Source organism: Leuciscus leuciscus (assembly GCF_965113295.1).
Source record: "Leuciscus leuciscus genome assembly, chromosome: 1".
NCBI lineage: Eukaryota > Metazoa > Chordata > Actinopteri > Cypriniformes > Leuciscidae > Leuciscus > Leuciscus leuciscus.
In genome coordinates this window covers 16523724-16577260 of record NC_138725.1, presented here as the reverse complement: position 1 = coordinate 16577260, position 53537 = coordinate 16523724, and the positions used below count along the sequence as shown (strand labels likewise).

The window sequence follows — 53537 nt, the reverse complement described above, 5'->3', positions numbered from 1 at the left end:
ACATTATGGAATTGAGATAATGTCTGTACTATGTTATGCTTACACTGTACAATTAAATAATAGTTGCTGAGTCTGATCTGAACACTTTACCTCAGAGTGTCCGTTAACTGAATGAATTGAGAATATCACCTGAAAATCCGATAACATCAGCAATTTTCATTCAAGCAGCTGATTTCTGTAAATTAATGTAAAATTAAATGTATATTGCAGAACAGGGTGAAATCATTTACGATGATTTGAGACAAATATAACGTAAAGTAAAACGATGTAAATGACCCTCTGTGTCGCGGCAGGATTTAAACATGGTCCTGAGCCGTTGCTGGGCGCCGCCGGTGTGTGTACACTCATAGAGAATGTGTTCGAATTTTAAAGACGTGGCGCTGCGCTTCTCGTCCGGTGTGCGACCACCTTTAAGGTGCTGTTTTCTTTGAAGCCGAAGAACTCTGTATATTGTAAATATAACTTAATACTGGCGAGCTTACTTTTTTCAGGTGTGGACAGGGTGTTCCACTCTAGCTGCGCGGGCGCGGACGAGCGCTGCGTGACGCGTCTTCTTATTTGACAGGTGTCAGCGGGTGCAACACTGCCACCTGAGAGGTAAACCAGGTAGGCCTACTGGCGCTGGAGTATTTACGTGTCATGTTATCATAAGAGTCCTATTCATTTTAAACATAGTGGTTATCGCCAATACCGGTATATTGTCACACTCTAAATTAACACGATGTCGATATTTCATGCTTTGAATATCACGATTATCGTCAACACCGGTATATTGCGACACCCCTAATACACGCACAGCAGAGGTGGGAGACTCGAGTCATATGACTTGACTCGAGTCAGACTCGAGTCGCAATTTTCTGGACTTGAGACTTACTTGACTAGATCTCTGAAAAGACTCGACTTGACTTTAGACTTGCTCCTTGTGACTTTAGACTTGACTCGGACTTGTGCCTATTTAATTGAAATGACTTGTGGAAAATAATTTATTTCAATTATTGTGAATTTTTTTTTTTTTTTACGGAAACTCGTTTTCCCTCCTCTGTGGCTGTCAATCATTCTCCATTCAGTATTCAAACAGCGCGCGCGCCTCTTCCGGTTGGATGCACGGTAAAACTCTCTCCATTCTCCAATATGATATATTCACATTATAATGCATGATCTGTAGATAAAAGGCTGTGGATTTGCATAAAGTGACTTTATTTTGTTGGAGTTTGTTGCTGTTTTTAAACGACTCACTACCGTGTGCTTGTTAGATCACGCACATCACAAGGACTATGAATCGGCATCAAACGCACAATAACTGGAATTTAAAACTGTGAAACAAATGATCAATAAACTGTTGGACAGATATACACTAGGATTTGTGCGCTCGACATTTCTTCGCTTTGTGCCGTGAACTTTTAAATGCGCACTTGTGCAGCGCAGCGCTGAACACTGTGACTCCATGTTGCTTTGAGCACATCATTCTGCATACGCGCTTTGTGCGTTCTGTTTTGAAGCGTTTCATTATCATAGTTTTGCGCACTGAAAGATTATTAAAAGCTTATATTTTTTTATACCTAGCCTGCTCAATACATTTAAAATAAGCATAATTTAATTGTATATTATTTCTGTGTAGTGTAGGATATATAAATACACTTCTGAATTCTTGACATTAATATATAAATATAAAATTGTGAAATGTATGACTGCTTGATTGATTTTTATAAGAGTACTAATAGTAATTTGTTTTTATTAACATGTTTAGATTTTATAAAATTACTGTGCAGATTTTTTCAAGAATTACTTTTTGCTGCTGATTTATACACATTAAGTTTAATAAAAATGCATAATACATTTATGTAATATTTAAAGGTGTTAACTGGAATCTTACACTGCAAAATAATAACTTAAAAAGGATTAAATTCATCACAATTATGTAAGTATCTGGAAATTTGACATCACAGCAAAATAACTATATGTATGGCTAGCACAAGATGGGAAAAGTTTTATTAATTCTTGTTTACTTGTGTTCATTTAATTTATTTTTATTTTAGAGCATTTAAAGTGCTTCTTAATGATATTTTATTTATTACACACAAGTTAGTTTATTTATTTTTGTAACCCATCAGCCCTCTGTGTCTGTAATAAAAGTCCCAGAGTTAAAAAAAAATGTGTAAAACGAGCCTGTGTGTGACTTGGTATGACTTGATGACTAAGTTGTGACTTGACTTGACTTGACAAAGAGTATGACTTGACTTGACTTGACTTGACCCTTACAACAGAATGACTTGACTTGACTTTGACTTGCAATGTTAAGACTTGGACTTGACTTGAGACTTGCATTTAGTGACTTACTCCCACCTCTGACGCACAGACACACACACACACACACACACAGACACACACATACACAAACACACACACATACACACACAGACAGACATGCACATACTACTACTTTTTTTAGGTATATACATAAACACGCAATACAGCCAAATTGCTCCACGTCATTTATTTTTGTGGAAAGCCTGTGCAGGCCTGAGCGGCGGTCATATTTTGTACCGCCATGCGGTACATCTAGTTTTGTTAGAATGTGCGAGTTAAAATTTTATGTGGTCGCATTTGTGCGAGTGCATGGTCATACACTACTCAGTTAAATTCACGCATGAATTCTCCTGCATTGAACTTGTTTTAGCGCCCGCCAAAGTCTTATTTGATCGGTGAGTAATGTAGATGAACTGGGTGCATGTGTAACTGAAAGAACGAGCAGATAGAGAGAGAGCCGGTCGCGCGCGCGCACACTCTCTCTCTTCGGAGCCAGGCGAACGTGTAAACAAGACTTCACCGTCTCCAAACTAAGCGCTGTCTTGCTCTCTCCCTCGTGGAAAAGTTAGTCTGGAGCCCTGCATTGACGGTTCACATCGCTGTAGCCAGGCGGCTGATATCTGCACAGCCCTTATACCCCTTTCTATTTAGTAGTAGCCACCTGGGTAACGTTACAGCGATTTGACAGCCGATGAGAGCTAGCGCATTTAGCTAGCCCATCTTGGAAATGATTAGATAGTGTCACATCTCCAGAGCACAAAACCTCTAAATGTTCACAAGAGCAGCACTGAACATTAACTCCAGCTAAACGGAGAATAATCGTATGATTTTTATGTTCAGAATAATGCCGATTCAGGATACACAAACGCTTGACCCACTTGACACACAAGATGGCGCCGTAAGGAGTTGCGGGAGTAATGTGACGTCATCGGAAATCTATCTATAGAAACAAAGACGCTAAAATGCAATCATGCAATGAGCTTCTCTACTACTTATTGTGAAATAGATATTTTTTATATTTGCTATTAGTCTTATCCATACTGCAAAATCCTTATGTTTGTATTCAACTATGTGTGGGCCTAATGAAAAATACGGGACAAATCCCGTCCCTTATTGATTTGATACGGGACGCATCATCTTACTTGTAAATACGGGACGATTCTGTATTTTAAGGGACGGGTGGCAAGAGGAACCTTATGTACAGATCACTGTGGAAAAATTAGTATAGCCATTAAAGAAGGAACTCTTACCAGGCAACATATCATTAAGCACTTTCTTTTCTGGCAAGATTTTGTTTCTTGATGCTGTTATTATTTTTGCATTTTCCCTTGAATGTGTACTGGTATTTTAAGTTGTTTACAGACCGTATTGTACAAATTACAGAGACAATTACCTGACTCATTTTTGCTTTCACTCAACAGCAAATATGACCTGAATAAAATAAAATGGCTTTATTTTAAAATGTTCTGTGTACACGCATTAAATCCATCACATTTAGGTTTAAAATCATGTTATTTAAAATATTGTAAAATTAACTATTTTGCATGTAGGTAGAGAGAAACTAAGAGCATCACATTTATGTAAATAATTACTTATTCATCAATAATTACTTATTACTATTTATCAGTAGGCTACTACTACTACACAGGTTAGAGCATCATCTCAATACAATATTGAGCACATGTCACTTAAGACCAGCGCATGCGAATTATGTTCATGAACGATCCATTCATTGCGTTTGTCACGTGACAAATGAACGAAATACTCGGAAGGTAAAGTAATTATTTATGTTCCCTGTAAATTATTTTTGACTGCATTATAATGATTTCTTAATTCAGAATATTATCAAGATTGCGTAGGTGGATGTGTTCGGGGAATTTGACAGTTAAAAGTAGGCTGTAACATTTAAAGCCCCTTAAATGAACGAAATGACTTGAAAAAAGATTCATTCACTTTGATGAACGAGATCGAACAAGAGAGTCAGCAAAATGATCCGAACTTCCCCATCCAGTACGTATTGGGTCATCCAGCTACGTCATCGTGCTACAGGCTGCAGCGAGGGGTGTCTCGATCGATGTGCACTCTAACGGCTAATATTGCCCACAACCCATAGCACGTTGGATGAGGATTCGGTTAGAGCTACAAACACGAGTGAAAAGTGTTAAAAAACTACAGACATGGAGGACGTGCGAGTCTGGCGGTTATGTAGAGAGGTTTAGATCTTTTACTGTCTATGGTTTAGATAAAGGGGGTTGAGTGATTATTATCAGTATCTAACCTGACGGAAATGTATTTATTAAAGAAATAAAAAATAGAAATAAAACGGCAACAGATCCTCATGTGGTCCCAAGGGAAACTGTTGTCTCTCAGAGCAACATACATCCCGGGGAATCAGAATCAGGGAGCAGACATCCTGTCGATGCAGGGGCTGAGGCCCGGGGAATGGAGACTCCACCCCGACGGGGTGGAGTCAATATGTCAGAGGTTTTGGCCCAGTGGAAATGGATCTATTTGCCCAGACTATCTAACAAGCCAGAGTCTTGCTATCTAAGACTAACCACTGTCCGCTGTGGTTCTCCTTCATGCATCCAACCCCAGTGGCTTCAGTGCTGGAGTTCCTCTAAGACCGCTTCTCGGCTGGTCTTACCCCGTTCACACTCAAGGTGTAAGTGGCTGCCATTTCTGCTTTCCACGCTCCTCTAGGTGATGGGCCTGTGTTGTCCTCACTGCAGTGTAGCAACTGTAGCTATACAACCAGCTAACTCTGATGCAAAATGACGACAAGTCGTAGTGAGCGATTTCTTGCTGTTTACTGTGGCTTCAACATCATCTTACATGACAGAGTGAAAACTGTAACAAAGAAATAAAGTTCGACTGTTTTAACATAAATCTTGTCTAATGAAATATTCCGGTACATACATGTAAATAAATATTATAACTATGTGTAGTCTTTTCTTTTCAAACAGTATTGTAACATTAACTTATTAACATAAAAATGAATTTTGTACTTACGACATTGCCTCTAGTGCTAACAACAAATGGATTACATCTGCTCACATTCTGTCAGCTTCCTTACTTCTGTACAGGAAATAACCTCTAACCCCAAACTCCAGGTCTACATCATATCAAAATAAAAGTCTCTATCAAATTAAAAGTCCCTAACATTTTGCCTTAATGGCAACACACTCCCCGCCTGACATCTGTGAGGTCACTACACAAACAAGTTATGTATTAACTAAACAGATGAACATCAGTCTCTACTCAGAAGCAAAACAAGTTCTGTCACTGGTCTAAGGTACTTTTTTGAATGTCCTTGATCTGTGGTCTTCAATTCCACCTTACGGACTTTCCCGTCTTTTCCAGGAATAGCCTTTGTGACTATCGCCATAGGCCAGCTGTTGCGGACAACTTGATTGTCCTTGAGGAGGACGACATCTCCTTCTTGCAGATTTTGGTGAGATTTGGTCCATTTCTTCCGGCCTTGTAAGGTTGACAAGTACACTTGTCTCCAACGGCGCCAGAACATGTTGGATAAGGCTTGTACTTGTCTCCACTGCTTGGTTAGGAGGTCTCTGTCCGTAAAGTCTCCTGGAGGAGGTGGAGTGCCGACTTTCTGAGTTAACAGCATAGATGGTGTGAGAATGAATGGATCCTCTGGATCATTTGAAACTGGAACCAGAGGCCTTGCATTCATAATTGCTGCCACCTCTGCCATTAGAGTGCACAAGACTTCATGAGTCAGGCGAGTGCCATGTTCAAGAAGCATTGACTCCAGGATCCTTCGAGCCACTCCAATGAGGCGTTCCCATGAACCACCCATGTGCGAAGCATGAGGTGGGTTAAACACCCAGGAGCATCCTTGTTGGTGTAGGTACCTCTGCACAGTGGTGTCTGGTTGTTCTGCGCTCATCCCGAGTTCTCTGCAGGCCCCAATGAAATTCGTGCCACAATCTGACCTCAGTTGTTTGGCTGGTCCTCTTATGGCAAAGAAACGCCTTAAGGCATTGACACAGCTTGAAGTGTCCATTGAGGCAATCACCTCAATGTGAACCGCCCTGGAGCTCATACAACAGAATAATATGGCCCACCGTTTGCTCTCAGGCTGAACTCCTCTTGTACGTCTGGTAGTGATGTGCCATGGTCCGAAGACATCTAGCCCTACATACGTGAAGGGAGGGCAGGCCTTGAGACGCTCAGGTGGCAAATCCGCCATTAGTTGCTCCTGCATCCGACCTCTGAGTCTACGACAGGTCACGCATTTGTGAAGAGTTGAGTTAATGAGCCTTTTACCTCCTAAGATCCAGAGTCCTGCAGCTCTCACAGCGCCTTCTGTTAAATGGCGACCCTGATGTTTTACTTGGGTATGATGGTGTCTGATGAACAGTAAGGAAACATGGTTGTCTTTTGGGAGAATTACAGGGTTCTTTTGCTTAATCTCTACGTCTGCGTTTTTCAGACGGCCACCAATGCAGATGAGGTCATTCTGCAAGATAGGGTTGAGGCGACGTAGACAGCTGTTTAGAGGAATTGGCTTGTCTCTTTCTAGAGCTTCAAATTCCTTTCCAAATGCTTTCCTCTGAACGGCTCTAATGATGACTTCTCTAGCTTGGGAAAGCTCATCCGGAGAGCGAGGCAGCTCACATGTATGCCATCCCCTACACTTGTCCATGATGTTAGGGGACTTGAAAGATCTTGCAATGTGAATTAAGAGTGCCACAGCTCGCTGGAGTGTGTCAAAGGTGGAAAACCTCTCAAAACGCTCTATGCTGAGACCTTTCTCGTGCAGCTGGGTGGCATAACTCTTCACATCGGGACGAATCTCTGCATCCAATTCTGGTGAGACTAAGCTGAATGACTGAAAAGGCTCTGGTTGAATGGAAGGCTTACGCAAAAAGGTAGGTCCGCTGAACCACATTGTTTGTGTGAGACGTGATGCTGGAACAGACCTTGACGCAATATCAGCCGGATTGTCCTCTGTGCGTACGTAGTGCCACTTTTCAGGATTTGTGTTCTGGCGAATACGCTGAACTCGATTGTGGACATATACATAAAACCGTCTGGATTGGTTATGAATGTATCCAAGGACCACTCTGCTATCCGTGTAGAACTTAATGGAATCTAGCTTCAAGTCCAATTCATCCTGAATCAGTTCGGCCACTTCCACAGCCAAAACCGCAGCACATAGTTCAAGTCTCGGTATGGTTGGCTCAGATTGAGGAGCAAGTTTAGACTTCCCCATGACAAATCCAATGTCAACAATGCCTTCTTGGATGGTCTTTAAATAGGCTACAGCCCCAATGGCCATTGTAGAAGCATCACAGAACACACAGAGTTCCATCTGTTCGGCCTTGGTTAGAGAGATGCCTGTGTACATCCTTGATATATGGAAGTGCTTCAACTCTTGAAGTGAGTTTCGCCAAGCCTCCCACTTGCCTAGTTTATCTTCAGGTAATGGAGTGTCCCACTCTGAAGCCTCAGAATTCAGCTCTCTGAGAAAGGCTCTTCCTTGGATTACGACCGGAGCCAAAAAACCCAAGGGATCAAAAACACTGTTCACCATTGAGAGAACTCCTCGGCGGGTAAACGGTTTTACGTCAGTTGACACAGAGAAGGTGAATGTGTCCCTAGCTACCTCCCACAGGAGGCCTAAGCTGCGTTGGATGTGCGACTCCTTCCCACAGAGGTCTACCTCTTTTCCAGCTGCCACACAGTCCTCACTTGGAAAGGCTGCCAAGACAGCCGGACTATTTGATGCAAACTTGTGGAGCCTGAGGTTGGACTCAGCCAATGAAGCCTGAGTCCTACGCAGCAAGTCAATGGCTTCAGCATCAGTAGGGACAGAACAAAGACCATCATCAACATAAAAGTGGCGCTCGACAAAGTTGACGGTGTCTTGTCCATATCTTTGCGCACCCTTTCTGACAGCTCTTCTAAGCCCATAAATTGCCACTGCTGGAGACGGGCTGTTCCCAAACACATGGACCTTCATCCTGTAGTCTACGACTTCACTTGCCAAATCATTGTTTTTGAACCATAAAAATCTCAAATAGTTCCTGTGTTTTTCTTCTACGAGGAAGCAGTAAAACATCTGCTGAATGTCTGCCATAACAGCCACCTTTTCCATTCGGAACCTCATGAGTACTCCCAGAAGGGAGTTGTTAAGATCAGGGCCAGTCAAGAGCACATTATTTAAGGAGATTCCAGAGTGTTGGGCACTCGAATCAAACACCACCCTGATTTGACCTGGTTTTTGTGGGTGAAATACTGCAAAGCTTGGTAAGTACCAACACTCTTCATCTTCCCTTAGTTCTGGTGCCACCTCAGCATGATCATTTTCCAGCAGTTTGCCCATGAATGCCACATATTGCTGTTCCATCTCTGGCTTTCTCCTCAAGTTGCGTCGAAGTGATTCAAAACGTTTGAGTGCTTGGCTACGGTTGTTAGGCAAACGTTCTCTAGGCTGTCTGAACGGTAGTGGAGCGACCCAACTGTGTGAATCATTTCTGTAGACTTCTTTGTCCATTATGTTCAAGAAAGTCTCATCCTCAATTGATGGTGCCAGCTTGTTGTCCTGTTCGGTGCGATCAAATACATTTTTACCCAGCCTGTCTTCTTTAGCCCTGCTGGGCCCTAAGACACTCTTCCTGGGCTCTTTGCCATGAAGCTTATCCCTGACATGCATAACACTTGTGCACGGTTGGAGGAGCGAGGGCCGTTGACAATCAAGCACTGTTGTCCTGTAAATGCTGACATTTGGCTTGTGCGCATTCCCTAGGCAGACCTCTCCAACCACCACCCAACCTAGGTCAAGACGTTGAGCAAAAGGGGCGTTGGGAGGGCCATTTACTTGCTCCCTTACCTTGTGCACTCTAATTATATCTCTACCAAGCAGCAGGAGGATCTCCGCAGTAGGGTCCAACTCGGGAATGTGTTCTGCTACCTTGACGAGGTGAGGTTGATGAAGAGCGGCGTTCGGCGTGGGAATTTCAGCCCGGTTGTCAGGTAAGTCGTTACATTCAATAAGCGGGGGAAGAGGGATTGTCACTTTCCCATCAAGTGCTTTGACCATAAAATCTTCAGCCCTTCTGCCAAATGTTTCCTCTGTGCCGGAGCACGTTCTCAGTAAGTAAGGATATGGCTTACTCTGAATGTTGAAAAGGTCAAAGAAACTAGACCTCGCCAATGACCGGTTGCTTTGGTCATCTAAAACAATATATGCCTTGATGGCTTTATCTGGACAGCCCTTGTGATACACCTTTGCTAGGCATATCTTGGAACATGACCTCCCAACTTGTCCTGCACCACATACTTCAGTGCAGCTTGAGCTGACGACTTCCCTGCTGTCGTTACCCTCTTCTTCCTCCCCGCCATTCTGTGGCGAGGTAACAGGAGCAGTGATCTTTGGTGGAGGGCCCGGATGCATAGCTGAGACATGCTTGGTGCTGTCACACTCAGAACATTTCACTACTGCAGTGCAGTCCTTCGCCACATGACTATTTGAGCCACAGCATTTAAAGCAGAATCCTCTCTCCTTCAGAAACGCTTTCCTGTCTTGAAGATCTTTGGCTCTAAAGGCTTTGCACTTCTTCAGTGGATGTGGCTTTGCATGTATTGGGCAGCTCTTATTTGGATCACTGGAAGTGCTCATCTCTGCAGGGGAGACATTGGTCTTATGAACTGCAATGGGGTTCTTGATGCTTTTAAATTGGGGACTTTCAGCCTTTACAGCAGATCCGCTAGCATTTAAAAGGGCAAAACTGGGATCATTCCTTTTCTTTGCCTCATAGCACATGAATCTGGTAAAGAATTCAAATGGTGGAAACCGTCCTCCATTTTCTTCTTTATACTTTGAACCCGCAGAAATCCATTTTTCCTGAAGTCCATAAGGCAGCTTGGCTACTATAGGTTCAATGCCTCGTGCAGTATCCAGGTAGGACAATCCTGGAAAGTAGCCGTCTTCCTTAGCACACTGCACTTCCATCAGCAGATCTGCTAACTCCCTTAGCTTCAGATTTTCTTTCGCCAAAACCTTGGGAAACTTGTCAAGTCGAGTGAAGAGGGCCTTTTCAACTACCTCTGGCGCTGCGTAACATTCCTGAAGACGTTCCCAGGCTTTTCTGAGTGCTATGTCTGGACTTGCTACGTGCACTGAACGCAGGCGTTTCACTTGGTTGCTGGATTCTTTGCCAAGCCATCGGGTCATTAAGTCTAGCTCCTCAGTAGCAGTGAGACCCAGCCCTTGTGTAGCATTTTTATATGAAGACTGCCAAGCACGATAATTTTCTGGTTTGTCATCAAACTCATACAAGCTTGCACTCACCAGGTCACGTCGCGCTAAATATTGCGCAAGATGTTCAGTTGCAGACACGATCTGATCAGTTTTTAGCTGGGGGTAATAGCACGGAGCAGAAATATTCAAGTCAGTATGAAACTTCTTTGAATCGACTTGAGCATCCTCTCTGTCATATAAAGTCTGACCATATGACAGTTTGGCTGCCGGTGGAACATAAACATCGTCTAGACCATCCTCTGATAAATTCCCATTTCCTATGTTATTAGCCTGTCGTGGCTCATGTGAAGAAACAGGAACCTGCTGGTATGAAGAGAAGGGATTGTTCGGACTGAAAATGAGAGTGCCATCTGTAGCAGGCTGAAAAGCCTGAGAGCAAGCGCTCGTAGCTTCTCGCTTTGGGGAGCTAGTTGGGCCAAAATGAGTTTGGACGTATTCGCTCGTCCGCTCTATTTTATTTTCTCCTGACGAGCCTGTTTCATCCAACAGAATACACTTCGCGATTGAGTCAGCCGATTCCCAAACGGCTGCTTCAGCTTCAGCAGCCGCTGCTTCACGACACATGGCGAGTGTTTCAAGCTCAGTCTCTCTTTTTACCTTCTCCAACTGTGATTCAGCTTCTTTAGCTGCCTTTTCTATTTTTGCTTTAGCCTCTTTTTCTGCATATTCAGCACGTACTTTAGCAGCAGCTGCTTTAGCCCGTGCACGGATTACTGCACTCCTTGATGACGCAGATGAGTGAGAACTTCCACTTGCTACGGAAGACTTAGCACGTTTTCCTTCCATCTTGCCACGATGTTCAACACTAACTTTTCTCTGTCTTTTCACTGTGTTGTCCTCACTGCAGTGTAGCAACTGTAGCTATACAACCAGCTAACTCTGATGCAAAATGACGACAAGTCGTAGTGAGCGATTTCTTGCTGTTTACTGTGGCTTCAACATCATCTTACATGACAGAGTGAAAACTGTAACAAAGAAATAAAGTTCGACTGTTTTAACATAAATCTTGTCTAATGAAATATTCCGGTACATACATGTAAATAAATATTATAACTATGTGTAGTCTTTTCTTTTCAAACAGTATTGTAACATTAACTTATTAACATAAAAATTAATTTTGTACTTACGACATTGCCTCTAGTGCTAACAACAAATGGATTACATCTGCTCACATTCTGTCAGCTTCCTTACTTCTGTACAGGAAATAACCTCTAACCCCAAACTCCAGGTCTACATCATATCAAAATAAAAGTCTCTATCAAATTAAAAGTCCCTAACATTTTGCCTTAATGGCAACACAGGGCCTCTGGGGAGACAGCAGTTGGTCGTACGTTTCCTCTGTGGGGCTTGGAGGATGAGACCTGTGGCTCGTACCAGGGCTCCCACTTGGGATCTGGTGGTGGTTCTCGAAGGGTTGGTTGAGGCCCCCTTCGAACCTCTGGAGTCAGCTGACACCAAGAACCTTTCCCTAAAGGTGGCTTTTTTGTTGGCCATTACTTCTCTGAGGAGGGTAGGACATCTTCAGGCGCACTCTATATCCAATGGGTGCCTGGAGTTTGCTCTAGGCAACATCAAAGCCATCCTACATCCCAGGCCGGGCTATTTGCCTAAGGTGCCATCGAATGTGGCATGGCCTACAGTTCTGCAGGCTTTTCATCCTCCACCTCACTGACAGTGGATGAGGAGAGACTTCATCTGCTCTGCCCTGTCAGAGCTCTCAAATTAAACAGTCAGAGGTCCTCTTCATGGCGGAAGTCAGACCAATTGCCATTCTGCATCCAAGCAGACCATTAGTAACTGGATTGTTCAGGCTATCTCTATCAGGTGCGCAGTTTGCCTTCACCTTTGGCCGTGAGGGCTCATTCGACCAGAGGCCTCTAGAGCCCTCCTTTCAGGTGCCCCGATCCAGGAAGTCTGCGATGCAGCAGGATGGTCAACCCCTCACACTTTCATTAGATTTTATAGCCTTGACATTCCATCTACACCTGGCACCCTTGCGCTCTCGTCCTAAGTGTGCTTGTACGCAGCTTCACACGGGGACAGGCAGGGCTTGTTGTGGCATAGTGGGTACTCGTTCCCCCAAAGTGTCATTTGACGCAGTTTTCGTTCCCTTTCTCAGGGAACAAGGGTTAAAGTCGTAACCCGAGACGTTTTCTTCCAGGACAACCTTGTATGTGGCTTGATTCATGCATCCTTCACAAAGCCAAATCTGTTTCTGTCACTGCCCGATTCCAGCCTTGTTGAAGATCATCACCGATCCTTCACCAAATTTCACAGTGGATGCGAGACACTGTGGCTTGTGAGCCTCTCCAGGTCTCCGTCTAACCATGAGATGACCAGGTGTTGGACAAAGCTGAAAACTGGGGGTGCTTCAGCAAGGTTGCAATCGGGCAAATTTGTCTTTGTGAAGGACGCATGAATCAAGCCACATACAAGGTTGTCATGGAAGAACACTTGCTTCCTTCTGCTCTGACAATGTTCCCCAACTCTGAGGATTGTTTTTTCCAGCAGGACAATGGTCCATGCCACACAGCCAGGTCAATCAAGCTGTGGATGGAGGAAGGATTTCTGAACTCTTCCTAAGTTAAAACATGAAACAACATATTGTGTTGTTTAAAAATGAATATGAACTTATTTTCTTTCCATAATTCGAGGTCTGACAACACTGCATATTTTTTGTAATTTTGACCAGTTGTTTTCTGCATTGCAAATGCTCTAAATGATAATATTTTTATTTGGAATTTGGGAGAAATGTTTTCAGTAGTTTTTAGAATAAAACAAAAATGAAATTTTACCTAAACACATACCTATAAAAAGTAAAACCAGAGAAAATAATAATTTTGCAGTGGTCTGAACAGAAACAAGGAGTATGTATAAAAAATTTCATTCATGAAAGCCTGATGTCAAGTTTTGAAAGAATGACTAGGGGTATTACAGGTGTGGTGAGGTTGAGGCTATTTCATTGGCACATACTTGTATATGGGTCATTCTAACTCAAGAGGTCCAAAATTGTAAAGTGTGTTGCACAATTACCTTTATGTATTTAGTGTTGCAGAACCACCAGTGTTCTACTTGGTTTAACCACAGTGGCTGACTTTGAGTCATGACACACAACACATTTTAGGTATATCTCAATATGAGGTAAACCTCTATCGCAGCTCAGGATAGTCCAAACACTCTTAAAAAAATACAGCACATCTGTACAAGAACTTGCACAATGTTGTTACTTATACATTACATCCAAATGAATTGATCAAGAGTAACTTTTAGTGTCAATTTATAATGTGAGGGTTTCGATGTTTTTAGGATGGGGAAGCCTACTAAAGTATAGTGTGCAAGCAGACCATTTCAGGACTGCTTTCATGAATGTGAAAAGAAAAATTATATTTATTTTTATAAACCGTCTTTTTCTGTTAGCCAACTATCTCAATCATAACTATACATTTTCTAAATACAAACCTCTTTTTTTAATTGAAACGGAATATTGAATTTTAAAAAACTAAAATTATACAACAGTACAAGCCACTGTACAGATGCATGTCTATCCTTCACAGCATTGCTTTCATTCTCGTTAAAAATCAATATGTTGTCTTATTTTTTCAAGTTGGCTCAACTTGTTTTTATTTTTTATTTGTCTTGACAAGAAGTTTTAAGTTCAAAAGATTACCTGGTACTCATTAGATGAACTAAATTATTTAAGTTGATATTAACTGGAGTGGATTAGTTGAGTTAACTTAAAAGTGGAATGTGATAGGTTGCTTTGTTTTCTTTTTTTAGTTAGCTCAACTATTGTATTCTAAACCAGAAATTCCAATGTAGCAAAAGGTAGATAAAGACAAACCACATTCTCTTGACTTTAGATTTACCGCTTTATTACTACATTGGTAAATAAAGGTAAATAATCATGCGATTGCTCTTTCCGTAGACTGGTGCCCGAGTCTAAGCCTAGTTCCAGGTGATTGTGAAAGGCTTTTCAATGGTGTGAGATTGTGATGTTGCATCAAACTGCAACTCCTGAACCTGAGGGAGAGGAAGAGACAGAGTTTATGATGAAGTTTATCAGACAGAATGAAAGCTAATCTACACACTCATGGTCAGCAGTTACTACACAAATCTGATTTAAAGGAATAGTTCACCCCAAAATGAAAATGTGCTGGAAATGTACAGGTCCTCTAAGATGTAGATGAGTTTGTTTCTTCATGGGAACAGATTTGGAGAAATGTAGCATTACATTACTTGCTCAGCAATGAATCCTGTGCAGTGAATGAGACTCCAAACTGCTGATAAAACACATCACAATAATGCACAAATGATCCACACCACTCCAGTCCATCAGTTAAACGTGTGTGAAGAGAAAAGATGAAACAAATCTATGGAGTCAATATAGGGCCATATATATCTGCAAAATAAAACAATGTTTTGCAAACAAAAAATGTTTTGCAAATAAAAATAAGAGTATTGAGAATTTTTTTTGCTTTTTTGCAAGTAAAAAAAAAATTGCAAAAGAAAAGTTAACCACTGAGAGAAAAAATAAAGTTTAGCAAAGTAAAACTTCAGCAGCATTGATTTTGCAACACATATTTCCCTTTGCGCCGCTCCTTTAAATCCGCGTTTCAGTCATCCGTGCCTCTGCGGCGCAAGCTTTCCTTTGCGCTTCATTTTTCTTTGCGCCTCGCTTTGTGTCCCTGATTTGACGTGGGGGGAGGGGTCAAGAGGTTGGGGTGTGTACAAGGGACGAAGGCGCGTCCCTCTCGTAACGTCATCAGCGCGAGCCCCAGACCGACTGGATCGATCGAAATGGCGGAGCAGAGACATGTGAGGTTGCGTTCCAGTCCACTTTTAGACACGCACTTGCGAACTTCCCTAAGCACTTCCCCTTGGGGGAATCCCTGCCGCCATTTTGAAGTGCGTTCCACTTCGTGAAGTGGACGAGGGAAGTTTATATGGACAGATCCTCGTTCCCTCGATTTTGACCGAGGGAGCGAGTCTGCTTCAATGTACACTTCAGGCACCTATATGTCCCACAATGCAGTACGATTGTGACGTCACCACATATCTCATCTAATCACCACCACAACAGACAACTCTATGATATATTAATAATATATATTTTTAATTTAAAACAACCCAAACACACCTATAAACATTTGGATGCTGCATTAAACAAATTCTTAAAGGGAAACAAAATGTAAATAATAAATCAACTCCACAGCTGATTCCAAGTGATCAAGGGCTTAGGACGTTCCAATTCAGCCCATTGCAGTTTCCGCCAGTAGTGGGCACTCGCAATGACGTACATCCGAGTGAACGAGACGGAGGGAAGTTAGCGAGTGAAGGGCATGACAATTTTGGACTGGAACGCAGCCCGGGTGATGGATCACAGGTATGTATTATTGACAATAATAGTCTGGGGCTCGCGCTGATGACGTTACGAGAGGGACGCGCCTTCGTCCCTTGTACACACCCCAACCTCTTGACCCCTCCCCCCACGTCAAATCAGGGACACAAAGCGAGGCGCAAAGAAAAATGAAGCGCAAAGGAAAGCTTGCGCCGCAGAGGCACGGATGACTGAAACGCGGATTTAAAGGAGCGGCGCAAAGGGAAATATGTGTTGCAAAGTCAATGCTGCTGAAGTTTTACTTTGCTAAACTTTATTTTTTCTCTCAGTGGTTAACTTTTCTTTTGCAATAATTTTTTTTTTACTTGCAAAAAAGCAAAAAAAACTCAATACTCTTATTTTTATTTGCAAAACATTTTTTTTTTTGCAAAACATTTTTTTTTTGCAAAACATTGTTTTATTTTGCAGATATATATGGCCCTATATTGACTCCATACAAATCCATCAAGACATTTTAACCTCAAACCACTGAGTCTGGCTAAAATATGAGTCCATAATCCATAATAACGCTTCCTGCAGTGAAAAAGTCCATCACGTGTTGTCCTCTCACATCAACATCCACACACATATTTGTTTTGGACTGGTTTGGCTTGTAAATGGTACTTGATTATTCCTCCCCTGTTATTGAGTTATCCAATTATTGAGTATTCCTCTCCTGATTCAGACCAGACGACTTTTTCATTGGGAGAAGTGTTATTATGGACTCGTATTTTAACCAGATGTAATGGTTTAAAGTTAAAAAGTCTTAATGATGGATTTGTTTAATCTTTTCTCTCCACAAGACACTAATGGACTGGAGTGGTGTGGATCACATGTGGATTATTGTGATGTGTTTAATCAGCAGATTCACCGCACAGGATTCATTGCTGAGCGAGTGATGTAATGCTACATGTCATTTGTATGAGTGTTTCTGACAGTGTGAAGCTGAAGTATATGTTTGCATGAAGAGTCTGACCTGAGCGTTATATGTGAATGGCAGGTCGGCGTCAGGCTGTCCAGTCACGCTCATGGTAACACGAGTGACGGGCGCTGTTACACCCCACACCTTCACCAGACCCAGAGTCAACCTGTCGGCCTCGGCCAGACCGTCTGTGGGAACCATGCTGGTCAGAACACCCTATACAGATCAACACACAGATGTTACACACATATCAACACACAGATGTTACACACATATAAATACACAGATGTTACACACACATATAAACACACAGATGTTACACACACATATAAACACACAGATGTTACACACATATAAACACACAGGACAGCTATTACACACATATAAACACACAGATGTTACACACATAAACACAGAGAACAGCTGTTACACACATATAAACACATCACAGCTATTACACACATATAAACACAGATGTTACACAAATATAAACAGATCACAGCTGTTACACACATACACACAGATGTTACACACATATAAACACATCACAGCTGTTACACACATAAACACACAGGGCAGCTGTTACACACATAAACACACAGATGTTACACACATATAAACACAGCTGTTACACACATATAAACACACAGCTGTTACACACATATAAACACACAGATGTTACACACAGTTAAACACACAGGACAGTTGTTACACACATATAAACACACATCACAGCTGTCACACACATATACAAAGGACAGCTGTTACACATAAACACACAGGACCGTTGTTACACATAAACACACAGGAAAGCTATTACACATATAAACACACATATGTTACACATATAAACACAGGACAACTGTTACACACATAAACACACAGGACAGCTATTGCACACATATGTTACACACTTGGATTCCCTATTGGATTTAATGAACACAATCCAAATAAATCTGAAAGAACTGCACACATAGCTTTCTTCTAAACAAATGAACGTACCGAAGACGCAGTGAAAGTTGTCAAGAGGAAACGCTTGTTCTGAACAGTATCTGTAAGGAGAAAGAAGGAAAAAAAGGGTTTTAGGATGATGTACAAACTAAAATAAAGATACATATTCAGAACCCCCCCCCCCCACACACACACACACACACACACACTCTATCACTCACTCACAAATATAACTCACCAATTCCCTCTCCGTCATCCCAGAACAAGGATCCATGTGCTGAACCTCCATCATCAAGAGCAACAAGAAGACCCAGAGGATTCAGACGACTACAAGAAAGAAAAAAAAACACAAAACAAAACAGTGAACATTACATTAGTGTTGTGACATCACAAGAATAAACATATTAACACCTACATTTACATATTAAACTGTCCTTTTGTCTCCTATAATAGGTTCACATGCAACATCTCAGTGTCTGAAACGCTTCAATCAAGGATTCATGGTGCCTTCACGTGCTATGGTAATTATGGTAAATACCAAAAGCCGACGTGGAAAATGCACATGAACACCCCCTCATGTGGTATTTTCCACTGGGCAACTCGTAGAATATTTTGATGCACGAGTTGCCGAGATGAGATAACCTTTGACCTTTTCAAAATGGCGGAGAGCAACGCAAGAGTCATGAATAAGCATTGCACACAACTAAACGTTTTTTTGCTACTGTTAGCGGATAGTTTTTGTAGCCTATACAATATTGTGTCATTAAAAATTGTAATATAATGCGTTAACACTCAGTGTCAGTTTGGTTTGTTGTTACCTACCCAGAGCAGATGCTAGCTAGCAGTCAATAGGAGCCTCCTAGTAATGAGCGGTCAGGCAATTTACTCACGTGAATGTATTTTGTCTGTAGTGTACGCCAGCGACACCATGATTTACTGACTTAAGCTATCTAAAATTGTTTTAGCCAAATAACAGGTCTGGATCTGTGAGTCCATTTTTTTTTACCTACATTACGACAACAAAAGCACTTGAACACAACACACTGGTAAATACCAGTTCACAAGTGGAAAATATCATCTTTTCCATAGCACGTGAAGGCACCATAGTCTCTAAACCCCGCCTCTCTGACAGCTGCTCTGCTCTGATTGGTCAGATGGCCCAGTCTGCTGTGATTGGTCAGAAACCAAATGCTCATTATCATATCTGAATCTCAGCTCTCGATACACAGTGATATGAACAGAAATGAAAACAGCTTCTTCTCGACATGAACAACACAAACCAAACTCTTTCAGTCTCAGATACACAACAGTGTTTGAGGGCGGGGCAAAGAGACGCTGTTCAGCCAATGAAGATCACAGACGGCATTATGCAAATGAGTTGGAAGTAAGACTGGAATTACTGACGACTCGCTTCATGCAGTTCAGAATCGCTTCTTTCTTTCAGGAGACAAAAACTCCTTTTATCTGCACTTTGATCTTTAAACTTTGCAGACATTTTACATTCACAAACAGCTCTATTACACACTGCATGAGAGGGAATATCTGAAAAAGCATAATATGGGTTCTTTAATACTTATTCAGTGATCAGAAACTTGGTAATCTTGATAAACAACAATATGACCTCTTGAAGACACAGAGAGAGTGGAATATGGATATGAAAAAGAAAATGGACTGTTTGTCTAGCAAGAAACCTTTTGAAAGTGGAAAATAAAATCCTATGCAACTCTAGAGAAATGTCAGAAGTCTTGGAGAAGTCATAAAGATGGCGGGCAGCTTCTTGACCTGTAGTGTGTGTTGCTCTCTGCTTTCTGCCAGGGCAGGATGTGTCCTCCTCTCACGTGCAGGTTAATTTTCCATAATGGTGTTTCCATATCCACAAACTGTCCTCGCACTCCAACAACTTCACCCTGGTGGATCAATCACACACCAGCAGAAAAGAGAGTGCCTTATGACTGATCTTTCATTGACATGCTACAGAAATCTGGCATGCTTGCTGATGAAATGCTTACCGTGTGGTAATCGTACCAGCGAGCGTTTGGCACGTAGCCCCTGACCACAGTAACACCCTTTACAAAACAAAACCAATGGCACAGCAATTAACAACTACACAAACAACACATGTGTGTCAGTACAGGGGCATCATTTAAGTTTATTCGAGAAACCTCAAAACTCATAAATGACTAATGGAGACTCTTACTTGTAGCGTGAACACAGTGGAGATGTGTTTGTGTGTGTGAACACAGTGGAGTTGTGTTTGTGTGTGTGTGAACAGTGGAGTTGTGTTTGTGTGTGTGTGAACAGTGGAGTTGTGTTTGTGTAGCGTGAACACAGTGGAGTTGTGTTTGTGTGTGTGTGAACAGTGGAGTTGTGTTTGTGTGTGTGAACACAGTGGAGTTGTGTTTGTGTAGCGTGAACACAGTGGAGTTGTGTTTGTGTAGCGTGAACACAGTGGAGTTGTGTTTGTGTAGCGTGAACACACAGTGTGTGTGTGTGTGTGTGTGTGTGTGTGTGTGTGTGTGTGTGTGTGTGTGTGTGTGTGTGTGTGTGTGTGTGTGTGTGTGTGTGTGTGTGTGTGTGTGTGTGTGTGTGTGTGTGTGTGTGTGTGTGTGTGTGTGTGTGTGTGTTCGTTCAGTACCGGGTCCAGTGCAGGTGTGATCAGAAGAGCGGGACCCCAGAGGAACTGTCTGTCGATCTTCCATGTGTTTTCATCTGTGACAAACCTGCAATACAGAACATGATCTCATCAACACTGGACATGATCTCATCAATACAGAACATGATCTCATCAACACTGGACATGATCTCATCAACACTGGACATGATCTCATCAATACAGAACATGATCTCATCAACACTGGACATGATCTCATCAACACTGCACTGGACATGATCTCATCAACACTGGACATGATGCAGCTCATGAGAGCAAACCACAAAAAGCAAGTTTAGGGTATGAAATGAAAACATGAGTTGCTGAACAAAGTACATTTATCTTGCTTTAAGGACATTTCAATTAGTTTAAAACTGGGTTTAAAACAAAAAAAATATTTTTTATTTTTGCATTGTACTTGGAGATGCTTGGACCATGGAAACCCATTCCACGAAGCTCTACGCACTATTCTTGAGCTAATCTGAAGGCCACACGAAGTTTGGAGGTCTGTAGCTATTGAAAGTTGGTGACTTCTGCGCACTGTGAGCCTCAGCATGTGCTGACCCACTTTGTGAATTTACGTGGCCTACCACTTCATGGCTGAGTTGCTGTTGTTCCCAATTGCTTCCACTTTGTTATAATACCACTAACAGTTGACCGTTGAATATTTAGTAGTGAGGAAATGTCACGAATGGACTTATTGCACAGGTGGAAACCTTTCACGGTACCACGCTTGAATTCACTGAGCTCCTGAGAGCGACCCGTTCTTTCACTAATGTTTGTAGAAGCGTCTGCATGCCTAGTGCTTGATTTTATACAACTGTGGCCATGGAAGTGATTGTTACTCCTGAATTCAACGATTTGGAGGGGTGTCCCAATGCTTTTGGTAATATAGTGTCGTGTATATTTTGAGGGAAAGAGAGGAGCACAAGATGAACAAAGTTGACAGTTGATGTTCTGTCAACATGAGCGTTCTGCTGAACATCTGGCTCATGGTTTTGGGTGATTTTCATGTGTGTTTGAGTGAACTCTTGAGAAACACTCACTCGTGCAGAAGGGGTCTGACCACAGTGTTTCCATGAGCGTGAGCTTCGTACATCAGTGTGTACAGGTATGGCAGGAGGGTGTAGCGAATATTCAGCACATCACGAGACACAGCAGCAAACTCCGATCCCCAGGCCACGGGGTCCTGCCTCTGTCAAAGATCAGATCATCATCATTCAGTACTTCTGAAGAAAACATGAATGGATTCTCACACGAGCTTCATTAGCACAGTGATGAAGGATCTAAAAAAAACATTTTTAGATCCAAAAAATATTATAATGTGCAAAAACCATGAGAGCTTTTAAAAGGGAAAAGACCTCTGACACAATCCATTCATACTATTGTCATACCTATAGGCTTAGAATAAGATAATCAAGTTTTTGGTCCAGAAATCCTCAATCTGACCATAAACAGATGCTGGGAGTGTGTGTTCTTACTGGCATGTTAATGGTGTTGTGGTTTCTGGAGAACGGGTAGAAAGCTCCGAGCTGCATCCAGCGCAGGCACATCTCGTATTCGGCATGGTTAAAGAAGCCACAGATATCAGCGCCGGTCTGGAACGAGAGTGATAGAGAGAAACACAAATAGTCAGTGTAGTGGCTGCATGCTAGTGTAACCCAAATTAACTAAAAATATTATTTGACAGGAACAAAAGCACAAATGATAGATCAATAGGACGAGAGAGGCACTTACGTAAGGGATGCCAAATATGCTGAACTCCATCATGCCTGAAAGATAGAAACAGAGGGAGGGAGGTTTTGGATTTCATGCATACAGATATTAGGTTTATACACTGAACTGTAAAGTAGAGACCAAGAAGCACCAAATAATAAGCATCATCATCATACCTATGATGGACTTCAGAAGCTGGTCCCACCTGGAGTAGTTGTCTCCCAGCCAATGTCCTGCCCAGCGCCCACTAGACGGGTATGTTGAACGGGTAACAACCACTCCTCTCTTTCCAGTGGTACTAAGCAAAGCACTGTAAAATACACATAGCATAATTTCAACACTGATGAACCCGGCCCTAAGGTCAGTCAGGTTCTCCTCCAGTGTGTGGAACCATTGGCATTTTAGCCTAAATATAAATATGTGATATTGTGTGATTTTTTTGTTTGTATTTGTCTGTTATTGTTTGTGTCAGTTACTGTTTGTGTTTTGAACCATGTGAGTCTTTAATAAAGCTTTGATAATGATGATGATAATGATGATGATAAACACAAAAAGTAATCAAAGCTCGTATCAGAACAACCAAGAAATAAATATAGTAGTGAATATGGAGGAACAGAAAACTCACTCATAAGTGGGTTTGGTGTGAGACCATCCGTACAAGTTGTGGACATCATAATGCTTGACGCGTGTGCCATCATCGAGGATCTGCTCGCTGTTCATGCACATAGTCTTATGGTTCAGACCTCTATACATGGACTCCAGTCCTGGGAAAAGATCACACACATACATTTTGGACAGAAAGTGCTAAATACTAGTGTAAATGTTGGGAATAGTCGACTAAACATTAATCGTAATAAACATATAACATAAAAACTCTACAGAAAGTGGTGAAGTCACAGAGATCGTTAACAGCGGTTCTTGTGGTAATTACAGTATGTCGGTCAGGAAATCCAAATGTTCGCCTATCATCCATCGACCCTCAAATATGGCTTATCATTTGAAACATTAAAGAAGCAACTTTACTTGTCCACTTGCTCTAAAGTTAACAATTACTGGGCGCTTATCCAAGTGTTTGTGTGGAGTGTGGAAGCTGAGGGATCGCTCCATTGCACGGAGACGGCGGCGCGATTACTATACTCCCTCATTTTTGGTCATACAGATAAGAGTAATACATCGCTCAAAATAGTCATTTATTTTAATTTGAGGAAACTCACATTAACAAGAAAACATTGTGCCTTTGTAAAATAAATAAAACATCCGGATGTGCTTTCTGCCGCCTCAGTTTCCTCTCTAAATAAATGAGCTATACTACAGAGATGACGTGTCAGCATTGTCAACTTCATCTTTGCACCCGACATTGACTCAGAAAAAAATGGTTAATTAATAAATAATCAAAATATATTCTTGCTATTTTTTCTGACACACTCATAGTCATGATTTTTGCCAGTGCTTTGCTTCAAGCTTTATGCGTGTGCTAGAGCGCTGAAAATATTAAAGTCTCATTGTGGTTTAGTTCACTCTCAGAGTGTAATTAAATTAATATAAGCATGCGCTTAGTCAACTAATGTTTTAAATGAACGACTACCGGTCGACTAGAAAAATCTTCAGTCAGGAGCAGGCCTAGTAAATGTTGACTATGGTGTTGTAAAATCTCTGGAGCCAAGTATTCAAGCCAGGATGCGCTCATAAGAACTTACGGGGCATGTATGGAGGATTTTCCAAAGTTTGATCCCCTAAACACTTCTCTCCGACGGTGCCATGCACAAAACTGGCCGGCTCATTCATGTCCTTCAGAAAGCAAAACACAATGACAGTATTATCATCCAATCAATCCAAAGGGTATAACTGTGATGATATGCAAATGAGTGTAGAAATGGGGTGTGGCTATGCTAAACATTCACTTGTTCTTGCACAGCTCAACATGACTCTGACAAGTAAGATGTATTCATGAATCAACATCCTTGTTAAGATTTCAACAACATTCTTATCATTTTCCTCGATTTTGGAGGTATTTAATTATTAAGGACATGTTGTTTTAAGAGCAACAAAGGCGCGTAACAGCACAGATGTCCTCAAAGAATATCTTGTACAATTTTAATTCATGAAATTGGTTTACTTTTCATTCCAACATGAAAAATGACAAAAACAAAGCACTCACGATCCAAAGTCCATCAAACTTCATGACGTTGTTGTAATAGTCTTTAATCTGCTGTCCCCACCACTCTGCTGTACTTTTCTTGAAGAAATCAGGGAACGCCACGAACGCTCGGAACAGCTGAAAGTTTAAATGAAAGAAACATTAGGTTGGACACGATGCTTTAACCATTTCTACATGTAGATTGGACGTTTGCTCATTTGTTTAAACAGTAATGTACTTCTTATCTGTTCTGATTGGCTGAGTTTGAGTTTGTTTACCACAGCATAGCACCAGTATGTGCTCATTGGCTGATGGTGTGTCTTCTACATGCTGACTGGTTGATAGTATCTATGATATCACACTCATATCGCTTGACTCCCCATTGTACTGATGATTTCAGAAGGAATAGACTTGAATATGGGGGAGCAAAAGAAAAGGTGTCCGGTTTTCTCATTAAAGAGTGATAGAAATAGAAAGAAAGCGATATATATAGAAAAATAATAAAAACGGAACAAGAGAGAAAGAGGCAGTTACCATTACTTGAGTATCCCAGTCCAAGGAATTGTCCACATCCACATTGGGATAATCAGGCCACACCTATGAGAGCGAATCAACTGCTAAAATCAGGGGTTCAGGATCATTCCTGCTTTCAGTACATGTCCACGTCATACTGTATATGACTGAAAACATCAGATGAACAGGTTCTCTAATCAAAATGCTCAAAAAAAAAAAAAAAAAAAAAAAATCTCTTCAACTAATGTTGCGTTCCAGATGAAGTTTCCCACTTTAACCTCATTTAACCCGAAACTCTGAATCTGAATTCCTCTGCCACATTTGAAAATAATCAGCAGAATTCTGAATTCTGCTTCATTCATCATCAAATGAAACTTCTGACTGAAGTATAGGTTGATTAATTTGCCTTTCAGTGGTTATTCCCAAGTAGGAGTTGGGAAACTTCCATTTTAGGACCTGGAGAATGCAGCATAACAAAACATAATAATGACATCTCAGGATAATGACATCAAGGAAGGAACAATATTTTTTAAGGAAAACGTCAGCACAAACGTCAGTAAGTATTGGCAAAGGATTTGATGAATTCAGTGCTGCTTTGTGCTATTATTTGATTTGTTTTACTACAAAAAAGTCATCCTGTTTGAGAAAATTATGGAAATTGGTATGATAATAAAAATGTCATAAAGTAATAATAATGATTTACAAACTCAGTTTTTATGTAGGCTGACTGTCAATCCCTCACTGAACAATGGCAAACTTTCTTTATTCCCATATCCTGTTGCATAGACAATCATATTATACTTAAATTGCAACACAAGCAAACCAATGTTTTAAAAGCTATAGAGTTCAAGGTATCGCAGAACATGAAGCGCCCAAAACTTGTGCCGCAGAGCAGAGAAAACCAGACTGTCAACAAAACTATGAGGTATTGACTCAGTATATACATCAATATATGCTGCTCTTTCTCTTTGCGTTTGTCATACCTTTCCCCACACAATGTCATCGCTGAGCTTAGGAGGCCATTTGATGAAAACGTCTTTTTCAATCCCGGTATCAAACGCAGGGTAGGAGCCTTTAGTCTCATTGGCTGCTATAGCCGGGTCCTGAAGCACACAAACAAATAAAGCATGTAGTTTTACTACAGAATACATTTCACTGCATGTTTCTGGCCATACTGATGTCAGATTGCATCCATCTATATTTATAAGCTCTGTTCTCATTCCGACATCTTTTACCCTTTTATGGAAACAACAGTTCATTTCCAGTTATTAAGAATTGTTGGTACCAAAATGAAGATATAGCGCATCCCCTCAGCCCTCATGCGGTCCACCAGAGCAGGCATTCCCTTGAAGTTCTCCTTGTCCAGCGTAAAGTCCATCTGCCTCTCCATGTAGTCAATGTCTGCATATTGAACATCCTATGAGGGATCAAAGGTCAAATATTATGATCATTACATTTAATGACCAAAGACATCAGAAGTTTAAAAGATGAGGTCGCTTACATAAGGAATTTTAGCAGCTTTCATGTCGTTGTAAAGATCTGCGATCTCCGCATCATTGGCGTAGCCGTAGCGACAAAGCTGGAATCCAAGCGACCAATAGGCTGGAAGAACCGGCCGGCCGATCATCTGACAAACAAAACCAAGAGATAAATATTTTACATTTTATGCACTTACATTTTAGAACATATATATTCAAGTGGCTTAAGATGGTGGTTCCCAACCACATTCCTGAAGGCCCCCCAGCACTGCACACAATTACACACACACACTCTCACTCTTACACACACACCTCAGTGTACTGTTGAACCACAACTTCTGGAGTGGGTCCCATCACCATGTAGAAGTCCAAGATTCCTCCGATGGTGCGGTAGGTCAGAGCTGGAGTCGGCAGGATGGTCACATCTAAGAGCAAAAAAAAGAGAAAAGGATGACATCATCCTGTCACATTACTAAAAGAAAACAAATTAATTTAATAAGAAACTAAACTCAGATAATCCAAGTCCATGAGACAATGCGTCTAAGCATAAGCGCTAACAGAAACAATAACTGACAGTGAACTGAGAACTCAGAGGAACTTAAATCTACACAGATAATGAACAAGGCAAGGCAAGGCAAGGCAAGGCAAGTTTATTTATATAGCACATTTCATACACAATGGCAATTCAAAGTGCTTTACATAGAAGAAATTAAAATAATAAAAAGAAATAAGAATAATTAAAACAGTTTAGAAAAATAAAAAATAAAATACAGTACAAACAGTCGGACGAACATTGGCACAGTGCTCATTCAGTAAATGCATAGTTAAACAGATGTGTTTTGAGTCTGGATTTGAATGTGACTACAGTAGGAGCACATCTGATCTCCTCTGGAAGCTGGTTCCAGCTGCGGCTGGCATAATAGCTAAAAGCAGACTCGCCATGCTTAGAGTGAACCCTTGGTATTTCAAGCTGATATGATCCTAATGATCTGAGTGATCTGTTGGGTTTATATTCAGTGAGCATATCTGCAATGTATTGAGGTCCTAGGCCATTGAATGATTTATATACCAGTAATAATACTTTAAAATCAATCCTAAGTTTAACTGGGAGCCAGTGTAAAGACCTGAGGACTGGTGTGATATGTTCATATTTTCTGGTTCTGCTCAGAATCCTAGCGGCAGCGTTCTGTATGAGCTGCAACTGTCTTATAGTCTTTTTGGGAAGGCCAGTGAGGAGTCCATTACAATAATCCACCCTGCTGGTGATGAAAGCATGCACAAGTTTCTCTAAGTCTTGTCTGGAAACAAAGCATCTAATTCTTGCAATATTTTTCAGATGATAGTATGCTGATTTAGTTATTGCTTTGACATGACTACTGAAACTAAGCTCTGACTCTAGTGTCACACCAAGATTCCTGACTAGATTTTTGGTTGTTTGACCCCTAGAGTGAAGGTATGCGTTCACCTTGAGAACTTCATCTTTGTTTCCAAATGCAATGACTTCAGTTTTGTCTTTGTTTAACTGAAGAAAGTTTTGACACATCCAACTGTTGACTTCGTCAATGCATCGGCACAAGGAGTCAATGGGGCTGTAATCGTTAGGCGATAGGGCTAAGTACAGCTGTGTGTCGTCTGCATAGCTGTGGTAAGCAATTTGGTTATTTCTCATTATTTGGCTCATTGGGAGCATATACAGGTTGAACAGGAGTGGCGCAAGAATTGAGCCTTGAGGGACTCCGCATGTCATGGATGTCCACTCAGACTTATGGTCTCCTATACTCACATAATAACCTCTCCCATCTAAGTATGACCTGAACCATTTTAGGACTATCCCAGAAAGCCCCACCCAGTTTTCCAGCCTGTCCAGAAGTATGTTGTGATCGACAGTGTCAAATGCAGCACTGAGGTCGAGTAGTACCAGCACTGATAATTTGCCTGAGTCAGTATTTAAGCGAATATCGTTTATTATCTTTATGAGCGCTGTCTCTGTGCTGTGGTGCGGTCGGAAACCAGATTGAAAATTGTCAAAGTATCCATTCGAGCATAAGAATTTGTTCAGCTGATTGAAGACAACTTTTTCAATGATCTTGCCTATGAAAGGAAGATTTGAGATTGGTCTATAGTTGCTTAATATGGTCTTATCCAGATTGCTCTTTTTCAGGAGGGGCTTGACAACTGCAGTTTTTAGGGAGTTTGGAAAACTCCCAGAGAGAAGTGAAGCATTTACCACTTCTAGAAGATCTGCTTCTAAACTGTTTAACACACTTTTGAAAAACGATGTGGGAAGTGTGTCAAGAGCGCAGGTTGATGTTTTAAGGTGCTGTACGGTTTCTTCCAAAATTTTGCCATCAATTTCTTTGAAATCAGACATAGTAACTACTTTCTCAGGTGGTTTGATCTGTCTGACCCCAGCGCAAGTCAAGGATGTGCTGATCACCTTTCTGATATTATTGATTTTCTCAGAGAAGAAAGAAGCAAACTCACTGCACTTGCTGTTTGAGAGCATTTCACAAGGAATCTGGCTTGGGGGGTTTGTCAGTCTCTCTACAGTAGCAAAAAGAGTGCGTGTGTTGTTTAAATTACTGTTTATAATATTTGAGAAGAAAGTCTGTCTAGCTTTGCCTAGTTCCATATTGAAAGCATGAAGGCTGTCTTTGTAGATGTTATAATGGACTACAAGTTTTGTCTTCCGCCACATGCGCTCTGCTTTTCTGCATTGTCTTTTCATATGTTGCACTGCTGTTGAGTTTCTCCAAGGTGCCTTTTGTCTGCCACTCTTCTTCCTGACTTTCACAGGAGCAATATCATCAATTACACCTTTAACTTTTGAGTTAAAAGAATCAAGGAGAAAATCAACAGAGTCTGCAGATATGCTTGGTGTTAAAGATATAGCCTTCATAAATAGTACACTAGTGTTCTCATTTAAGCATCTCTTCTTGACAGACACAGATCTAGCTTCAGTGGCAGGAGAGATCAATATATCAAAGAAAATACAGAAATGATCAGACAGTGCTACATCCTTAATAACAATCGATGAAATGTTTAGACCCTTACTGATAAGTAAATCTAAAGTGTGTCCATGATTGTGTGTGGGGCCATGTACATGCTGAGTCAGATCAAAAGTTTTTAAAACAGTTTTGATTTCTTTTGCCATATTGTTTTCTGCATTATCTATATGGATGTTAAAATCTCCAGCAATGGCAAAACAGTCAAACTCTGAGGTAATTGTTGATAACAGTTCTGTAAAGTCCTCAGCAAAAGCTGGAGAATATTTTGGAGGCCTGTAAATAATGAAAACCTTTTAACACAATACCCAGATATTCGAAAGACAAGTAATTCCCAAATGATATTTGCTTACATTGATAGATATCTTTAAAAAGAGCAGCTAGACCTCCACCTCTCTTAACAGCTCTGCAGACACTCATAAAAGTAAAGTTAGGAGGGGATGTTTCATTGAGGATTGTTGCACTGAAGCTGTCTTCTAGCCAGGTTTCATTTAGAAGCATAAAATCCAGGTTGTTTGTGGTTATTAAGTCGTTGACTAGAAGTGATTTATTTTTAAGTGAGCGAATGTTTAAAAGAGCTAACTTAACAGACTTACTTTTCCCCACAGCAATATTAGTTTGACGTGTAATAGGCACCAGATTAGTTGGGTTTGCTGTACGGCTATTGAAGGCCTTAGACTTTCTATCATGTAATAGAACAGCAATAGAGAAAGATACAGGCACACTGGGTTCCCGCTTGTTTTGTAAACATTTGAGAAAGTTACTGTTATCAAAACGGGGACCCGACACATATCACTGAGAGCTGGTATCAGTTGTTTTTGGTTCACCTCGAGCAGAAGGAGGAGGGTGTGGGCCCTGGCGTTGTGGCAGAGGCCGAAGAGCTCTCACAGAGGCAGGGGGAGGGTGAGCTGGGCCCGCAGGCTTTGGTGGTAGTGGTGCCTGTCTTTTTTTAGTTGGTATCTGGGGGCTTGCAGCAAAAGAGTGGGATAGTCTGGTTCCAGCATGCACCAGTTCTTCCATTTTCTGTGAGAAGCACAGTAGTGGCGTAGCAGGGGAGAGGGAGAAAGTATCTGGTGAAAGGGGCTGTTGCTCTGGTGTTATAGGAGGCTGTAATATGCTGTCCTGGCTTCCCAGGCTGTTTTCCAGGAAGTCGTCCTTGGGTGCTGAATCTTCAAGCAGTTCTGATATGGCTGTCTGTGGTGAGCTCTGTGTGCAGGGCTCAGCTGAGATTGTGTCCGTGAGCAGAGGTTGTTGTGGCGGAGTGGTGTTATCATGTCCATTTTGCTGCTGAAGTGAAGTCCCGTGGTCATTCATACTGTGTCCAGGTGTGTGTGTGCCGTTCAGATTGAGTGGATTGGCACAAACCGCAGAAGGATGATTTAGGGAGAAGTAGATATTGTCCTTTAACACTCTTGAACCAAGTTTGTTTGGGTGATGGCCATCCCGATGAAACAGTTGTCGTTGACTCCAGAAAAGATTGAAATTGTCAATGAAGTTCACTGCTTTTATATTGCAGGTTTTTTGCAGCCATGTATTAATCCCAAGCAGCCGTGAAAACCTGTTTGTTCCTCTTGCTGGGAGTGGTCCACTGATGAATGTTTGAACTTTCAGTCTTTTAAGTGTTTCAAAAAGTTTATTGAAATCCTTCTTAAGGAGTTCTGACTGCTCTTTATGAATATCATTCTTCCCCACATGTATGATGAGTCGATTAGCAGTCTTATGTTTCATCAGAATGTTCTGAAGTTCCCTGTTTATATCAGAAGTTGTTGCTTGTGGAAGGCAGCATGTAGTTGTATCCCTGGTGCTAATGTTTCTGATTATGGAGTCCCCCACTATCAGAGTCCTGGGCTCGGCTGTGCTCTGAGCTGAGTGCCGCTGTCTGCTCGACCTTGAGCGCCAGTTAGCATCAGTGTTAGCTACTGGCTGATTCAGTCTGTGTTCGATCACATTCGATCACAACAGAATAATAACAGGTGTGCTCAAATTAATCAGTAACCATAGTAACAAACAAGTGGAAACAAGAAACAATGCTGAGCAAACTAAAAGTCCATGAAAATTAAAGTAAGAAAAGATAACTAAATAAGTGTGACTTTACGCCCCCCTCCGAGAAGGCATGTCCTCACACTGTAGTACGGCAGAGGAGGAGGTTCAGAAGGTGCACGAGGAGTTGGTGAAGGGATGGGAGCAGGCAGGCAGGCAAACGGGAGTGACCGGGGACGAACGACGGTGGCGGAGCCGATGGAGCTGGAGACCTGGGTGCAGACGGTACGTTGCTGTAACCGGGCGACATCTCAGGCTTTAGGGGCAGACTGCTTTTGTGTGACTGAGCAACGGAACCGGTGCGACTGAGGACTGATGCTGAGCCTGAGGGAAGGCAGAGCCAGACTGAGCCAAAGGGATGGAGGATCAGAGCGCAGCGGACAGTTCACATGTTCGCTAGTTCTGGCGCTGCCTTCCGGTGGCGACATACAGCAGTAGCCGCGTGTGTCCGTATTTGTCGTGTTTCTTTTGTTTGTATCTCGTCTGTCTTATGTGTTTTTGTGTTGGTTATGTGTTTTTGTGTTGATGTGTATGTGTTGGCTATTTGTTGTGGTTATTCTGTCAAAATACTAAAAGTCCAAAGATTAAGATGAGTCAAGAGATTCCAAAACAAATAAATGTAATAAGAACATAAACTCAAATAATCCAAGTCCACGAGACAGTGTGTCTAAGCATTCAGAGATTTGAGTTTTTTTTGTCTACACGGATGCCGGTTTGAAACCTGTTTTCAGAACTTTGCATTTTCAGGCACCCAAAACGGAGCTGTCGTGTAAACTAACGGCCAAAACATATCAAAAGTTTTACGTTTTTAGTGGAAAACGGTGTTGTGTAAACAGTCGCTAAATCTACACAGATAATGAACAGAATACTAACAGGTGTGATCAAATTAATTAGTAACCATAGTAACAAACAAGTGGCAGGAAAATGAACAAAGGAAACCGTTAAGAATGCTGAGCCAACTAAAAGTCCAGGAAAATGAAACTAAGACAAGATAACTGAATAAAATCCAAATATAAAAAAAAATGCAATTATATTTTGGATAAAGAAAATGAAGCCTATTTGTAACACTTATTTTCCCGTCATGTGTTTTAGATGTAATATTTTTTTGTCATTTCCATTATTATCAATAATAATTTTGATTAGAAGGTTTTACTGTAACAGTATATTTGCTGTAAAATATTTATATATTGACTTTTACATTTAAATTAACATAAGTTCAAATACTACCTATTGAATTGTGACTACGTCACAATATTTACCACAAAATGGCAATAAGAATTGTTGATAGAAGTGCTTAGTTTGTGAGTATAATTTTTTTTATAAAATCGAGAATTTTTTACAATTTGTAATAAAATGTAATTTATTAAATATTTCTTAAAAACACATAGGTTTATGCACACATCCAAATTTAGTCTAATAAAATGCTGAAAAGAATGTGAACCACCTTCCTAAATTATAGAGAAAATATAGAAAACTACAGAAAATAATTACAATAAATTAAAAACGACTAATATAAATATATTTTTTACTAATTAGGTGTGAAATAATAGGCTTTAATTTATTAATTTTGAAAGTGTCTTCATTGCTTTTGTTCATGAACAAGCTAGACCAGTTTAAACCAGCAAACCATCTCAGGCTGTTTTAAAGGGTAACTAAACCCTAAAACAACTTTTTTTAGTTAATGATCTGTAAGACTGGGGCTTTATTAATGCTGTTCATTGATTCGAGTAATTTTTTTTGACATTTGTGTTTAAAGTGTTTTAATTCTACAATATATGGTGTAAAAACGTCTGAGTGCTGCCCTCTTCAGGTTAAACGGTGGCTACTGCAGTTGAATTTTCCTATTGGAATTTGTGGTACCCTCTGACGTCAGAGGGCACCAGCTAACCACGCCCTTGCCTACAGAGAGACGCGTCTCAGATGCACGCCCCCCCCTCCGCTGGGCTCTGCCTACTTTTCCAGCGTTTTTCAAATATTGCCAGTGGGTGGAGTCAGGCTCTGACCAGGGGTTTAGTTACCCTTTAAGATGTATTTTGGTCACTCTTACAGCATTCAGCACAGGTTGTGTCCGGTGGGTCACACATGTTTAGTGTGTGTTTGTACTCACCCATGGCATTGCTGTTGAGCAGGAGGACGCCGTGAGCGTCTTTTGATTTCTCCAGACCCATGTAGAAGGGATGGACTCCATAACTGTTCAGTTTATACTACAGATGGGCAAAAAGAGATCAGAGTTTGAGTTTGTGATGTGATTTCAGTTCTGCTCCAGACAATGTAGAGTCAATGAGAGATTTTTATTTGGCTTAAGAACAATGCAAATCCCATTTCTCTGAAGCCTACAGAAAGCAGAATGACCCTAAAATTAAAGATATCAGGGCAAAAATACCCCTGTATGAGCAATAAGCGCAGCAATAAAATAACAAGCAATAAGCACAATATGAGACGCAATATCATTTACTTCATTCCTGAATGAATCAGCCGTTTGTGAAAGTGCAGATGACATTATATATCAGGCTTGTAAAACATCAGCACTGGTTCGGACACTCACCCCTGGAGGCTGGTCTTTGGCAAACAGGCCGTATGTGTGAAAGTTGAGGTCATGATTGTAGCTGGGGTGCTCGGTTTCACCAACACCATAGACATAGTTTGAGGGGAGGCGTGTGGAGATCTGAAGGAACTGATCGGAGAATGTGAACCCTGGCACAGCAGAGTCCCATCTAGAGAAGAAGAGATTTAGCAGAACTTTGAGGACACTGATAAATAAGTACCTTATATTAAGAAGGCAAACTGTGCTTTATAGTCCTATATATTTATTTATATTTAATGCATTTTATTTAACATATAATCATTTTAACTCAAACATTAGATTCAGTTGATAAAAATAATACCTTGAATGTAATGCGTCTGCCAAATACATGAATGTAAATGACATATGTATGTCACAGACATTCAAGTCAAGTCAAGTCAAGTATATTTGTATAGCACTTTTCACAATACAGATTGTATCAAAGCAGCTTCACAGTATTAAATTAAAATAATACAACAAGGTTTGTTTCTAGTGGAATTTATTGATTGATAAAATCAGATTAAATATCCCCAGAATATCCCCAACTGAGCAAGCCAAAGGCAACAGTGGCAAGGAACCGAAAAACTCCATCAAGTGACCTAATGGTGTCCTAAAACTCCATCAAGTGACCTAATGGAGAAAAAAAACCTTGGGAGAACCCAGGCTCAGTCGGGGGCCAGTTCTCCTCTGGCGTTTCTTCAGTTATTCAGTTATCTTTGTCTTAGTTTCACTTTCATGGACTTTTATGTTGTATTAGTTCCTGGTTTCCTTTGTTTAGTTTACCGCCACTAATGAGTTGTCATGGAGATTCATTAATTCATCACGTTGTCGTTAATTACCCTCATTTGCCTCATATTTAAGTTACAGGGCCCTATCATACACCCGGTGCAACGCAGCAAAACATGCCAAATATTAAAAATAAAAGTACAACAGTGTAAAAGATTATTATTGTGTACATAAAGATATGATGGAATCCGGTGGACAACCCTTTTAGATCATGCGCTGGGCGCACAGATTATTTTTCCCGCCGTTAAACTAGCAAAAGTGGATTCAGACGCCCTAAGTGCACTTGTGCCGTGCGCTTTAGACCATGAGCTTAGATCTTAAAAAAAAGGGTCCACAGTCTTTTCAGTTTTCATTTGTCCAGTCACATCAATGTTAATGTGCTCGCCTGCCTTTTGAATTGTTTGCTAGTATGGATTATTAAAATCTTTCTTGAACCTGAACCTTCATCTTCCTGTGCTTCCCACAACCTAAACTTGACAATGTATAAAAATAAATGTATTTTATAAGGTGATTACAAACTGTAAACTCCAATAAATGGGGACAGCAGATAAAATACACACTATTCCTTATTCATTCATATAAATTTTAATCCAAAATCTTGATTGATTATATATATATATATATATATATATATATATATATATATATATATATATATATATATAAAGACATGCTCAAGTTTTTGAAACTACAGTAAAACTACTAGATTTTTGGCAAGAGAAGCTCTCTGGACTCCATGTTACCATGTTAATTGAGGTGTATTACTCACATGATTTCTTCTGAGCTCTTTCTGATGACTTGGATCCCGAATGGCTTGTTCTGGATCTGAACCCTGTACAGTCTGTTGTTTTCCTCAGTCTCTGGGGTGGCCGGCAGCTCGAGGGGAACGGGGACCTCGAAGCGAGCGTTGGCTGGGTCAAAGATCTAGATCAATAGGACCAAAATCAGTCGTACTCTTGATTTCAGTCCTAAATGTATTTATTTACTTAATTCCTGATTCTTAAAATCATCATTAGAGAATGGTGCTAGTAACACCAAGGTTATGGGTTCCCAAGAGAATGCATTAACAAAGTATACCTTAAATGCAATGTAAGTCGCTTTGGATAAAAGCATCTGCCAAATGCATGAATGTAAATATATTTTATACAGTGATTATAAATGGTGACCTCCGAGAATAGACACTTTCTCTGACATATTCATATCAATTTTAATCAAAACATTTTTGCCAAAGGAAGTAACCTCTCTGAACCTCTAGAAGCATCTGTAAAATGCATGAATGTAAATGGTATATTAACTCATTGTATTGGTCTAAAGCCTACATTTAGAAAAGCATACCTTCCAGCGCAGGCTTTTTCCACTCAGGAATGTGATTTCCACACGGAGCTTGTTGATGTCTCGAGATTGAGAGCGTTGAATTGGGAAATCGGTATTGCGCTCTATATCTACAGTGATGCCGCTTGCTGTTTCAACAATGTTGCTGGTGACGTAGCCGTGGGTCTCGGCGTAATAACACCAGGGCGCGTTGGGAATACTTGAAGGCTATGAAAGATTATAAAAACATTTGGAGCAGATGTGTAGTATCACGTTCTAACAGTAACAGGAAAGACACACTTCAGCTCAAACAGTGTCTTTGAATCTTGAATGTCTTCGCTCTCTGACCTCCCAGATGCAGCCGCGGGCTTCACATTTGGCCTGATCCGAACCCCCATCAGGGTAACAGTCGAAGTCCCGAGATTTTAGGGATTTGGCCTCCCAGTTGACTGTGTAGTCAGGTTCCAAACCTGAAAAATAATAATAATCTGTTAAGAACCCCTTTAAAAAAAGAAAAAAAACATCCTGAAGCCGCCACTCCCCGGGGCGGTTCAGCGCAAAGAGGAGGCGTGTTCCGGCGCAAACGTTCCCTGATGCTATTTTGCACGTTTAGAAAACAATTCCGCCACTGACCAGGAAAAACCTAGTCTAAAGTCAGTGGCTCGTTGCGCATGTTATTCATATGCTATTTTAAGGGCGCATGCTTGGCCATAATCAATGTAGCGTGTGCACAACGCGCATACACTTCGATTCTTTCATCTACACAGAAGCAGAAGTTTTCATTTTTGCAAATCATACATTATTACAATAGATAGATAGATAGATAGATAGATAGATAGATAGATAGATAGATAGATAGATAGATAGATAGATAGATAGATTTTAATTTGGGTTGGTTTTTCCATCCCCAATGTCACTTCTCTGTGTTTTACGGCCCTGACGAGAACGTCGGTCTCCTCGGCTGTGAACCGCTGCTGGCGTGCGCCTGGCAAATCTGCCGTTATAATAGCAATCCGCCATGGAATAAGTGCGCTTGCTCTTAAAGGGAATGTGAGATGACGCTCTGATTGGTTTATTTCACGTTACGCCCAAACCACACCTATGAATAATGAACCTACTTCAGACCAACACATTTTAGATTTGCGTCGGGCGCAAGAGTCATTTATCCCGCCGGTATAATAAACAGCGCCCAAGACCCGCCCACAAAGTTACTTGTGTTTCACGCTTGATACTTGCGTTTCAGATCGTTAAAATAGGGCCCTAAGTCTTGTTTCTGAAAAATTTATAAAATGTATTTATTTCTTTATTTTTTCTTCAGTGGGGTCAGACAAAATAAACCTTATTCAAAGAGAAAAAATATGATTTTGTTTTAAACAAAAACTCACTTCCTTTCGACAAATTTGTCAGAAAAAAGACTTAACATCTTAAGTCATTTTGCTTTTTAAGTAAATTTATCTTGATTTAAGAATGTTTAGATATTTGTACTGGAAAACAAGACAAAAATATGAAGTAAGAAAATTGCAGTGTATTTTGAACTTTTACATACTTCTATTTTAGAACTTTTTTTTTTTAAATTTTGAACTTCTAAAGAAGACTAGTTTGCAAAGAAATACTTTCTATTCTATTCACTGTTAAAAATTGCTGTAAAAAATGGCCACATTTTGACAGTAGCATACTGTTTTCTTATTGGCCAGAGGAAAACAATGCATTCTGGGTAATATTTGACATTTTCTAGAAAGTAGCCTACAGGAATTTACTGTGAATTAACAGCACTCAAAGTCGACACTCAGAGGCTGTGTTGCAAACACACCCTATACCCTCAATCACTAATATATTTTAGTTCACTAATAAAGTCCACTTGACAGTGAATGAAAACAAATGAGTGAATTCAGACACTGATGAACACCTGCTGTTAACAAGCGGAATAACTGAAAAACAGAGAAACAAGAGAAAAAAAGAGAAACACGAGAACTACAACTAAATTCCAGCCACAGCCTTAGATCTCTCAAAATCTGATTAAACAACTTCACAAACAACATTACCAGCTTCACTTATTACTAACTAGTTTGACTTCATTTCTGTCAGACGTCTACAGAAGTTCTTGATGAGAATTAACCGAGATTTAATGATTTATTGTTTCGTTTGACATTACCACTTTAGATTAGTTGAACAACAACATTAGTAGAAGACAAGAAAAGCATTATCACCACAATGTTTATTTCCAACAGGATGCGTTTCCTCTTAAAAATAAATAAAAACTAGTAGCAGTATAGTAATAGTGGTACCACTACTACTACTACTACTACTACTACTAATAATAATAATAATAATGATAATAATGATAATAATAAAAATATACTACAGATTAACACACACATTTGTTGATGTATTTTATTATCAAAAATAATAATATAAATACATTCATAAGAAACATTAACTTTAGCTCATATAATTATATAATTGTTGTTGTTTTATTGTCTTAATTTACTATAATAATTAAGAAGCAAACTTAGGTTTATTTTAGTGCAAATACTGTATTAGACATTCTTCTGATTAGTCATTACAGAGTCCCAGGTGTGCTACAATTAATGTTAATATAACAATAATGTGAAACATGGAATAATGCTCTTACCTGAAGCACTCAAAGCTATGAGAAGACAGAGAGACAGGTAGACAGTCCAGACCGCCATTGTTCCTCAATGAACACTGAAACTCTGCATAGAATTTAAAAAAAGAATTATACATAAATAATTATTAGAAGGTTTACATGGTTCAGTTATGTACTTTTGTGATACGAACCAGTTCAGTAGATCAATGTGAATGTCTGGATATTGCGCTGTGGAGCTCTGCTTTATCTTTATATGCTGGAGGGGAGTTTGTTTATCAGCACCTGCTCATGTTCTCACATCTCACATGTGAATTAATCCTGTTTTATGTGTGTTCTCGGTGTGTAAAGATATTTTTAATCTATTCAGTAGTGTAATTTTGTAATTGCGTCAGTGCACATGTTTTATGTGCATGGTTCATATATTTCTCACACTTTTCATAAGATGGTCTTCGGATCATCTCAAATCATGCTGGAGAAACATGATCATCAGTTTTATACAATTCTTCCTTTTTATTTTCAGGTAGTTTTATGTGGATAATATAATATTGCAATGAAAATGTTGTATTCAATTTGAAAGAATACAAATATATATATTTTTTTTTATTTTTATTATTATTATTATTATTAAATCAACAACTGTTACATTTAAAGCTGGAACTATTTCATTTCTGTGACACTAACCTGTTGTATAAGCATTTTTACAAATGTGATAGCATTGTGTAAACAGCATGTGAGCAGGGTATTACCTTGAATATGAGAGTCACATGGAGGATTCAGAGGAAACATATATTTATTTTATTTATTTTTCCTAAGCTCAAGAGACTTAGTTGTGATTCTCATAAATCAGAAAACGAGTCATAGCTGAGAATGTGGTGGAAGGAACATAGAACATTTTGTCTTGCTGTAATCTCTTTCAAGTCTTCATTATATTCATATTTTATTGCTCTGAGGTTGCTCTTTTTAAGCTCAGGAGACTTAGTTGTGATTCTCAAATATCTCTCATTTTAGTAACAGTGTCTCAGATGTTTCTCCTAAGATTCCTTAGGAGAGATAAAAGTAGACACAACTGAGACACAGTTCTGAGAGAAAAGAGTCCAACATGTCTTCTAAAGTTTAGAGGAGACAAATATGAGAGTGTTAGAGATTTTCAAGTGATGTCACAGTGTCTGGTTGTGTTTCCCCGGGTACCCACTAGATGTCCTCCTTACCCCCACGGTGTCTTGCACTAGGAACTTCATCTCCCACAATTCTGTCTGTGATTTGCACCCAGGTGTCTGTATTTTGTATCACCAGCTGTCTCTTGTTATCCCCTTGTCATTCATGTATATAAGCCCTGTTTGTCTTGTGTTCTTTGTGAATCAATGTTTAACGTTACACCGCGTCTGTTGCCTGAGTTTTGTCCTGCCTTGTCCTGCCTTGTCCTGCCTTGTCCTGCCTTGTCCTGCCTTGTCCTGCCTTGTCCTGCCTTGTCCTGCCTTGTCCTGCCTTGTCCTGCCTTGTCCTGCCTTGTCCTGCCTTGTCCTGCCTTGTCCTGCCTTGTCCTGCCTTGTCCTGCCTTGTCCTGCCTTGTCTGTTTCTTGTTTTTGTTATTTGCCTACCTGGATTCTGACCTTTGCCTGTTTTGGATTTCGCTTTTTGGATTACCCTTTTGATATTAAACACCTCACTTTGCTGCACTTTGGATCCTGTGCTCTTCATTCCCTGAGCGGTCGTGACAGATTGATTCACCCTCTAGGATCCAAGCAGTATGAGCGCCCGCCGCAATTTCCCCGCTGCCAGAGGGGAACAAGGAGGACCATCAGCACCAGAACCCAGAATGAGCATTTTTGAATGCTTTGCACTGTGGGCTCCGATTATGGAGGAGAGAATGGCGGTCAACTCCCCTGAGCCACAGCGCAAGAACACCGGGCAAACCAAGTCGGTTAAGGTTCCCCCCCGTGAACATTCTTTCGTGGGGACCCGCCTGGTAAAGTTTCGCGGTACCCGCGGAGGTCGCAGAGGAGGTAGAGGTGGGCGGGAGGAGATCCCGTTCCATTACCCGTTCTGGCCGCACATCGATCCAGAGGTTCCCCTGCAGCGGGCTCCACCTAGTCCAGAGCCGTCCACTCACCATCAGAGACGGCGGAGGAGGAGGAAACCTCTTGGCCTCGACCACGGGTCCGAGATGATGCCCGTACAGCCTGCTGTCACGCCAGAGACTGTTCACGTCACATCTGCCCAGCCAGAGACGGTTCACGTAACGTCTGCCCAGCCAGAGACTGTTCACGTCACGTCTGCCCAGCCAGAGACTGTTCACGTCACGTCTGCCCAGCCAGAGACTGTTCACGTCACGTCTGCCCAGCCAGAGACTGTTCACGTCACGTCTGCCCAGCCAGAGACTGTTCACGTCACGTCTGCCCAGCCAGAGACTGTTCACGTCACGTCTGCCCAGCCAGAGACTGTTCACGTCACGTCTGCTGAGCCGGTGTCTTCGGACAAGATGGCCGCCGCCGAAAGTGTTCCCGTCACGTTTACCGAGCCGGTGTCCATGGACAAGATGGCCGTACAGCCTGTGTCTGAGCCGGTGGTGTCTGTTCCAGAGTCGGTGGTGTCTGTTCCAGTCCCTGAGCTGGCAGTGTATGTTTCTGAGCCGGTGGTGTCTGTTCCAGTCTCTGGGCCGGAGCCAGTCTCTGTTCCTGAGCTGGAGCCAGTGTCTGTTCCTGTGTCTGTGTCTGTGTCTGTTCCTGTTCCTGGGCCTGAGCCGGTGACATCTATTCCTGAGCCCTCAGTGACCGCGACACTGGCCATTATGGCCACAGCCGTGTGGTGTGTGTGGGCTGCGCGCACGCTTGGACCGGTGGTGTCTGTTCCAGGGCCTGTGGTGCCAGTTCCAGTGCCCGAGCCGGTGGTGCCAGTTCCAGTGCCTGAGTCGGTGGTGCCAGTTCCAGTGCCTGAGTCGGTGGTGCCAGTTCCAGTGCCTGAGTCGGTGGTGCCAGTTCCAGTGCCTGAGTCGGTGGTGCCAGTTCCAGTGCCTGAGTCGGTGGTGCCAGTTCCAGTGCCTGAGTCGGTGGTGCCAGTTCCAGTGCCTGAGCTGTTGGTGCCAGTTCCAGTGCCAGTTCCGGTGGTGCCAGTTCCAGTGCTTGAGCCGGTGGTGCCAGTTCCACCGTCCGAGGGGTCGTCTCCGCCGTGGCCGCCCGAGGGGTCGTCTCCGCCGTGGCCGCCCGAGGGGTCGTCTCCGCCCTGGCCGCCCGAGGGAAAGTCTCCGCTCTGGCCGCCCGAGGGAAAGTCTCCGCCCTGGCCGCCCGGGGGAAAGTGTCCGCCCTGGCCGCCCGAGGGGTCTTCTCCGCCCTGGCCGCCCGAGGGGTCTTCTCCGCCCTGGCCGCCCGAGGGGTCTTCTCCGCCCTGGCCGCCCGGGGGGTCTTCTCCGCCCTGGCCGCCCGAGGGGTCTTCTCCGCCCTGGCCGCCCGAGGGGTCTTCTCCGCCCTGGCCGCCCGAGGGGTCTTCTCCGCCCTGGCCGCCCGAGGGGTCTTCACCGCCCTGGCCGCCCGAGGGGTCTTCACCACCCTGGCCGTCCGAGGGGTCTTCACCGCCGTGGCCGCCCAATGGACTGTTCGCTTTGCCCCGACCACCCGATGGACTGTTCGCTTTGCCCCGACCACCCGATGGACTGTTCGCTTTGCCCCGACCACCCGATGGATTGTTCGCTTGGCCCCGGCCACCTGAGAGACTTTTGGTTTTCCCCTGTTTCCCCATCCTATTGTCCATGTTTCCCTGGCCCCTGTCTTATCCTAGTTCCCCCGTGTTTGTTCCCCTGCATGGACCTGGTCCCCCGTCCCTCCTCTGGATCCTCCACCGTGTTACCTCCCTCCTGATCTCTTGGTTTGTTCTGTGTTCCGTCTTGGAGTGTCTGGGAGCCACTCCGTAGAGAGGGGGTCATGTCACAGTGTCTGGTTGTGTTTCCCCGGGTACCCACTAGATGTCCTCCTTACCCCCACGGTGTCTTGCACTAGGAACTTCATCTCCCACAATTCTGTCTGTGATTTGCACCCAGGTGTCTGTATTTTGTATCACCAGCTGTCTCTTGTTATCCCCTTGTCATTCATGTATATAAGCCCTGTTTGTCTTGTGTTCTTTGTGAATCAATGTTTAACGTTACACCGCGTCTGTTGCCTGAGTTTTGCCCTGCCTTGTCCTGCCTTGTCTGTTTCTTGTTTTTGTTATTTGCCTACCTGGATTCTGACCTTTGCCTGTTTTGGATTTCGCTTTTTGGATTACCCTTTTGATATTAAACACCTCACTTTGCTGCACTTTGGATCCTGTGCTCTTCATTCCCTGAGCGGTCGTGACAAGTGAAAGTCTCCATTTGATGTTTAAAGCAACCTAATTTTTGTTTAGGAAAGACATTTAAGATGTTAAAGAGATCTCATTTTTGATTTTTCTTTCCTTTTTCTTTCATTTACAGATCATATTTATAAATTATGTAAAAACAGATTTTTTTTTAAATTGATAATTTATTTGCCATATGCAAAGCTTCCGTTATACCTTTCAGTTACAGGACATATAAATCTATACAATATCTATACAATATTATATCATTTTTAAATTATAAAGTTTTTTTATGTGAATACATTTTACTATTATATAGGTATCTTTGAGCCCCTAACTCCCCCCTATAAACCCTAAATGTGAACACTTTTCAGCCTCTTCACAAAATAAAATCGAATATCACTGCATGTTTATCACTCCTGATCTCTTTTCTTACCTCTCACAACTCTCATCCAACTCTTGAACGTTCTCGTGAGAACTCATACACTATTCTACATGTCTTCCCTTGTTAATATTTAAATGTAGCCTATTACTTGAACAACGTCTTTACTAAATTAAAGAAATAAAAACAACCTTCTTTTTAGTCCAAGTTAACCACAGAAGGGTTCAATGTTACTGAAACAACAACTATCACTTCAAGTAACTTCACATCTTTGAACTTAGCTGGTTTCTTCACAAAACAACCACTTCTAGTCGTGAATGGTTTCTCTACAGAAACAGTCTCTGGCAACTTCTCTTTGTTTGTAGACACGTCTTCCTTGCTCACGTTGCACTTGGTCTCTTTGCAGATGTGAGCTTATGCTCTCCTTCTCAAGCTCAGGAACAGGTGAATCCACAGACAATGATGCATGTCTCATGTGTTTGACATTACTTTTGATCAAAGATCCATCTTCTGTATTCACAAGTTCAAATGAGCTGTCTGACGTTTTGCTCAGAAGGACACACCTTGCACTTTTAAAACCCATTTTCTCCTTATATGTCACACTTGCATTGCATGTTTAAAACGTCTTTTTCAGATATCAATGGAACTGTTCAATCTTCCTGTTACTCTTAGGATAATACAGCGAAGTGCATATGTCCTTGATACCTCCATTCTTGAGAAACGTGTCAAACGCTTGAATGTCTGCTATCGTCAGTTACATCTTCTGATGGATAGCCAAAGTGAGCAAACATTTTCCTCAGTTCTGCAGGGACTGTTTATGAGGAGATGTCAGCTATATCACCACTGCCTCAGGACAGGAAAAGTAGTCAATAACAGTCAGAATACATTCACCTTGTATTGGTCATACTAAGTCAATTCCCAGTTTAGTCCATGGCTCAAGTGGTTGCAGCAGTTGGTCTTCATGAAGACGTTCATTAAACCTATTTCAAGGTTTGGGTTCTCGAGCACCAGACACTGCCGTTGTGCGGATGAGCGGGCCGGAGCGCGTTAAGGGTTTTCTGTTAGAACGGTGTCGTGTTAGCGGTTCCTAAGTTAATAACTAATGATCGCTGCAACCGAAGTGAATCAATCAAGACTAACTTTAGCTGGACAATGACTTTATTCTGGAGCTGCTGTAAAGCCAAAACAATCTCTGTTACTTTAATTTCCTATTATCACTGTAAAGCCGCTTTGAAACTGTCTATATTGTTAAAATCGCTATATAAATGAAGGTGACTTGACTTGACTATTCTTTCAACATCCAAGTCCATGTGGGGCCAGTAAAGCTTACACCTCAGGTACTGCTTTGTTCTTACTATGCCATGGTGTGTCTCATGAGTGAGTCCCAAGAAGAGGGAAGCACAGTTCTACCTTCTACAAGTCCATCAAATAGTGACAATTCATACGCTGATACAGAACTGACACTACTGGAACTGGACTTGGCCACTGGTTTGTGTGAACTGCTTGAATCAGATGCTGAAGAAGTAGTTTAATCACATCACTTGTTTGTGTCTGTAAGGCATGTGTCTGCACTAACAATACTTTCTTCAATAATCCTCCACATATTCAGTCGTTTCAGTCTTTGGCAAGGGAAGCCTGGATAGAGAATCAGCAACAGTGTGATGGAAGAGGAGTGTTGCCTTTTCAGGATTGAACGTGTGAATGAGAGGTTTATGATCAGTCTGTAATGTAAATTTTCCTCCCCTCAGATTTGTTCTGAAATGTTCAACAGCCCAAACACAGCCGAGAGCTTCACACTCTTTTGGGGATATCGTCTCTCTGTGGGAGTTAGGGAATGACTTGCATAAGCGACTGGTTTGTTGTGTCCATCTTCTTGCCTTTAAGGCAGTAAAGCCCCGAGGCCAACAGGGCTAGCATCACTCATCACATGTTGGTGCATTAAGTTGAAAATAGGCAAGACAAGGTTCGCTTGTTAGAGCTTCTTTCATGCTGTTGGTGACTGTATGTTTGCAAATTTAGGAATAAATGTTATTAGATATCCAGATGTACCCAGATACAATCTCAACTGACTTACATTTTGTGTCCTGGGTTCTCCACACACAGCCTCCACTTTCCTGGGATCAGGTTTAGCTAGTGTGAAGGAACACTTATCTTTGTTCAGTTCAAGTCCTCTTTCTTTGAATCTTTCAAACACTGTTCTCAATCTTTACTCCAGCTTTCTGTCAGTGTCAGCATACACTACTACATCATCCATGTACCAATCTACCCCGGTAATCCACAAAGTATGGAGTCTGTTGCTCTTTGATAAGCCCTGGTGCACTAGAAAGGCCAAAATGAACTTTTTGGAGACAGTAGCACCCTCTGTGTGTGATGAAGATTGTCAGATTGCTTGACTACTCTGCTGAATCAACCAACATCCTTTCCTGGCATCCAATTTAGCAAATACTTCTGCATCTTGCATCGCTTGAAGGATGCTGTTAACTGTAGAGTCTTTCACGAATGACTGCTTTATTGACCTCTCTTAAATCAACACACAGTCTCACCTCTGTCGTGTCTTTCTTTGGTATCAGTAAGAGGTTGAAGATCCATTATACACCTTCATTGACCTCCTCAATAATTCCTTCTTCAATCCTCTTATCGAGCTCTTGATTGACAGCTTCAGTCATGATATGGGACTCATCTTAGTCCTTGTGCCACAGCTGATATTTTCTCATCGACAGTGACTCTGTGAAAATATCCTCACACTTGTTGCAGTGTTTTGAACAGTGACTCTTTGGCCAGTTTGCTGAACCTGCCTGGGGAATTTTCCACTTTGTTGACAGACAACACCTGTTAAACTCCCAGCTTAAGACATGCATTCCTCCCCAGCAGTGGTTTTACCGTCCTTTAATCACATAGATGATGTATTTTATGGTTCTGTCTTTGTATTTTAAACTAGCATCAAAGGAACCTACGTATTTAAAGGGAGTATCTGCAAAAAAAAATCCTATGTTCGTCTGGCACAGAGTGACGCCTTTCTGTGTGAAGATAGTCTCGTACCGTTGCTCACTGATGACATTTTTTCTACTGCCTGTATCCACTATCATTTTTATTAAATGGCTTTGCTCTTTTACAGTCTCTTTACCTTCTGAGTCGATGGAGTTCACAAACTCCTCTGAATCATCCGAATCGGACTCATGCACAGTTCCTTTGAGTTTCTCTTTAAATCCTGGCTTGTCTCTCTTTTTATCCATTTTCCAAGTCATTGCAAAGTGTAACATTTTTGTTTTGTTTTTACAAAACGGGCATTTTGCTGTCTTTGCTTCGCATTCATTTGAATGGTGCGTGGCAAACCTGCATCTGTGATATTTCTTATCTTTGTCTGCACGCAATTCCTTTCTGTTTGCTCTGTCTCTTTGCATGCGTTCACTGCGTGCGAGTCTGCCGTTTAGTGAAGCGCACTGGACTGCTCCGACAGCATCTCTTACTTCACTAATGAAAAAGAAGTATACTTCTTATAAGAACTATAGTTAATTTTATGAAGTAATGTGCAAGTATATATTTTAAGTATACTAATGTCAATCTACTAGTAGTAAACTTATAAGTGTACTATTTAAATACTGCTTGGGACTAAATTGGCCCATTTTTACTATATAAAAAGTACATGTTTAAGTGTAGTACTGCACTGTTAACAGTAGTAAACTTTAAGTGCACAACTTGTTCACAACTACGTTTCTCATTTGTACTGCATCTGTACTACAAGTGAACATTAGTATACAAGTAGTTTACTATTTGAAAGGTGCAGTCTGTAAGAATTACATCTAATGGTGGAAATAGGTACTGCAGTCCAAATTCAAAATAACTCAGTAAACTAGTTTAAAAGTTTTATCCTGCAAAAATACTGGATTCAGAACGAGGATCAAAACACAGATGGAGTATTGAGTCCATAACACTGTTGTACACCATGTACACGTTGCATACATCTTTTAGGGACTGGAGCTCATGAACAGTTGACAGAGTGTTTGTTAAATAGGCTTGATGTTATCCGCTTATTTTTAGCGGGATGGAAAATGTTTGAAGCTGCTCGTGTTTATAGCCAGTCATTAAAGGAAGTTATACAACTGTTGATAAGTTTCACTCTCAGGACATTCAAGCATTTAAGCAAAATGGAAAAAACTAACATCGTATGACTTCCTTTACAGATAAGAATATAGCCTTTAAATGTAAGTCATGCAATGGGAAAAACACATCTCAAGCCAGAGTAAACAACACAGACATCTGAACAGCGTCCGGGGAAAGCTGTGATAAACTGAAATCTCACATCATGCCTATTAGAAGTGACACTTGTTTGTTTTTAGCAGAACTGGCAGAAAGCATCTGGAAGGAGAGGACGGAGAGAACGCCAGTGATCCAGAACCTGCAGAATGAAACATCATGATAATGAAGAACAAAGTGGTTGGTGTTTATTCTTGATTCCTCATTCATTCATCATGATGAAGAACATGATGCTCACCAGATTTACAGTGTTTCAGGTCGAGAATAAAAACATGACAAAATAAAGCAAATGAAAACCCCAAGTGAATAGATTTTGTATTGATGCGCCTGAAGATTTGAAATAGAAACAGTGGATTCTGATGAAACATTCACACTGTGCTCGAATATTCCCCTACTGATAAAGCAATGCTGTAATTCTTCAGCAAATCTTTGAGCAGCTTACAGCAAACATTGAAATAAACCATTTAAATATTGAGCAAGCATCTCAGTGGCTCCAATCAGCTCGTGTCGATGTGAATGATTACAGATCACGCTGTTGGAAGCTTTATTCCTTCATCGAAGCAAGACCAGGAGATGTTGGGAGATTGTTCAAGCAGAAGTTATTCTTTATTGAGGACTTCGCTGAGCGTTGCTGCAGTCATCCAACAATCTAATCTAACATAACTTTAAATGGTATCTTATAGGCATTTTAGGAGGAGGGACTTTTGGAGGTGGAGACCTTCCCTTTACAAAGTATGCAAATACAATATAGGCGTCAGCTCGTTACCAGAATTTCCGCAGCTCTGATCTCATCAGCATAACAGTGATCCAATCAGCCTGACTAGATCGCCCATACATTAACATTATCATAGAGACAAAAGCACAGCTGTACATTGAGCTTAATGGTCAGGAAATGCATAAAGACAAAGGGTGAGGGTGAGAGTCTCATTAATTGACTCATTTGGAGAACAGGACTGGCAGGAATCTCTTGATATAATCATCATAACAGCTGCAAAACTTTCTCAGTTTATATTGGAATCTAAATTAAAACCTCAAATGCTAAAATCAGTATTCTTCACCGTGATGTTTATGTAAGGAAGCATATCTGAAATGGATTCTTAAATTTGTAATCCTTCAACGTCAAGCCTGCGCCATCTAGAGTTTCATGACCAAACTAGTGATTAATAACACAAATTATCTCCATGACATTAAAATAGATCATAGTTGTTGACCAGATTTGATAAAGCATCTCTTCCATAGAAATCTGTCCTAATCAGCGCCAACGAGAGACACGATAAAGAAATATCATCTATTGTCTTCAACGTTCATGTTCATCTTCAGGACCAGCAGTGTGAGATTCAGATCGACTCCATCTACGTTTTCCTTAATGACATTAATTATATGAATAGGCTTTATAATGATTTTTATGTTAATTTTCTTAAGTTCTCGTATGAAGTAAAGTAGTAGATTTTTAAATAACTCCGTGTTCTTATGCTGACAATGTTCAGGAGCTTTTGACGCTTTTAAGAGAGACATGAATCTGATATTCATTTTTAACTCGTTTACTTAATGTTTGTATTTGCTTCATGTAATTATTGAATAAACTCATTACTCATTTTATCAACAACTCATTGCTATTGTCTGTTTTTATGGCTACATTATTTACCGTTTAACCCTTGATATCCACCTCCACATATACATTACAAAAAGTCTGAAATGTAGATTTTAAATGCAATGAATTATCATTGATGCATTATATGTTATTATTAATACCATTATAGACTATGTGGAGTGGCTTTAAGGCTATGTAGCCTATACTAGTTATTTGTAGTCTGACTAATATCCCGGTAGGAATACGTTTAATAAATGTGCAGACAAGCATGCTGTTGCTCCGCTTTAATAGCAATAGCAGGAGGTTCCTTCAACAAATAACCCAGGAGCAGTTTCACCCAGATCTACAGCTTATTTTAACAGTAACTCACTGTCAGTAAGGGCAATAAAGCTAATGTAATGGTCAGAATGATCAACTCAACATCTTAGTTCGTCACTCAGCTTCGCTACAAACTGAAATTAAATTAAATGATGGGCTGAAAAAGAAATAATAATTAATAAGGGTGATTTACAGGTTCTCGACTGGACCAAATATTGTATGTGGGCTCAATAACCAAGGAAACACTCACGTACCCCAAATTAGTCAGATGCAAATGTAACAAATTTTACTCTTGAACCATCATAGTATTAAAACAGCAAGTTGATGCAATCATGACAGGTACAATTCAACTGACCATGTATTTGAAATGAATGATAATCAGCAATAAGTTAGATTAGAGAGGAGTAATACATCAACGAACATGATAATATATTCAGCACGTGTTTCAAAGGGTGTTAAATACATACTTTAAATCAGCTCATGTGATCACCTAACATGCATAATTTCAGTGCACAGAAAACCTCAAAGCCATATTAATATATTAATATAGGTTTAGGAAGGATGTTTGGAAAACAAGCATATGTGGAGAAGTAGAAACTGTGAGCCTGAACTAATGGACAGTTTATCTCATCGTACAGAAAGAAATCTCATGTAGGCCTACTCAGAGCTGAGTTTAAAGTTATTTATTGATCATTACTTTGCACTAAGGACTATGAGACAACAAAACTTGTTCTCAACTTTTTTGCACGGACTGGACTATAAGGATATAATCTGTTAAATCTATTAATTCTTCAAATGAACTGAGGAGGGCAGCAATACGCCATTCTAGCGACTAGTCTACCGCAACTATCAGAAGAAGAAGAAGGTGAGGAGAGCAGTTCACGGTATTTCTCATATACACACAACCATCACACACACTTTATACAGTTTGATTAAGCGACAGACTCATTTCTGTATTGTTTTCATCGATCACAGCGATACTTGTGCATCTTTTCTGGCGTCTTCCTACTGAAATAAACATTTAGTGCAGCAGCAGCGAGCATGAGGAGAATATGTTGAGTTCATTCAGACCTGAGCGATTTTGTGTTCGTTTGTGTGATTGTCTCGATGTTTGTGTGAGAACTGATACTGAGTGTCAAGTCAAGAGTTAAAGTTTGAGATCTGTGAGGGGAATTGATGGGAAACGATATCAAGTTTTGTTGTTGCCATTTTAATTTGTAGCCTACCTTTATATTTCTTTGTTGACATTTATTTTTTTGCAGATTGTTAAAATTTAAATATATAGAGCAGATAATTATAAACACTTTGTATTGTCCTTGTAATGAGTAATGAAAGTTCAAATCTATATATAAATGATAAATATAATACAATTTATAGAATAAGAGAGAGCCTTCAAATTAATAAAGTTTGAAACTGGACATGTTAATTTGTGAAAAGCAACAGTATTGTCTTTCAATAAAGCAGTTTAACAGGCCTATATCCTGACTCAAATAATGTGTTTCTAACAGCAAACACTCAGAATAAAGTGAGATGATCTGCTGATGATCCTGAATGGCTTGTTGAATGAGTGTTGATAGTCTGAGGCTCATCAATATTAACAGATCTGCTGAAAACACTCTTTATTTCATGACAATAGTTCCTGTTTTCACCTCATTTATTATGCTGATGTCTTCAGATCTCCTGTAAATTGACACTTAAAGCTCATTTCATTGGTGTCAACAGACTGAGGGGATTTGTTGACTACAAAATGGAAGTTTGTTTCAGTGTTCATCTTTTTAACTGTTTTTATGGCCATTATTTATATTTGGAAGTCGAAGAAAATGTTTAGCCTATATTTTTTTATGTCTAGATATCTGCCTATATTTTAATGAAGAAGCAGAACAATGTTCTGGTTAGCAATAATAGAAGTTGTGAATTAGCATCAGTTATGACAGACATAAATAGGGGTGCAACAGATCGTAGTTGATCCGTGATCCGTTCGGACCAGGTCCCACGGTTTGGCGCGAATGAGATTTGTGTATTAATTAATAAGTTTAACCATCATAGAGTGAAAGTTTATCATTTGCATATGTTTTGTCTTGCCAGTTTACACATTGAAGCGATTTTAAACGCAGAAAAATAGGCAAAATACTATATGAAATACATTATTTAATTTCTACCGTAAATACAATAGTGTTGCTTTACATTTAGGCTAAATTATTACATTGCTGTACCTGAAAACTACTGTTAGGTTTTATAACTTTGTTATATAGTATTCACCTATGCTTGAAATTTGTGTAGCCTATTTGTTCTTATTTTAATATTGAATGTTCACTTGTCTTTAATAATGTTTGATCTTTATCAGTTAGGCCAGTTGTTTTTGCTGTGGTATCGATCAAAAGTACTTTAATCTTCAAGTAATAAATGAAAAGCAAAATTATTATTATTATTTATTTATTTTTTCTGACCCTCTCTGTGACTCAAAAGCCTTAAATGATCCGAAACGTGAGTTTTGTGAACCGTTACACCTCTAGACATAAATGCTTAAAACAAATTCTGTAACTGATATATTTTTGATTTTGGCAGATCAGCTCCTCCCACATCAGTCACATCATCAGTGAAGCCCCTCCCACTGCAGTTACATCATCAGTGAAGCCCCTCCCACAGCAATTCCCCAATATATGCTGTAAATTCCCATCAGCTACAAGTAAAGACGAGCATCAGGAAGAGCTGAAATCTGCAAAGACTGAGTTTATTAAAGAGGACAGTGAGAACATGAGTGATCCAGAACCCTGCAGAATGAAACACACTGAAGATCCTGAAGAACAAAGAGGTTGGTGTTTATTCTTCATTCATTCATGATGCTGAAGAACATTCATGTTAGAAACATTCAAGCACTTCATTACATTTAGATGGCTGTAGCAGGAAAAATCTTAATTCCTTAAACTTAAAATCTTAATTCACTTTTACATGGTTTTTGAACATAAATGTATTAGCATAGACACTGCAACTCAGGTGTTTTGTTGTTGGATGTAAGAGTGAAGATAACAGTCTGCATGCACTCCTGACATCAGAGCCACTGAAGATGGATTAGTTTTAATTTTGAAGGGAATATACCAAAACATTTTTGTCTGAGCGAATCATTTTACACCAGACTGCAGTTTATTAACCCCTTAAGCCCTGAGGACATTTTCGAGTTGTATTTTCTGAGTGACACACACAACACTAAAGACTCCAAAACTGAGTCAAAAGGTAGAGATTGTTTGATAGAACACTGGTTACATTTTTAGAAAATATACATTACATTTGGACATCCTCATGCTGAGAAACTGCTGAGAAAAGACTATATATATATATTTTTTTTTTAATATATATATTTTTTTATTATATATTTTTTTTATTTACGGAATAACTCAAAAAGGAAATAAGGTAGGAGGACATTTCTCTTTTTGGTGAAGTCCCTCTACATGTAAGCTGCATCTGGATAACAGTGTGTGGTGATTGCATAAAGTAATCAAAAGTTACAGCATTTGGAACCAAGATAGCCTTTTTGTTCAGTCCTTGACGACCCCAATTTTAAAATTGTTCCTCCATGAGGAAAATCTTGTGACCACCGCAATAGATTGTTCATTTTGGGCTCATTTTAATTGTAATAATATGCTGTAAAAAATGATGTGCTTTTTGTCAACCATCTGTGAATGTTACATGAGCTGTATGATGTTTTTTTGATACGATAATTAATATTTTCACAGTTTAGAGCGACTAGTCAGCACTTGTTAAGAGTTGATCAAAGTGGTTAGATGCATTAAAAAGATGAGATTGTGTGTTGTAATTCCACGTTTGAAAACGAGCACGGACGGTTCCGGGAACATTGGAAAACACATTGCATCCTGGAAAGATGAGACACATGTTTGAAAAATGTGGTGATGTGCAATGTATATTCGGAGAAAATTAAACAGTTTTTTGACTTTTGAAGCACGTAAACATGTTATAGGAGACTCCAAAACGACATTATGAGCCTTTAAAATAGCATAATAATGGCACCACGTTATTC

The 53537-nt window shown here is 40.7% G+C and overlaps 2 protein-coding genes across 4 annotated transcripts in view; one reads left to right on the top strand and one right to left on the bottom strand.

The window, feature by feature from the left end:
- Positions 1–14442: 14442 nt before the first annotated feature.
- LOC309498261 (sucrase-isomaltase, intestinal-like) lies at positions 14443–38902 on the bottom strand. The gene is made up of 26 exons (XM_082168854.1): positions 38846–38902; positions 38679–38760; positions 36395–36516; positions 36071–36274; positions 35505–35659; positions 33932–34100; positions 33494–33590; positions 26654–26766; positions 26365–26490; positions 26149–26280; positions 25847–25966; positions 24885–24947; positions 24372–24488; positions 23911–24001; positions 22839–22977; positions 22390–22523; positions 22235–22269; positions 21979–22095; positions 21544–21692; positions 20483–20567; positions 19857–19913; positions 19630–19754; positions 18086–18174; positions 17899–17948; positions 16951–17112; positions 14443–14617 (listed from the first exon to the last, which is right to left on the bottom strand). Exons 2-26 carry the CDS (start codon positions 38734–38736, stop codon positions 14543–14545), a joined length of 2784 nt encoding a protein of 927 aa, XP_082024980.1. The 5' UTR covers positions 38737–38760; positions 38846–38902; the 3' UTR covers positions 14443–14542.
- An 11453-nt stretch (positions 38903–50355) lies between these two features.
- Positions 50356–53537, top strand: part of LOC309498439 (uncharacterized protein) — a 16119-nt gene continuing 12937 nt past the window's right edge. Inside the window, exons 1-2 of one of the 3 annotated variants that reach the window (XM_082169209.1) lie at positions 50356–50388; positions 52070–52316. In XM_082169209.1, the coding sequence (XP_082025335.1) occupies positions 52259–52316 (58 nt within the window). In that variant the 5' untranslated portion in view covers positions 50356–50388; positions 52070–52258. Of the gene's footprint in view, positions 51989–52069; positions 52317–53537 lie in introns of those variants that run through there. The other 2 variants (XM_082169208.1, XM_082169210.1) reach the window with 2 other exon arrangements.

Bases quoted from the DNA above. Each gene is read 5' to 3' on its own strand.
- LOC309498261 (XM_082168854.1), bottom strand. From the start codon at position 38,736: ATGGCGGTCTGGACTGTCTACCTGTCTCTCTGTCTTCTCATAGCTTTG. The intron at 26,767-33,493 runs GTGAGTACAAAC...TTTTGCTCTTAG, and splicing joins GCTCAACAGCAATGCCATGG to ATGTGACCATCCTGCCGACT. The intron at 26,491-26,653 runs GTGTGTGTGTAA...TTTGTTTGTCAG, and splicing joins TGGTTCAACAGTACACTGAG to ATGATCGGCCGGCCGGTTCT.